General features: G+C 44.5%; 1 long non-coding RNA gene across 1 annotated transcript; it reads left to right on the top strand.

The window, feature by feature from the left end:
• The first annotated feature begins 29,016 nt into the window (after positions 1–29,016).
• On the top strand, positions 29,017–55,782 carry LOC145513644 (uncharacterized). Its single transcript, XR_014059613.1, has 3 exons — positions 29,017–29,085; positions 37,210–37,975; positions 55,547–55,782. It is a non-coding gene; the product is annotated as an uncharacterized LOC145513644 (long non-coding RNA).
• Positions 55,783–57,601: the final 1,819 nt, after the last annotated feature.

Here is a 57,601-nt window from a genome sequence, read left to right as displayed (position 1 = left end):
TGCATCCTGAACTCAGAGCCTAGACATTTCCACAGCACCCCCACGCCCTTCAGTATCCATCACCTGTTTTGCCAAACTAGGCTGTGTCTGTGGCAACATTTCCCCAGTCAAGCCTAAACGAGAGATGACCGTCGGTAGCCCCAGACACAAGGTTTCGTTCATCATCAGGCTCTGGTACCCGGCAGTGGGATAATAGCAGCCCCCCCTCCTTCTCTAGCCTCCTCTTTCTAAGGGCTGCACAGCACGTGGTCCTTCAGGCTAGCACCGATGGCCGGAATAGATGCTAGAGCTGTTGAACACTCACCACGTGCCAATATATGGGTCATCTCATTGAGTCCAGGGAGGTTGCTGCCCGTTGACTGTTGAGGTCCATCTTACAGTTGAGGAAATCAAAGATTTAGAGAGGGTCCCCCATGGTCACCAAGCAGGACATAACCAAAATGAAGGTGTATGGACTCTAGAGCCTGCCTGCTCACTCTCACTTCCCACTGCCTCCCTTCCATGGAGGGTAGTAGTTCTTATACTTCTGCCCTTTACTGGACACCCTTTATCCCAGCAAACTTGCTGGCACGTGTGCTGAGCATTGTTCTCACAGGAAACCGAACAAGTAGGTCAAGTCTCCTGCCCCAAGGAGTCTTCTATGCTTTGGTGGAAGACAGAGGTGCATTCTTATAAAGCAAGGGGAAAATCACAATCATGAAAGCAAGGTAAGGTGGGCTCTATGGGATTGTCAAGAAGCAAATGACAAAATTATTGTGGAGATGGGGATTATCGAGGGGGATTATCGAGGCAAGCTTGATAGACTAAAGTGGCCTTTGGGCTGTGCTTAAACGGACACATGCGATTTCAGCATTACCGGTCTACATTTCTGTCTGTTTTACCTTTCAGATAATAATCTCACTGGTTATGTTTCTTTGGGTTCCCAATCTTCAATACCTCTATGGAACCCAGCAGTTAATAGGAACATAAATATGTCTTAACTGATTAAGTTTACACATGACACCTCACCTTTCACCAGTTTACATTAGACCTGAACTGCCCTGTCTCAGATTTATTCCCCCTTACCTGAACTTTCTTGAAGTCTGCACCTTATTTTTTTCCAGAATATGGAAGGGAATTTCCGAGGGCAGAGTGCATGGGATTGGGCAAGCTGTCTTGAGCTCCTGGGGGAAGAACAGTGTAATGATTCAGCAGGACCCTGGAAACAGCTGTAGACTCACCTCTGGGTACACCACGAAGAGGTCTAAGGGCCCCGGGGAGTATGAGGGTAGAAGCCCAAAGGCAGAGCCTGACAACTCAGTGCCCAGCAGAAGTCAGCTCCCATGGGACACCTCCAGCCAACACCAGCTTGGGAAGGATATGCCCTCACGAAGTCCACTGCACACCCACAGGACAACTAGGGTTAGAACATACACCTGGATTCCAGTCCCAACTTGACTACGTAACTTTCTTGTGATGTGAATATTTTTTTTCTCTCCTAAGTCACAGTGTCTTCACCTGCAAAATGGAAATGATGCCTATACTTACTTTATAGGACTGTTTCAAGAATTAAGTGACAAAATACACACACAACTCCTGGCCCACAGAAATGCTGAGCAAGGGTCTACTTGGCTCAAGGGTCTGCCTTTGCCCCTGTGTGGAATTATTAACTTTGGACTGCCCCCTATAGTTAGCATTCCCTTATTTCATCAGTTCAGGCTTAATATTTTAGCTTCCAGGATGTCGTAGGTACTATCATTTACTTGTTTTTAGCCCTTTTGCTTTTTCCTTACTTTACCCTGTGTACCCTGAATATATTTGTTATCATCACTTTATTCCATTTAGTAGTTTCTTGGGCTTCTCGAGTGTTATTTATCTTTCAATCACTCTGGTGTGTCCTTTTAGTCTGCCTTTTATTATGAAATCTTTGGGCTCATTTTATCGCATTCCTCTACAGCATTTTAGCTAACTACCACTCTGCTCATTCTCTGTGATCCAGCAACCCCTCAGATAGCTCCAGATTTCTGAGGATGGATACGTATGGAAGAGCAGAGAACGACAGCAATATGGACAATAAGACATGTAATGCAACCACAGGCAAAAAGCAGTATCAGGTGTTTGCCCACATGATGGTGCCACGGCAGCAATGGTACTAATTTTTTTTTTTTAAGTTTTACTTAGTTATTTGGCTGCACAGGAGTCTTAGTTGCGGCATAAAGTATCTTTAGTTGCAGCATGTGGGATCTAGTTCCCTGACCAGGGATTGAACCCTGGTTCCCTGCATCACCCTTCATGTGGCTATGGGGCTGCTGCCTTGACTCCCAGCTCAGGAGGGGAACAAAATGCAACAGGGACTCTTCCCGTTTTCCTCAAATGTGCCAGACTAACACTTTCAGGATGGAACAAAGAAAAATTTTATCACCAGACAAAAGAATAAATTGCCCATGACATTCTGGGGGGAAAAAATCAAGTTGATAGAATGATGATAATGACAATACTGTAACAGTCACCACCACCACATATCTGGCCTTCCGCATGGCTCTGCAACGAGCCAATGCCAAGGCGCTGTAAAGAGCACGTCTGGGTTGAAGCCCCAGCTGCAGCACTGGCTGGCCACAAGACCTTGGCTGGGTTACTAACAGTTCAACCCTCAGCTGTCTCATCTGTGAAATGGGAATAACCATGATGCCATCCTCAAACATTTCCTGTGACAATTATATCAAAAGCACCCGTAATAGTAAATGACACTTGGAAGGTCCACAGTGGAGTATCTGTTATCACCATCAGAGTGAGATTTAAAATACTCAATATCTGAGATGGCATGGCAGCAGCCAATCACATCAGAGGCCGACCAGGAGCAACTGGTTTGATCCTAACAGGATACACCAGCTATCAGTCCTGATCATTAGCATTATTTCCACCCTACAAGGTACTAAGGTAAGCACTGGGCATGCATTATCTCATTTAATTTTCACAGTGAGTTGGCTTTATTATGTTACCTATTGAAATACAGGCAATTGCATATTTACAAAAAAGACTGTGCCCATAAAATCAGAGTTATAGATAAAAGACAATATACAGCTTTCTACTGCCCTAATGACTCTTGGCATGTGAGTTTCAGGTTGCTTTGTCTGGGGGTTTTTTGCTTTCATTATATAGTTCTTTCTTTTACTTAATGATTCTCTCAATAGTCTTTGGAAAGCAAGGATAATGGTCAATGATCTCAGTTTCTTCACCCATCAAATAGGTAGGTACACATACTATCCTCCCTTTCTGAGTCTCCATTGCTCCACCCTAACCAACCCTGGGAATATCAAAGGCTTCTCAAGCCAAGACTAAGTCACACAAATTGGGCATGAGACAGTTCTGCTAATGTCTAGCCAGCACTTCAAGGTCTCAGATCTCAGGTCCCCAGTTGCCTTGCTCTTGAGCAGATTTCAAACTCAGCCTCCAGTGATATTGGCTCGAAGCAGTTTGTCCAACACCCCCTTGCAATCTCACTTGCCCTGTTCTCTCCTCTCCTCCTGCAAGAGCTGTGCTGCATTGCTGCCTCCTGGAGTTTATTTGACTTTTATCACCCACATGATGAGGTTTCCAGTGTTACTAGTAAGTGACTGCTTATTAGTTAGTATTATTAGACATGCACTATGCAGCGCAGACAGTAACACGGCGTCTCCAAGAAGAGAACTTATACAGAAAGAGGTAAACTTGCAGCCCAGCAAGAGGACACAGGGCCAGCACGGAATCCGGTGGAGTCAAGAGGAATACTCCCCAAATCTGAAAGCCGAGCACCTAACATGGAGAACTGCTTGTCATGGGATGGACGGAGAACACGTGAACGCGAGGTTCACGGGCGTGGGAGGACACAAGCCCAGAAGGGAGCCTTGACATTCAGACCCTGAGGGGGGCTAGTTCCTGTGGAATGTTCCTGACTCCAGGCATCCCTTCCACCAGGGCATCAGCCACTGCCACCCCCACCAGCCCAGCCCCGACAAGGCTGCAGGAAAGGCCAGCTCCCAGAAGGGCAAAAAGTCTTTAACTTCCAGCTCCAGTCTACTCTCATTTTCTTTTCTGGCTTATTCCATGAAAATAAAATATTCTCAGGCGCTTGCAGCAGTGGAAGCCTCTCAGCCATTTCTCTGAATTCAGCAGCCCACCGCTAGCTGAGGAACCCACCCTCGGGACACGACTGCCAACTCCAGCCTGGGGAGATCCTGGCTGGGATGTGAAATGGCACACCTGGGCTTCATCTCTCTTTCCCCTGAGCACCCCGGAGCAAGCAACCTGGCTAGACCCATGACAACAGAACATCCCACCAAAAAACTTTACAAGAAAAAAAAAACTAGAAGGAAACTCTTTCCTCCCACACTGATCATTTTCAGAGCAGTTCTAGAATTTCCTGCTCGGGGATCACATTTTAACATGGTCCAGGTATATTTGGAGTGTTTAATGGGTTTGAATGTTTGAGTGGCAGGGAGTTACCTATTAATAATACTTGATGGCTGCTTTAAAAAATCATCATTTGCTTCATCTATGATGGAAGTTCTCATCTGTTTTAAACTTCATTCCTCCCACCATATAGATAAGAGCAGACAGCTGGCACAGCCACTTTCAGATCAAGTGTCAAGAGGGCAGGACCCACATTTTGGCGTGGTGTAGTGGCAAAGGGCGTGAACTCCAGCTGCACACGACACAGGCTGGAATCCTGCTCCACCACCCGCGAGCCACAGGACCTTGGGTAAGTTGCTTGACCGTTCTGCACCTCCGTTTCCTCTTCTATGTAATAGAAACAGGATAGGACCTACCTCACAGAGTTTGCAGGAGGATTAAATATTTTAATAATAATATTTTTAAAGTACTCAAACAGTGGTAGTCATGGTGTAGAGGTTATGTAAGAGTTAATCAAGTAAAAAATAAAACAACTTCCCATGGGTGCTACTTCCCAGGTGGTACTTTAGTCACTAAGGCATGTCCGACTCTTGTGACCCCATGGACTGTAGCCCACCAGGCTCCCCTGTCCATGGGATTTGCCAGGCAAGAATACTGGAGTCAAATGTCATTTCCTTCTCCAGGGGATCTTCCCAACCAGGGATCAAACCTGGGTCTCCTGCATTGCAAGAGGATTCTTTACTGACCCACCAGGGAAGCCCATAAGATAAATAACTTGTTTCACATCACAAAGCTACCAAGGGACAAATGTGTGTGTGCTTGGTCATTCAGTTGTGTCCGACTCTTTGTGACCCCATGGAGCTTCCACCAGGCTCCTCTGTCTGTGGAATTTTCCAGGCAAGAATGCTGGGGTAGGTTGCCATTTCCTACTCCAGGGGATCTTCCCCACCCAGGGATTGAACCTGAGTCTCCTGAATTGGCAGGTGGATTCTTTACCACTAGTGCCACCTGGGGAGCCCTAACTTCCCAGGAGGCCCTTAATAAAAGCTTCATAACAATGGCAGTGGTGATGTGCTGGTTCTGGAATATCTCGGGATCGTGGGCAGGAAAGATATCCCTTCTGCTATCATTCCTGGAGGTTCAGTCGGTCCCAGTTCTGATGCCTGTTGCCCCGTGTCCCTCCCCAGCCCCTGCTTCCCAGCCTGTCTCCCTCTCCCTCTGCTGGACAGTGTTCATATCATCCCTGCCCCCTTCAACTGTGCAGCGGCTCAGCCTGAGAGCAGGCAGGGACGGCAGCACCAACTCAGAGGATTTTGTGGAGCCCAAAGCACGCCCCACCCCCATCTTCATCCCCAGTAACCATTCTCTCTGACCCACGCACTAGAACTATTTTTAAACAATATACTTTTGCCCGGTTGTGGAGGGGAAAAAAGAAAAAGAAAGAAAGAAACACCCTCCCCAGGATTCAAGCTGAAGATGGAATGATTGCCAAATGCTAACAGCTTTTCAAACAAGACGCAGTTAAAAATATGTCTGAAATGGTTTTAACTCAAATTCAAAAAATAGCTTAACCGACTGGGGAGCTGTAGGCAGTGGGGGGTGGGGAAGCTGAAGAGGCAAAGGGATTCCCTTCGGAGGGGCCCAAGGCAAACCCTGCCACAGGGACACGCGGAAGATGCCTGGTTTCTTTTTCCATGTGAATAAAACCTTTCGAAAACACAGACCAGATCTCCAGGGAAAGTGGTGACACCAGAATGCTTGTTGCGGCTCCACATGAGGAGATATTCCTGAGATGAGCCAGACTATGTGTCTTCCTGGACCTTCACTACTCTAAGTGTGATCGCAGCTGCACCCGTTCAGCGTCTGAGTGTGTCAGGAATGAGAATCTCAGTCCCCACCCTGTCTCCAATCCCCGCAGACCTGCTCAGTCAGAATCTGCACTTCAACTAGACACCCAGGTGATTCAAATTCAAATATCACAGGTGCTACCTTGGACTCCATCCTGACACCTTAACCCTAAAAAGGATTGGGTTCGAAATATTTCTCCCCATTTATACGAGGAAACTGAGACCCAAGGAGGGACTCGTCTAAGGACACCAGCTGAGTCAGTCTAACCCTATCATTTAGAGTTCCATGCCCTCCCCTAGGACTTTAAGTCCCAAATTAGGCTTCATCATCAGATCTAGCCAAGGACAGCAGAGAATTTCCGTTGCTTTCTTTCTAGGTGTAAAGGACCTGAACGTAAAACATCCTCTTAGAGCAATATTTCTCCAAGTAGCTTCAGTAGGTTGCTATACCTATCAGATACTGTGTGAAAAAGACTCTATTGTCAAATATGATAGTGTTCATTAATATATTTAGGTCTCTGAGAAGTAGTGCAGAAGAGAAACTTTCTTAACATTGTTTAATACAGTGTTTTCCAAAGATCAGTTCAGTTCAGTCGCTCAGTCGTGTCCAACTCTCTACGACCCCATGAACTGCAGCACGCCAGGCCTCCCTGTCCATCACCAACTCCCGGAGTCTACCCAAACCCATGTTCATAGAGTCGGTGATGCCATCCAATCATCTCATCCTCTGTCGTCCCCTTCTCCTCCCGCCCCCAATCCTACCCAGCATTAGGGTCTTTTCCAATGAGTCAACTCTTCTCATGAGGTGGCCAAAGTATTGGAGTTTCAGCTTCAACATCAGACCTTCCAATGAACACCCAGGATTGATCTCTTTTAGGATGGATTGATTGGATCTCCTTGCAGTCCAAGGGACTCTCAAGAGTCTTCTCCAACACCACAGTTCAAAAGCATCAATTCTTCGGCGCTCAGTTTTTTTCACCGTCCAACTCTCACATCCATACATGACCACTGGAAAAATCATAGCCTTGACTAGACGGACCTTTGTTGGCAAAGTAATATCTCTGCTTTTAAATATGCTATCTAGGTTGGCCATAACCTTCCTTCCAAGGAGTATGCATCTTTTAATTTCATGGCTGCCGTCACCATCAGCAGTGATTCTGGAGCCCAAAAAAGTAAAGTCTGACACTGTTTCCACTGTTTCCCCATCTATTTCCCATGGAGTGATGGGACCAGATGCCATGATCTTAGTTTTCTGAACGTTGAGCTTTAAGCCAACTTTTTCACTCTCCTCCTTCACCTTCATCAAGAGGCTCTTCAGTTCTTCTTCACTCTCTGCCATAAGGGTGGTGTCATCCACATATCTGAGGTTATTGATATTTCTCCCGGCAATCTTGATTCCAGCTTGTGTTTCTTCCAGCCCAGCGTTTCTCATGATGTACTCTGCATATAAGTTAAATAAGCAGGGTGACAATATACAGCCTTGACGTGCTCCTTTTCCTATTTGGAACCAGTCTGTTGTTCCATGTCCAGTTCTAACTGTTGCTTCCTGACCTGCATACAGGTTTCTCAAGAGACAGGTCAGATGGTCTGGTATTCCCATCTCTTTCAGAATTTTCCACAGTTTATTGTGATCCACACAGTCAAAGGCTTTGGCATAGTCAATAAAGCAGAAATAGATGTTTTTCTGGAACTCTCTTGCTTTTTTGATGATCCAGCAGATATTGGCAATTTGATCCCTGGTTCCTCTGCCTTTTCTAAAACCATCTTGAACATCTGGAAGTTCACGGTTCATGTATTGCTGAAGCCTGGCTTGGAGAATTTTGAGCATTACTTTACTAGCATGTGAGATGAGTGCAATTGTGCGGTAGTTTGAGCATTCTTTGGCATTGCCTTTCTTTGGGATTGGGATGAAAACTGACCTTTTCCAGTCCTGTGGCCACTGCTGAGTTTTCCAGATTTGCTGGCATATTCAGTGCAGCACTTTCACAGCATCACCTTTGAGGATTTGAAATAGCTCAACTGGAATTCCATCACCTCCACTAGCTTTGTTCGTAGTGATGCTTTCTAAGGCCCACTTGACTTCAGAAGTTATTTTACCACAAAACCCTTTTTTTCCACATACAGGAGACTTATTAATATGAATAGCACCATATTCAGAGAAATACTTGTTGGGATTCACTGCCTTTTATGATTTAATCACCTGCTCAATCAGGTGATTGAGCATTAGGTTTTATGTAGGAAAACATAATGTTTCATGGTGTTTCATGAAGATGGGTGCAGGAGGAAGACTTCCTTTTATAACAGTCCCCCAAATGTCATCAACCTGTGATTGATCACTTTCCGCAGCAGGGCGCTCACTACCACACAAAGCAACCCAACTCATCATTTGATGATTCCTATATTTAGAAACATTATTACACTAAGCCAAAATCCTCCTTCTCACAATATCTTGTGCAACAATTACTTAAATTTTATCTTCAGCACCAGTGTGCACAGGGATTTGATTATTGTTTCTTACAGTTACTCTTCACACACAACTCTAGTAGTAATAAACTAATAAGTTGTTTCTGTCCTCTGTAGTCCAGGTTCAAATATTTCTCAGAATCACAGAATTTAGAGCTTAAAAGTACTTACTTAAAATCTTTTACCTAACACAATCTTTTACCTAACTCCATAATACTTATTACCTAACCCAAGCTTTTCATTTTATAGATGAGAAAACTGTCCCCAAGAACAATCAAGCGACTTGCTCAAGATCAAGCAGGCAGTGGAAACTTAGCCTGGGAGACTGGATTTGAGTATAAGAGGGGGCTTGTGTTCTTTTTTTGGTAAGAGAGCTTCAGAAAGCTCCTCACCAGGAGCTACTGGGTGTTTGAGGTTCATGTCTAGCCTCCAAGGCTCATCACAGAGAATTACACAGCCTCCCACATCTTTCCTCCTGGTACCCCCGTCAGATGCCAGGTTGGGGGCCAGATGAGTCACTGAGCTCACCCAGCGTAGGGAGCGTGTTCCAGCCTCTCCCCTCCTGGAGTAGCCGAGCTGGGACTGTTCTTCACCCCACACTGCCTCCTCACCACTAATGCCATCTGCACCCTCCTTCTCAAGGATCACCATCTGCTTTCCTGATACCACTCAGCCGCCCCCAGCACTTTGCTTGGTTTCCTAACCCACCGCTTGGGCCACCCTCCTTGCAACTTGTGATTTCCCTTCTCTGTTCTCTTTCCACAGTCTTCATCCACTCATGCTTCACCCCTTCAGCCCACAGCTTTAAGAGCTTGCATGCTTACAGTCTGCTTTCCTGATCTCTCATGCCAAGCCCCCACTAACCTAGAAATTCCTTCACAGCCTATTGCTTAGGCTAAGATTTGCTGCGAGGCTATATATGTCTGCTGAATAAATAAATGAGACTTTTACTTTCTGCCCCTTTTCTGTGCCAACCTGGCCTCCCATATTCCTGAACACATCACATAAGCCCTCTTGCCCCTCTTTCTACAAGTATACTCCCTTCCTACAAAGCAGTTAGGGGCTGGGAACATGCTAGGGGTTAGGTAAATGCAGAGGGATAGTATTAGGTCACTAAGAAATATTTCTGAAGATGACTGCTGCTCCTTTACTCACTAGAAAGGAGGGCAGTGATCACATCTATATGACCATATGCATAGTATTTTAAAGTTCTCAATAAACACGTGATAAACTTTTTTTTTTTAAGTTTGGGGACATATGAAGCCCACAAAGATTTCCGCTTGTTTTAGTATCTATTCTATGCCAGATATTTCACATATATTATCTCATTTAATACTTGGGGGAATTCTATAAGGCTGGAAAAAGAGGTTCAGGGAAACAATTCTGATCTAGGGCATTCTGGTTTCCATACCTGTGTACACTTCCCTTTCTTCTCTGCACCCCCAAGTGTATCCACCCAAAGGGCCTAACTCCAGATCCTTCATTTTAATAGAGATTTTCTATTTTCTTCCTCTCCATTCTAATCAGTAGTTCTCCCCTTCTCTGACTCCCTTTCCCTGTCTACAGCTCCTTGAGGAGACCTTCCTTCCCTTTCCATTCTTTACTCCTTATTGGATGTGTGGCAAATACAGGTGTTAGGAAACAAAAGTTTTTTACCAAAGGTTTCTCTGGAAGGAAACCAGAATCCTGTGTGAAGGGCAAGTGTGAAAAACAGATTTCAGTGATTAATGTCCTATACACACTGGAGGTGAAAATAGATTTTAGGCAATTATTGACTAAGAAAATCCAAAAATGTAAAAATTTGACATGTAACTATGGGGACCAGGGAATCAGCCTCTCCCCCCTCCAAATGCTCTGATGCGTCAGCCTCTAAATTCTGGATTAACTGGTTCAAGTCTTCTCTCTGCTTTGCAGCCTCTGATAGTAAGTTGGCCCTACCAACGCCAAACACTGGAAAGAAAATTAAAAGTCTAGAAAATCAACCAAATTTGGGTAAATCACCTCAGAAGCATCGAAATTTATCAGTAGCTGCACATTTTAATTTTTGAAGATTGACTCAACATTTAGCTCTTCCATGTTCCATCACCTTTTCTCTAATTTATCTTCTGACTCATGTAACAAGTGTGGGTCACTTCAAAAACTGATGACCCCCACCTCCTGTTAGAACTACCGCTTATGTCTGAAGCACATGAAGACCGTGCTGTGGGGATGGACAAGGTCTCTACAGTAGATATCTTGGTGGGAGGCGGGGTGAGGAGAGAAGGTACCCCTTTTACTTCCTGGAAAAGTCAAGAAAAAAAAATGCTCAGAGGTCAAGCTAACTACCTCAGTCTCCTAAATCACACCCCATCTTCCTTCATGCCGATGTCCAGTGTGAACTAACATGAACAACAATGCTACTGGAAGGTGAGACATACCAGGCTTACAAATACACCTCCCAACACCTCTTTGCTTTGTGTCCCAAGAGCTGGTGACCCTTGCTGATCAGAAGGGGTTCTCTATTCAGGTCTCTTTTTTAAGCTGTATGTTGACTTTTTTTCCTTTTTAAATTTGCTCTTGCAAATTTCTCCTAATCCACAGGACTTTATTAACTCTCTCCCTTTCTCTGGATACTCCTCCAAGAGGCTACCATATTATTCTTGGGCATGGATTTGTTTACTGATCATGTCATATTCCAGTTAGAAAGAATACAGTGGTAAGAAAGACAATCAAATCTCCTGTCTTCATGTACCTTATATTTTAGCAGGGATGAGGAGTAGAAAATAATAGAGCACACAAATACATGAGACACTTTCAAAGACTGATAACTAGTGTGAAAAAAAGTAAAATCAAAGAATTTTATAAAAGTGGCTGGGGGAAAGTAGAGCAGTTTTAGACTGGATCGTCAGGGAAGGCTTTTCTGAAAAAAATTTTATCTGAGTCTTGACTGATAAGGAGTATTCCATCATGAATGAATATTTTTTTCCAGGGTGATAGGATAAATATTACTTGGTAAAATTCCAGCTAAAAGGTAAGTAAAATTTCAGAAATGACATTAAGGTGCATCATTCTTAGAAGTCAATCTATAAAAAGAGGTGGGAGGCATTTATTAGAGGAAGGACATGAGAGCAGGGGGAAATCAAGCCACCCAAATATTTTTCTGACCTCAGGGAACATGTAACCGCTTCCCAGGAAGTTGTCAGCTTCAGGTTTTTATAGCACAGTGATTAAGAGAATGGACTCTAGAAGCAGACTACTATCAAATCTTGCAATTTACCATCTGTGTGACCTTTAGCAAGTTATATAACTTCTCTGTGCTCCACTTTTCTGATTTATAAAATACTTATAATAAGGGTGTCTACTTCAAAATGTTGTTGTGATAGTTAAACAATTTAATATATGTAAATCACTCATAACAAATCACAGAATATAGTATGTGCTGTGTAATTTTTGTCATTATATTGCCAGGTGCATCCTTTTATGAACACCCATGCACACATCAGCATCAGGCATTCTCCCTGCACACTTATCAGGGCAATCAGTACAGAGATCCCTGTGTAAACTGAGGGATCCAGATCCCAGCAGGAAGCTGATTCAAGTCTAAAGATACTTTCTTCTTTTTTTTTTTTTTACAAAGTCAGAGATGGAGATTTATATTCATGTAGACTTGTAGAGGCCTCTGATTCCTTTAGAACCTACTCAAGCCACACAATGATTCATAGAAGCACAAAAGAAGCCCCAACATTCCCATGAGTTCCCCCAGGTTTCTTCTTGGTTCTAACCATACCTGAAGTCCAGAGTTGTCAGTCGCCAGATATCAGTACTTGTTAGGGGGCTAGGCAGCCTTCCTGGAGTCACAGCTCACCTAATTCCTGTGTGATCTATAAGTCTGTCCTAGGCTCAACATCTAGCACATTGTCTAGCATATAAAAGGTTCACCCACAATATTTGTGGAATAAGTGAATTGTGGGTCTTTCATCATGTTTGTGCTTCAGGTGGACAATAACATACACCCTATAATTAATATAGGTATCTGCTTCTTTTCTCACCACTACTAGGAAGAAAGCTAAACAAATGAAGCATTCTAGAAACAGTCAATTGACACCATAAAATAAGAGAAATGTGAAAGTAGTAGTTTTTAGGGCGAATATTCTTTCAGCAAGTCCTCAGTTGCTTGCTACTCTAGTTTTATCTCAGCCCTCCCATGGGGCAATCATTATTAGAGCTGTTTGTGGACAGTTTCTCCTCAAATTCCCTTACAAAAGTATATTACTCACAGGCCCACGGAGAGCTCCCAACAGCATCCCTCCTGGCTGCCTCAGTTTTCTCAGCACCACGGAGAGCTCCCAACAGCATCCCTCCTGGAGGCCTGTTTTCTCAGCATCACGGAGACCTCCCAGGCTGTTCAGCCATTGTGTGGGACTTGACTTTTCACAGACCCTGAAAACTCCACCAGGAATTGCAGACTGATGACTGCTAGTGAACCACCTCCACTGCAATTCAAATACTGGAATGGGGCAAAAGGTGATTGGGGTAAAAAGTGCCCCAAAGTCGAAGAAATAGCCAAATAATCCACCATCCAGCGGTATGGCTCAGGGTGGGCCTGAAGACAACTGACTAATGATTGAAGCTACTTTGTGCCAGATTGGCATTTTTATTTCCCTTTCCCCCTCCTTGCCACCAAAGTTAAATGCCCAAGGTGAATTCAAAACCCACAGTCCAAACTGTGATCGGATCAACGTGGCTGCACCAGACGAAACTGATCTTATCTGAATGGTAACTTTATCCACTTCGGAGAGCAGAACACATTACAATAATAAGGAGCGACAGAAATGGGAGGAAGAACAATCATAGCAGAGCCGGGAAGGAATTCACTTTACTATCATTTTGGAGGATTAATTCTAAGTTTCCCTTCTATAAATGTCATTTTTCACTTCAGCAGGAGGTCTGGGGTCTGAAATTATTCCAGCCAACTTGCAGAATGCATCACTTTGCACCTGATTTGCAATCCATTTCTGCTACCTCCTACCAAGTTCAACGATGTTCGTTTAATGGTCACTTGGTCCCCTACATTCTCCACCATGCTGCTGTGAGGAGGTATACACACTGGAGGTCAGGTAGAAGAATACAGGTGTTTGGGTAAGAAAATAGTATGTGAGATTACAGGCACAAAAAAGCATACAGATTCTCACAACGAATAGAGTTGTATGGCTGCAAGAGGAAGAGGGACGGGAAAATGTGTAGAAACAACTGTGTGTGCTTTAAATAATGCATTATATCTCGGCCTAGACCCTCTAGGTCTCTCACCCACTCACCAGTTTAAGCGAGAGGATTATATTGTTACCTGGATCCTCCTTATTGGACATGCTAAGTATTTCCAGTCTCATCTCCTTAGCAGCCCCCTAAATTCTAGCCACACTGGATCAGTTGCCTTTTCTCAGACTTGCTTGCATACGTATACACCTCCATGTTTTTACTCACGCTCTTCCCTCCTCCCAAAATTCCCTCCTGACTCCTTTCTCCTCTCTACCTCCCCACCCAATTAAGCTCATATTCACACTTCAAGGCCCAGATCAAAGGCCATCTCCTCCAAGACCCTAACCCTTAACTCTCTCTCACAATTACTATTCACTTTCTCACCTTTGTCTTCACAACAGGCTATTTTAAACTCATATTAGAGCGATTATCTTGCATATTTCTCTCCCCCTCTAAACTATAAACTCCTTGAGAGCAGGAGTCTTTTTTTATCTTTGTATTCATGGCAGCATATTGCTGTTTTTTGATCATAGGTACAACATAATACATTTGAGTAAATGCACGATTAAACAAAATTAACAATATAAAGCACAAGCCAGAATATCTTCCTCAGTCACTTTGTACCGGACATTTGTACTATAAATACCTTGGAAATAGCTGAGTCTTTCCAGGTACTGATTTTCCCCAACCAGCTTAGCAACTGGGAGAGGCAGGAAGAATTGACCTGAAGCCCTAGTGTGTCTGGCTAGGCCTATATCTACAATCCCCAACAATGAACAGGATGGAGCCTTTGCCTCAGAATCAGAGCACACCTCAGTGACTCTTACTTGTGTGACTGGTGACATCTCTCCCACTACTTTTAACCCCAAGGTGCTAACTTGAAATTTCCTACCCTAGCAGACTTTACTGAACTTAATTTCTAGATTTTTAAGAGTTGCAGTCTCTGATGTTACAAGTTCTAGCTTTCCCCTCCAGATTCGTACTCTTCCCTACCAGCTCTCTCCTACCCCACCGAACCCCAGGCCCTGGATCCTTCAAAGCACCTCTGTGCCAAGTGCTGATGCATCAGCTCAGAGTAACTGTATGTGTGAGTGTGGACGTCAACACGATTAAACACAGCAGTGTGTGTACTGTTGTTTACACTCAGCAGCAGTGTTCCATTATACAAAGGTGGGAGCATACTCCCATTTGGAACAGGGCATTCCTCCTCACAGGAAGAATGTTGACAAATTTGATGTCACAGAAATGCCTCCCCTGCCTTTCTCATAAACCTTCTGTGTGGGCTTAGTCACTCAGTCATGTCCGACTCTTTGCAACCCCATGGACTGTAGCCCACCAAGCTCCTCTGTCCATGGGAATTCTCCAGGCAAGAATACTGGCTGGAGTGGGTTGCCATTTCCTTCTCCAGGGGATCTTCACAACTCAGGAATCAAACCCAGGTCTCTCACATAGCAGGAGGCTTCTTTACCAGCTGAGCCACAAGGGAAGCCCTGCATGCCACAACTCATAAATCTTCTATCTAGGGGCAATTTTCAGTTCTCTGGACCTGCATCTTCCACATCCAGCACTCTTGGGATTGGGTCTGACCGAAGGGAGGAGGGAGTGAAGGCAGTTGAGTCTCAGATAGAACCACCTCATCACTGGCATCCTTTGGAAGGGTTTGGTGCTGAGCTTTGCTTCCCAGCTTCCCAGTCCCCTTACTCCATGTGTCTCCCATCACCGGCTTCTTCACATACCACCCCCACACCTTGCTCAGTTCCTTTCAGATTTCTTGGCTGAATCTTGATGGGTGGATTATGACCTTCCCATCTTGCTCAGCCCACTGGTCTGTGTCTTTGATTTTCACCTATCTGCTTCGTGAGTCTTGAGATGTAAGTGGGCTGTGTCTCCTGGGTTAGTCCAAGAATATTACTTTTCCTGCCCCTGACAAGGTGGTTGGATGGCATCACCAACTCAGTGGACATGAGTTTGAGCAAACTCTGGGAGATGGTGAAGGACAGGGAAGCCTGATGGGCTGCAGTCCATGGGGTCCCCGAGAGTCAGACAGGACTGAGTGACTGAACAACAACCACCAAGATGAGGAAGATGCAGGGCACTTGAGATGAGAAGGAAGAGAAGGGGACAGTAATACCATGCCCTAGCAGATACAACAGTCCTGCATCCTGAATGATCATTTTGTCTCACTGTGATCACTTTCTAAAAGCTGAGGTTTTCCAGTGCTTCAGGATTCTTTCTCATTTTTCCTCCAGTAGCCACCATTACTGCCAGTGCTAAAGAAGTTAAAGAAGAAGCCAATATTAGTGGAAGAAGTATTATGCTGAGTTTATCTCTACTTATTCACGCTCTGGGGCCTACCTATTTTGAGCCTCAGTTTCCCCATCTGCAACATACTTAACCTAGGATTCTGATGACTAAATCAGGCAGCATAAGTGACAATATGTGGGATGATGCCTGGCCATAAGACAAAAAATCTGTCCCTGAGCCCTGTGGGGCAGTTCTCAAGGATTCTATGGTTAGTGTGGACTTGTGGCAGGTGGGGGCAGCAGAGGGCCACTGGGGGACTGGAAGAAAAGGTAGGAGGCCCCGGTCTTCTGAATCCTTGCTTCTGGGAGACAGGTTCTAAGAGCAGGCATTTCAAGACAGCTCAGGTCCTCTACCAAGGAAATCCAGGAGAGAGAGCAGGTAGGTGCACAGAGGCCCATCTGAGATAAGCGGGTTGCGAGGGTCATGAGGTCAGGATGTCAAGAATTCATTAGAGAACTGGCACCATGGAGCCAGCCATACCAGCTGGGGAGCCGAGAAGTACCAGAGAGGTCGGCAACCTGCAGTTACAGGGGTGGCCTCCTTTAGTGGCTTCTCAGAGCTATCGCACCACTGGAAACAGGTTTTCCTTGGCCTCAACAAAGCCAGCCCACATCAACAAAACCATTGTGTTGGGGGAAATTTGTTTATATGTATAATTCACCCCCTTCACTGAACTGTAAAGATTTAAGAGTTTCTTCTGGTCTGATAATGCCCCCGTCTTGAGGTACTTGCTAAAAAGCTCATCCTTGTCTCTTATTCCCAAGCTGCAAAACTAATTCTCAAATAGCCTGCCTCAGGGTGCTAGGGCAGGTGTTCAGCATCCACCCTCAGAAATCACGAAGGCATCTGAACCTATTTCATTGTAGGTAAAAGCTGGGGTGGGGGTGGGGCTGATAAGGTCTTTTCCTCCTTCCGAAGCCTCTCAGTCCAAAAGCTGAGAGCTTCTCCTTCAGTCACCCTGTGCCAAGCAGCAGCTCTGCTTTGTGTGACCCTGATTGGTGATGACATCACCTTACAGCCAGGGACCCCAGGTGGGGCATTAGAGCGGGATTTCGGCTGCCCCCAACATTGGCTCCTGGGCTTTGGTGGCATTCAGGCCTTAAAGCACGCATACCAACCAGGGAGCTTGCCCCCACAAAACCACCCCTAGCTGCACATTAGTATCACCTGGGAAGCTTTCATTTATTGTTATTTATTTATTTATTTGGCGCATCTGGTGTTAGTTGCAGCAGCATGCAGCATCTGTCGTTGTGGCACACAGGCTCAGCACACGGGCTCTCTAGTTGCGGTGCAGGGGCTTAGCTGCTCTACGGCATGTGGAATCTTCGTTCCCTGACCAGGGATCAAAACCACATCCCTTGCGTTGAAAGGCAGATTCTTAACTACTGGACCACCAGAGAAGTCCCTGGGAAGCTTTTCAATGAGCCATTTATGACTAAGCTTCCAGCACCAGAAATTTTCATTTTATTAGTCTGGGTTATGGTAGGAATCATGATCAAAATATCTACTGACCAGTAAGGCATGAGCCCAGGCAGGCAGATGGATGCTGGCAGCACACCATATCTGTATGTACACACTGGATGTCAACCCTAGCCCTGGGCCCGATTATCAATATGTTCGAAAAGCAACCCAGATGATCGTAATAGGCAGCAAGAGGGGAGAACTGTAGGGCTAGACTTTGCCTCTGAGTAAATGTCCAGTGACTGAAGACTCCTCCATGAAGGAGAGCAGCTCCCAGACAAATTGACCTAAGACGCTGTCTGCACTAGAAAAGCAAGCAAGGGGATGAGGTGGTGATCATAGGACACACACCCAGGGCTCCATCGTCTCTGAGGGCAGGGGAAAACGTCACCTTCGTCTTTGACCCTCCAGGGCCTCTCACGGTGCGTGGCCCACAGTCCGTGGTCAGTAATATCTGGCGATGAATGAATAGCACTGACGCTTTATGAGCTTCTGTCATGAAGCTAAGTGACATACAAGACCCCACGGAGAATGCCTGACCAAAATGCAAATCCTGCTCAAGCACTCTGGAAAAGAGGCTTTACTTTTATTGAATGAAGGGAAGGGGGTGCTGTTGCTCATTTTTCACATCAAGTATTTGCAGGGAAATCACTGAGTAGTTCAGAAGAAAGTGGGGATTCCTTGCCTTTGTGCAACCACCCTCATCCCAAACCGTCTCCTGGGATCGATGGAAGCTTGCTGCACGGGTGTGCTTCCAGCCTCACCAACCAAAGCCTAAAATTCTGAGGGACAATTCAGCTCTTAAGCCCCTCAATCTGTCCCTCGGCCTGCTGTCTCACCCCCGAACCATGATACCCCTCTTCCAGGCTTTTCCAGCCACACTCCCCTCACCGCCTGCAGCCCTGACCCACTTTCGCCATCTGCACCATGGTGTGGGTCTCTGGCTGAATTGGGAAAAGGAGGGAAAAAAAAAAAAAAGACAGCCATTAGGAATCTTAATGAGACCAAGTTCATTTCATTATGTTGTCATTTCATATTTCACCGCTCTGACGGTGAAGGCACGGGAGAACCCAGAGGGCCTTTCTGCTTTGCACACAGGATGGAGAAGCAGGAGGAAGGGGGCACATGGCTGAGAGACAGAAGGAGACCACGCCCCCTCCCTGCCCCCACCAAAACCAAAGTTGGGGAGGCTGGCCCCTTCCCTGGCGATCAGGGGTGAGAGGCAGAGGCAGGAGGCTGAAGGAGCCCCTTTCTTTGCAGAGGGGCTCTGATCAAACCAGGGCAGGGAGGGAGGCGCCCTCCTCCGCGCCGAGCTCTCGCATGATCTCAAATACAAACAGAGCTGGCCTCGGGGCATCATAGAAATCGCCATTATAAATTCAGATGGTGCGCCAGGGGGTGCCTCATTTTCTGTTATTGTGTTGGTCTCATGAGCCACTCCAGCAATAGGATCTCAAAAGTGCAACTGCTACCCCCGGGGGCACCGTTAGAAACACATTATTTTTAAAGCACCGCAATAAAGTATGAACTCAAACAACTTCATTGAAATAAAGATTAATATGGAACATGTGTTCCTTGGCCTCCTCCCACCCACACAGCGAACAACCCAAGCCCTGCCCCCTCCTCCCAACCCCCACCCCCGCACACACACCCGGGGGTCCACTCCACGGACCACCTGCCCAGCCTGCGATTCAGGGCTTGAGAAGATCGGGGACACAGAACTTCGGTGATGAGGAGATAGGAAGGCCAAGCCATGCCGGACACCAAGGGAAGCAGCAGAGACCACTCTTGAGATTCCAGGCTTGTTAGCCGGTGGGATGCAGTGAAGAAATGAGCTGCGCTGGAGGACAGAGTCCTGGGACTCTCCAGGTTCAGTCACTAACTAGAGGCATGGACCTGAGCACATCATTTAACCCCTCAGAACCTCAATTTTGTTTTCTCTGAAAGAAAACTAAATGTCCCTCCTTATTATTCCTGTTTCACGGGGTTATGGTGAGAAAGAAACAAGGTAAGGCAGGTTGTAGGAAATGTCATTAAAACTAGGACATACCACCCCAGCTTAAGATACATGCTACGTTTTATTGTGCTTCACAGATATTACATTTTTTACAAATTGAAGGTTTCAGCAGCCCTGTGTCAAGCAAGTCTATCAGTGCTATTTTTCCAACAGCCTTTGCTCACTTCATGTCTCATTTAGTGTCACATTTTTGTAATCCTCAGTTCAGTTCAGTCCCTCAGTCGTGTACGACTCTTTGCGACCCCATGAATTGCAGCACTCCAGGCCTCCCTGTCCATCACCAAATCCCAGAGTCTACCCAAACCCATGTCCATCGAGTCAGTGATGCCATCCAACCATCTCATCCTCTGTCATCCCCTTCTCCTCCTGCCCCCAGTCCTTCCCAGCATTAGGGTCTTTTCCAATGAGTCAACTCTTCGCATGAGGTGGCCAAAGTATTGGAGTTTCAGCTTCAACATCAGTCCTTCCAATGAACACCCAGGACTGATCTCCTTTAGGATGGATTGATTGGATCTCCTTGCAGTCCAAGGGACTCTCAATATTGTGTGGTAATCCTCACAATATTTCAAACTTTCTCATTTTTATCTTGTTTGTTATGATGACCTGTGACCAGTGATCTTGGATGTGACTATTGGAAAATAAATGACAACTTGCGGAAGCTTCAGACGATGGTTAGCATTTTTGCAATAAAGTCTTTTTTTAATTAAGGTATGTACATTGTTTTTTAGACACAATGCTATTTCACACTTCATAGACTACAGTAGAGTGTAAACATAACTTTTTACATGCACCAGGAAACGGAAGAATCCACATGACTCGATTTATTGCAATATCTGCTTTCCTTTGGTGGTCTGGAAGCTCACCCACGATAGCGCCAAGGGATGCCTGTATGCCCTTCCACAGGGTGTAGTCCGGGGAAAGGAGCTCAGCTTTCTCTGGCCACTGAACCACAGCAAAGCAAGCAAGGCCCACCACCAGCAGATGTAACACCTTTCTCTCAGCTCAGCCCAGCTGGGGACTGGGGAGCAGCCAGGGCTTGGACACTAAGGCTTTGGGTTTGTTTTTTTTTTTTTTTTTTTTTGCACAGGTTCAGGAGATGCAGGCAGTATGGTGGAAGCAGACCAGTGAAAAAGAAAACAGAAGACTTTCTACTAGACAGAGCAAAGAGGAAGATGAAATGTGCTCTGAAAGAGCAGTAGTGATCAAAATAACCTTACTGAACGTCATCACCTTCCTTCCACTAGAGAGCTCAGAGCTCCTCCCTTGCAGTCTCTCATCTCCATGGGAAGGGGGGGTCAGAGACAGCCTTCCCTCCGTAGAACACAGAGAGCTTGTTGAATCAGGGGGGAAAAACCAAGGGTGGGGCTCCCAGATCCAGGGTCTCTAATCCAGCCTCCTTTCCTTGGAATCTAGGTCTTGAAGAGGAGTATTTAGAGGTAGTTCTCATCGAAGGGAAACTATATCATCAGATGGGGTTGCCTACCATGAGTTAACAGAAAGAAAATAAAAATTCATGCCGCAGGACCAGACTTTCATCCATCCAGATGTAAAGAAGGACTTAGGATCCTCCCTGAAATCTTGCCCTCTCCCACCCTCCACCGTAGCCAAGGAGAACCGTGCAGGGGTGGCTGGGGGCACCAGAGAACACTGGGTGAGGGAGGAAATAACAGTGAGGGGCTGGCACAGGGGGTTAGGACCGAACCCCCTGCCGTTACTACTGCTAGTGTCATGCAAGAGGCTGGGGGGGGCGGGGGGGTGAATTAAAAGTGCAAGACAGGTGCCCCAGTGGGGTTTTGCATCTCTTTTGCTTTCTGTTTCTAGAAGGGAAAGAGGATGGTCATAAAAATAACTGAACTGACATCAAATATTTAAATTTCAGAAATGCAAGAGAAAAGAAAAAAGTGAGATGAAAATACGCTGTAAACAAGGCACAAAGCTGTGCTGTGGCAGGAGGGCTCTTTCCTCTCTGGCTTAGCTGGGGACACTGCCATGCTGTACCAAGATGCCACTCACCAGACATTCCCAGGAAAGAGCGTGCGGTGGGAGAATGCGCTTTACCTCATCTCTGAGGGCTGGTGAGTCAAGGCAGCAGACCCAGGTCACAGGACCACGTGTGGAAGCTTGGCTCTGTTTTGTGGACCAGACTGTACTTGTCACCCTCGCCCACTTTCTCTGGAAGGGACATCACTGGCCATGAAGGGGACAAGACAGAAAGGTGGGCGATGGAGTGAAACCAGAAAACCAGAGGGTCCCACCTACCCCAACATCTATGCTCCGTGGGCCAAGAAAGGTTCACCACGGACTCTGCAGTGAGCTCTGAGGACAGGAAAGGCAGGAAAGACAGTTCAGGTAGGTAACGGATAAAGGAGTAACAGTGAAATGCATGCCATTCCCTCACCATCCTCCTCCATTAAATCGTCGTTGTTATTTAGTTGCTCAGTCATGTCTGGCTCTTTGCAACCTCATGGACTGTAGCCCACCAGGCTGCTCTGTCCAGGGGATTTTTCAGGCAAGAATACTGGAGTGGGTTGCCATTTACTTCTCCGGGGGATATTCCTGACCCAGAGATCAAACCTACACCTCCTGAACTGGCAGGCAGATTCTTTACTGCTAAGTCACGTGGGGGCTTGGGAACTCCCCTGGCCTGAGAGTGGAGATAGCAAAACAGAGTGGAGAAACTTAGAGTCATCGCGGCCTGATCAAAGCAAGCTGAGGGTCAGAAACACAGATCTGAAGAGGCGTGTGGGGCTCCAAGCCTGAAACCAGGGAAGCGCTAAGGTCCAGGCAGATGGACTAAGTCAGTTAAAATAAGCAGAAGATAAGACTGTAGCATGCCTTCCACAGTAGACTCAGCAGGCCTTGGTGACTGGGTGGAGCAAGTCTGGACTCTCAGGTTTGGGCAGTGGATCCAGTGAATTAGTGAACTTGTAGTTTATAAGTACAGGTGGGATGATAGGTGTCTAGAGGAAGGATGAACATCATGGCACATGAAAGAGCCTTTCTTACTGAAAACCTAGAGAACAAAGGGATAGAAAATTAAACTCTGAACAGAAAGGATGCTTTATGAAATACTGAGCTCCTTGTCTATGGCAGTATTCAAGAAGCATCTGAGTGGCAGAGATTTCTACATCAAGAGAGCAGCAATCCTACAAGACTATCTAAGATCTCGTGATTGCATTACACTTCTCTTCCTCCTACCCACCCCATACCCCACCCTACCCCCCATACACACAGTTACACTCAACTACACATGTCATCAAGTTAGTAAGAGAAATTGGTTCGATTGGCTGTTCAGTCACTCAGTCTTCTCTGACTGTGACCCCATGGACTGCAGCACACCAGGCTTCCCTGTCCTTCACCATCTCCCAGAGCTTGCTCAAACTCATGTTTATTGAGTTGGTGATGCCATCCAACCCTCTCATCCTCTATCATCCCCTTCTCCTCCTGCCTTCAATCTTTTCCAGCATTAGAGTCTTTTCTAACGAGTCAGCTCTTCACATCAGGTGGCCAAAGTACTGGAGCTTCAGCTTCAGCATCGGTCCTTCCAATGAATATTCAGGACTGGTTTCCTTTAGGATGGACTGGTTGGATTTCCTTGCAGTACAAGGGACTCTCAAGAGTCTTCTCTAACACCACAGTTCAAAAACATCAATTCTTCAGCACTCAGCTTTCTTTATGGTCCAGCTCTCACATCCATACATGACTACTGGAAAAACTATAGCTTTGACTAGACAGACCTTTGTCGGCAAAGTAATGTCTCTGATGTCTGGGTTGGTCTTAACTTTTCTTCCAAGGAGCAAGAGTCTTTTAATTTCATGGCTGCACTCACCATCTGCAGTGATTTTGGAGCCCAAGAAAAGAAAGTCTGTTTCCACTGTTTCCCCTTCTATTTGCCATGAAGTGACGGGACTGTATGCCATGATTTTCATTTTTTGAATGTTGAATTTTAAGCCAACTTTTTCACTTTCTTTTACCTTCATCAAGAGGCTCTTTAGTTCCTCTTTGCTTCCTGTCATTAAAGTGGTGTCATCTATATATCTGAGGTTATTGATATTTTTCCCGGCAATCTTGATTTCAGCTTGTGCTTCATCCAGCCAGGCATTTCACATGATGTACTCTGCATATAAGTTAAATAAGCAGAGTGACAATATACAGCCTTGATGTACTCCTTTCCCAATTTTGAACTAGTCTGTTGTTCCACGTCCGGTTCTACCTGTTGCTTCTTGACTTGCATTCAGGTTTCACAGGAGGAAGGTAAGGTGGTCTCTTGAAGAATTTTCCACAGCTTGTTGTGATCCACACAGTCAACGTTAGTAATAGAAATTGGTTGGATAATGGAGGGAAATGCTTCAAAAGTATACAAAGTTCCTCTAACATGCAAGGATGTATCCTCCCAAATAAAAATCCTATTAATTTTCCATAGTCCAAAGGGAGATTCAGAGGCTGTCTTCTTTCCCCCAGTTATAACCGTCTGAGCATTCTTTTGCCCTCACTGGGGGATAAGACTCTTGCAGGTCAGCAGCATCTGCCTTCATTCAAAGTGGTACCCTTTGTGATCCATGAACAGTGCAGCTCAGAACACAAAGGGGATGGTGGGATTCCTGCTAGTTGCTTGCCCAGTAGCATTCCCATCCCACCTTACAGCCTCCTTCTTAAAGCAAGCCCAACTTTGTTCCATTATCAAGCAACCACAGATTTATGGAAGGCTGGCCCCAGCCCTAGGAAATGGATCTTGATTTCAGTTTATGCCAACGAGAAAATTCCACTCCCCTTGCTAATAATGGTGTGTGATACCATTCTGACCAATGCAACCTGAGGGGAAAGCCTGCCCTTTGGTGAAGCTTTCTGCCTCCAAAACTGGCATATGGCCGTCTACATATGACACCACCTTGGGGCCATCTTGAGGCCCTGAGGAGAAGCCAATCCAATCTTTGGATAAGAAAGGCTTACCCAAAGGGTAAGCCAAGACACAAAGGATGGTAGGGCGGAGGGGGGGTGTGAAAAGATCTGGAGACACATTTGAGCCACAGAATTAACCAATCCTGGAATGCCTACAGCTAGACTTCTTACTCTTGGAAGGGACATGATATTTTTCTTATTATTAAAACCACTTCTAGTTGAGTTTTCTATTACCCGCTACTGAAAGCACTCCAAATGACAGGCACACCAGATCGCTTTCACCTCCAGGGCCTTGGTACATGCTCTCCCCTTCCTCCCGGGCCCTCCTTCCTCCACTTGGATGTTCATTCATCCCTCATACTTCAGTAGAGATATCCTGGCTCCGGGAAGCCATCCTTACCCTCTCTCATTAGCACCCCTCACATCCTACACTTCCTTCTCACAGCACTTACCTCTCTGTTCCAGCCTGTCTGTCCTTCACTAGGCTGCAAGCTCCCTGAGGACTGGGACCATGACCATATTGTTTACTGCCATTTCCCAGGTCTGGCACTTAATAGGCACCCAAACATTTTATTTATTCAACAGATATTAAGAATAGCTAATGCTTATTAAGCACTTCACATGAACCAAGTTCTAAACACCTTAAGGCTCACAACCACCAGTGAAATGGGCACTTCATTATGGCCATTTTACAGGTGAGAAAACAGGCACAGAGAGGTTGATTCACTTGCCCAGGGTCACACAGCTAAAGAGTACTAAACAAGAATTTTAACACAGGTGGTCTCTTTCCACTACACAATACAAAACCACTGAACATCTACTATTTGCAAGGCATGGTTGAAGGTGCTGGGAATACAGTGTGACCAAGACAAAGTTCCTGCCTATGCAGAGCTTACATTTTAATGAGAGGAGACAGATAATAAGTAACAAATGCATACAACTTTAAAACCACAATCTTTATATTTAAATCTCATTTCCCCATTAATCACTGGTATGACCTTGAGCCAATTACTAACCCCTTCTGAACCTCAATTCACAACCTTATGTAGAACTGGATCGATGTGGGAACAAAATAAGAATACTTGTAAAATGGCCTTTTATACCATCTACCACATAATAGGGGCTTAATAAATGTTGTTAATTGTTGAATCTGGATCCCCACAAAGTATGAGCCCCATGAAGAGAAGCAAAAGGAGTTTTGGAACTGGAGAACTGGTTGAAGGAGTCTATAGAGAATTGGACTGCTCAGTTAGAAAGGGTACTTTATCTTCTTGGTCTAGAAGGATTCCAGAACCAAGCCAGCTCCCAACTCCCTTTTCCCCAAGTTATTATCTACATCTGCTGGAGACAAAATAGGGATTGGCCAGGATGGGGACCAAGATATCAATTTATGGTGCTAAATCACCACTCATGACATGTGAGAGGCTGCCAGTAGGTTTGCATTAATAAAGCCTTATCTGGCCTGTGAGGATCTCAATAATTGTCCCAGAGGCCAGCAAGGAGACCATCATCAATAGAACAGACCTGCGGGTGGACAGTGATGGAAAAATGAACCCTAGGTCCTTATTGATAGATCTTATCTTCTATTGAATTGTATTGAATTATCTTGTATTGAATTATTAATACACATTTATTAAGAACCTATGTATTCATTATTTCAGAATGGATAAATACTAATATATTTAACCGGTGTTATTTTGAAAATTGTCATCTCTCTCAGCCCATCTTTTTGACTGCCCCAAGGCAAGGGAAAACCAGACATTTACATAGAGTAGGGGCTTCTCAGGTGGTGATAGTGGTAAAGAACCTCCTTGCCAATGTAGGAAACATTAGAGATGCAGGTTTAATCCCTGAGTTGGGAAGATCCCTTGGAGGAGGGCACAGCAACCCGCTCCAATATTCTTGCCTGGAGAATCACATGAACAGAGGAGACTGGCAGTCTACAGTCACAGGGTTGCAAAGAGTCAGACACGACTAAAGCAATTTAGCACCCATGCACAGAGGAGAGCTACCTGGAGTAACAGCAAGTTTGGCCTTGAAGTACAGAATGAAGCAGGGCAAACACTAACAGAGTTTTGCCAAGAGAACACACTGGTCACAGCAAACACCCTCTTCCAACAACACAAGAGTTGACTCTACACATGGCATCATCAGATGGTCAACACCAAAATCAGATTGATTATATTCTTTGCAGCCAAAGATGGAGAAGCTCTATACATACAGTCAGCAAAAACAAGACCAGGAGCTGACTGTGGCTCAGATTGTGAACTCCCTATTGCCAAATTCAGACTTAAATTGAAGAAAGTAAGGAAAACCACGAGACCATTCAGGTATGACCTAAATCAAATCCCTTACAATTATACAGCGGAAGTGAGAAATAGATTCAAGGGATTAGATCTGATAGACAGAGTGCCTGAAGAACTATGGACGGAGGTTTGTGACATTGTACAGGACACAGGGATCAAGACCATCCCCAAGAAAAAGAAGTGCAAAAAGGCAAAATGGCTGTCTGAGGAGGCCTTACAAATAGCTGAGAAAAGAAGAGAAGCAAAAGGCAAAGGAGAAAAGGAAAGATATATCCATCTGAATGCAAAGTTCCAAAGAACAGCAGAGATAAGAAAGCCTTCCTCAGTGATCAATGCAAAGAAATAGAGGAAAACAATAGAATGGGAAAGACTAGATATCTCTTCAAGAAAATTAGAGATACCAAGGAAACATTTCATGCAGAGATGGGCACAATAAAGGACAGAAATGGTATGGACCTAACAGAAGCAGAAGATATTAAGAAGAGGTGGCAAGAATACACAGAAGAACTGTACAAAAAAGATCTTCACGATTCAGATAGCCACGATGGTGTGCAACTGAGTACACACAATTAATGACTAGTCAGATGATTTATTTAGGCTTTGTTATTAAGCTCAGTGATAAAAGGAGCATCTTTGTTAAGTTGTTAGGTCATTGTGTACATGTTTTTGGTGTTGTTTGTTTTGATTTACTGTGAAAAATGCCCTCTAAACTACTGTTCTACCTGTGATGTCCAATAAAAGTACCCTTCATATTTAAAAAAAATAAAAAAGTGAGGCTGCTGCTTGTCTACCATATGCTCCAAGCTTATGAGATAAAATTCCCTGCCTTGCTTTGTAGTGAGTGGTTCATGTTCCTTAAAAATAGAAGCAGAAATTTTATGTTTAAAAGAGTGCCCCTCTCCTGCAAATCACTCACCTTTAAAATCCATACACTTAACCCAATGATTTCTCATGGCTTAACACATTTGCAGAACTCTGCTTTTGGATATAATGTTAAGTCAGATTGATCCACCCAAGAAAACCAAATTTATTACTTTATAGTCAGAGGAGTTGGTTGGTTCTCCTAAAACATATTAGCGTTTTTATAATGGAGTTACCTAGGCTTGGCTCTAAATGACATCTGGCTGTTTCCAAAAATAAAACTCATTCTTTTTAAGAAAAATATTTGGACCACTGAGAATGTTCAAAGCAATGTGTCACGACATATTTTTAAGCAGCCTAAATGACAGTCTAAGGTTTATTGCCTCAATTCAGTGAATAAACATGCATATGTCAGTGTGTGTGTGTACATCCATGTATGCAGATGCCTAAACAATTACCAGGAAGAGATATACATTAGTTTTGACAGGGGTCTTCTTACGGTGCTAAAATTACAGATGAACTACTTTTTTAATTGTGTTTTCCTGTACTTTCCAAACTTTCTGCAACAAATCTATATAACTTTTGTAATCGGGGAAAAAAGCACAATAAATATTTCATAAATATATTTTTAATGTGCCACCAATCCTGAAGGCAACTTCAGATCAGAAGTTATAACAATGTTTGGCTCAGGAAAGCGTCAATGGATTAAACGCATTGCCTTTCATGCTACAACTTTTGAAGGGCACAACCCTCATTTAGATGTACAACTTCTATTATGTCTGCTGCTGTTTCTTTAAATTACTCTCCATTAACTTAGGGCCACACTGTATAATGTCATTCCATCTGAGCCAGTGGCAGCTAAGCTTAGTAATTCAGACCTTACGATACGTGCAGTCACTAACCCCCATGGACAGGGCCCACGACAGGCCTGCATTGTGCCGAACGTCATTCCGCTACATGGGGTCACGGTCCAGAGCGAGGCCCCAGTGAATTTCCTTTGAAAACCCCTGTACCCCACTCAAGAAACGTTTCTAAAGGAAAAGAAGAAAGGGCATGACCCCATCTGAAATGTAATCTCTAATGTTCTGTAACACGAGATATCCAAGGGTATTGGCAAGAAGCCACAGTAACAGTGGCTGTACGGACAAGGTTGTCCCAGGTGTTTCAAAGATTGTAAGCAAATGAGAACTTCTGCCTCTTGCAGGGAACAATGGCTCCGAGATCCAAAATGCTCTATGACGTCACCGTTGATTCCGACCACCAAATGGGATGACAGAGGAAAGGCAGTGAGGTAGGGCCTGACTTGACCACACTGGCAAGAGAGGTAAGGTTCTTGCAATAAAGAAATTGGAGCACTTGGATGCCTGAGATGAGCTCTTCAAATTTCCAGCAATCACCTTTTCTTACAGGAATCAAAGTTTCTCTCTCTTGTTACCTCGCATTTACTCAATTCATTAGATCATCTCCTCCAATCATTCTAATGTGGAATCACCAAGAACACTCAGTAACAACAAGAAAAAGTCTTAAGGGGAATGGAACCAAGAAAAGGACCATACCCCAGAGTTGTAGAATGCCCTACATGTTTTTGGCAAGTTTGAATTTAGGGGTACCTCTGTCCCATCTGACGTGACCTTAAAACAGCTTGGGTCAGCTGTGGAGTCAGTGGGGAACCTGAGGAGGAAGAAGAGGAATGATTGACATATTGTCAACTTAATTATTTTTCATCAATAAAAACTTCACAGGGACTTCCTGGTGGCCCAGTGGTTATGAATCCACCTCGCAATGTCAGGGACACGAAGATCCTGCATGCCACAATGAAGGCCCAAGGCAGTCAAATAAATAAAGAAATGAATATTCTTTAAAAATTCACAAAAGCCTGAGATTCCACAGAAAACTATATGGCAGAGAGAACTGACTAGGGAGAAGGGATATAGGAACCACCTGGTCTATCACAGCTCATACTTTAGCTGATAAGGTAAGCCCTAAAACGGGATATGCAGTCATACTGTATGTAAACTATACCTCGATAACCTGACTTTACAAAAAAAAAGGGCAGGGGGGGAGACACAGATGTAGAGAGAAATTGCCCTATAAAATTCCCCCTTCTCCCCACGTAACTAACTCCTGGTGAAGAAGGGGAAGGTACCCACTCTGGGCAGCTTGCATAGATGAGGAGTGTCATAGGGGAATCTATGGGTGCTCCCTTTCCAGCTGGCCTGGGTATCAAGACAGTGTGATGGAGCCTTGAAACCACTAAATGTCTTCCATGGTAATAAAAGCCTTCCTACTGTGAAACAACTTTAAACTGTTCCATACCTCTCAAAAACAGACTCCTGAAAGGTACAACTGTGCATCCATAATGATGTGAGAGAGAAATACTTTCCTTGCCAAGGAGCTAATCAGTCAATCAACATCTAACCTTTTAGAAAGAACTCATCCACACTTCAGTGGGCTCCCTGTCTGTCTAAAAACCACGAAAGCATTCTGGGATTTGCCTGGTAATAGTTCAGCAGATGGCAGAACTTTAAATATGGGAAAAAATCAACCAACCAACCAACAGTTTTTGAGCGTATGTTCTTCTGAGACACAGTAGTAGACCCTGGAGGAGACTAAGTGTAAAAGGGGATTTCTGCCTTTGGTAATTTCTGATCATCACTGGGGAGCTGCCCTACTCATTAAAAACGGAATACTTCAAAAAATGTTTTGAGTTTAACAGATTACAATCATCACTTTCACAGAAATTAATTCAATCCTTCCTGTATACCTAAGAAGTTTGTGTTAATCACCCTGTCTTATAATTAGGTAATATAAAACAACAGCACAAGAAGTGTCTTGGGATATGATAAGCGACAAATGTAAGGGTGATATAGGCCATGGGCCTGACTTTACAAAGAATATGAGACCTGAGACTACAATTTCATAAATGTAAAATATCTGAGTAGAATAAGAGAGAAATAATAGCATTTAAGCCAGATGTAGTGTGAGCAAAGGTGTGACTGCATAGTCACTGTAAGAAAGTCAATTGTTGTTGTTATTGTTGTTGTTTAGCCTCTAAGTTGTGTCCAACTCTTTTGGGATCCCACAGACTGTAGCCCAGCAGGTCCCTCTGTCCATGGAATTTTCTAGGCAAGAATATGGCATTGGGTTGCCATTTCCTTCTCCAAGGGATCTTCCTGACCCAGGGATCCAACCCATGTCTCTTGCACTGGGCAGGCAGATTCTTTACTGCTGAATTACCAGGAAAGCCCAGAAAATCAATTACTGAGCTCCAAAAGACTCGGCCCCGAACAGAACACAAGGTTCGAGGAATTTTAATTCCATACAATGACCCAGTGTGAATGCCTGTTCCATGTGGGTAGAAGAAGGGCTCTAGATATGAGTTCTTTGGTAAAAAAAAAAAAAATTCTCCAGCTTTATCATGAAATATATGACAGTCCCATACAAGAGAGTATAGGAAAAGGATGATCAAAAAGAACTGCACAAAGCTGAGTGATGTCTTAGTCTGTTATGTCTTAGTCTGTTCAGGCTGCTATAACAGAATACCATAAGCCTGGGTGGCATACACATTGATTTCTCACTGCCCTAGAGTCTGGGAAGTCCAAGATGAAGGTGCTGGCAGATTCAGTGGCTGGTGACAGCCCACTTTGTGGTTTGTAGGTGGCTGTCTTCTCATTGTGTTCTCACGTGGCTGAGAAAGAAAGCTCTAATTTTTGTTTTTAATAAGGGCACTAATCCCATTCACATGGGCTCTATCCTCATGATCTAACCACTTCCCAAAAGCCCTACCTACTGCTACCGTCACAATGGGGTCAGGGGTAGGACTTCAACATACAATTTTGGGAAGGATACAAATATCCAGCCCACGGCAAGTTATGCTGTGATGTTTAGAGAGAGGTCTAGCTGTCATGGTCCTCAGTCATCGCTATACATCCAGAGCCGCTGACTAGTCTGATCATTCTTACCTGCCCCTTCCTTCTTCCATCTGCTTTATAAAAAAGAAACTCTAAGCTCACATGGGTATTGTCTGCTTAATTATCATTCAGACAGTTCTCCAAAACCTCATATGCAAACCATTACATCGTGAAATGATGTCATTATCAAAATCTAGAATATTCTTGGGCTCCTAAGGTAAAGAATGTATAGCCTCTCTTGACTCTTTTCAAACAGGTGGGTAGACCCAGGTGGCAGGCAAAGAAAAAAAATGGCTTAAAATAAATTGTAATATTTTACTGTAACATATCATTTGCTGAAGTCAAGCTTTGTCCAAACTACATTACCCCAAAAGTAAGCGAGTGTCCCTGTCTAACGCTAAATTCTAAGCCAGCTGCTTAAGAGCACTGTGCTGTTTCCTTCTCCAGGGTCTGACCTTAACGGCCAGACATTCATCAGTGTTCTTTCTGAAACCAAACAGCACTTATTCCGTATTACATGCTGCTTAGGCTGCACCACAGAGGCAGCCGGAAAATGCCTTAGCAGCACGGCTTTTTGCATTTCCATGCAGAAGTTAAGCCTGAAGCAGTCATCTTATCCAGATGTATCTTCCCCCCTCCAGATTGGGTCTTATCACCAGCTCAGTCACCCTCTTGACCTACTCCTGAGAAGTGGAGATTGGGGGCCAGAAAATATGACTGAGCAGGACCCCGGAAGACTCCCGCACAAGCACATCTTTCAGTTCAGTTCAGTTCAGTTGCTCAGTCGTGTCCGACTCTCTGCGACCCCATGAATTGCAGCACGCCAGGCCTCTCTGTCCATCACCAACTCCTGGAGTCTACCCAAACCCATGTTCATCAAGTCGGTGATGCCATCCAACCATCTCATCCTCTGTCGTCCCCTTCTCCTCCCGCCCCCAATCCTACCCAGCATTAGGGTCTTTTCCAATGAGTCAACCCTTCGCATGAGGTGGCCAAAGTATTGGAGCTTCAGCTTCAACATCAGACCTTCCAATGAACATCCAGGATTGATCTCTTTTAGGATGGATTGATTGGATCTCCTTGCAGTCCAAGGGACGCTCAAGAGTCTTCTCCAACACCACAGTTCAAAAGCATCAATTCTGCGGCGCTCAGCTTTCTTCACCGTCCAACTCTCACATCCATACATGACCACTGGAAAAACCATAGCCTTGATTAGACGGACTTTTGTTGGCAAAGTAACGTCTCTGCTTTTAAATATGCTATCTAGGTTGGTCATAACCTTCCTTCCAAGGAGTAAGCATCTTTTAATTTCATGGCTGCAGTCACCATCAGCAGTGATTTTGGAGCCCAAAAAAGTAAAGTCTGACACTGTTTCCACTGTTTACCCATCTAATTCCCATGGAGTGATGGGACCAGATGCCATGATCTTGGTTTTCTGAACGTTGAGCTTTAAGCCAACTTTTTCACTCTCTTCCTTCACCTTCATCAAGAGGCTCTTTAGTTCTTCTTCACTCTCCACCATAAGGGTGGTGTCATCTGCATATCTGAGGTTATTGATATTTCTCCCGGCAATCTTGATTCCAGCTTGTGTTTCTTCCAGCCCAGCGTTTCTCATGATGTACTCTGCATATAAGTTAAATAAGCAGGGTGACAATATACAGCCTTGACGGACTCCTTTTCCTATTTGGAACCAGTCTGTTGTTCCATGTCCAGTTCTAACTGTTGTTCCTGACCTGCATACAGGTTTCTCAAGAGACAGGTCAGATGGTCTGGTATTCCCATCTCTTTCAGAATTTTCCACAGTTTATTGTGATGCACACAGTCAAAGGCTTTGGCATAGTCAATAAAGCAGAAATAGATGTTTTTCTGGAACTCTCTTGCTTTTTCGATGATCCAGCGGATATTGGCAATTTGATCTCTGGTTCCTCTGCCTTTTCTAAAACCAGCTTGAACATCTGGAAGTTCACGGTTCACGTATTGCTGAAGCCTGGCTTGGAGAATTTTGAGCATTACTTTACTAGCGTGTGAGATGAGTGCAATTGTGCGGTAGTTTGAGCATTCTTTGGCATTGCCTTTCTTTGGGATTGGGATGAAAACTGACCTTTTCCAGTCCTGTGGCCACTGCTGAGTTTTCCAGATTTGCTGGCATATCGAGTGCAGCACTTTCACAGCATCACCTTTGAGGATTTGAAATAGCTCAACTGGAATTCCATCACCTCCACTAGCTTTGTTCGTAGTGATGCTTTCTAAGGCCCACTTAACTTCACATTCCAGGATGTCTGGCTCTAGGTGACTGCTTATTGCCAAATTCAGACTTAAATTGAAGAAAGTAGGGAAAACCACTAGACCATTCAGGTATGACCTAGATCAGATCCCTTATGAGTATACAGTGGAAGTGACAAATAGATTTAAGGGACTAGACCTGATAGACAGAGTGCCTGATGAACTATGGACAGAGGTTCGTGACATTGTACAGGAGACAGGGATCAAGAAAATCCCCATGGAAAAGAAATGCAAAAAAGCAAAATGGCTGTCTGAGGAGGCCTTACAGATAGCTGGGAAGAGAAGAGAAGCGAAAAGCAAAGGAGAAAAGGAATGATATTCTCATCTGAATGCAGAGTTCCAAAGAATAGCAAGGAGAGATAAGAAAGCCTTCCTCAGCGATCAGTGCAAACAAATAGAGGAAAACAACAGATTGGGAAAGACTAGAGACCTCTTCAAGAAAATTAGAGATACCAAAGGAACATTTCATGCAAAGATAGGCTCGATAAAGGACAGAAATGGTATGGACCTAACAGAAGCAGAAGATATTAAGAAGAGGTGGCAAGAATACACAGAAGAACTGTACAAAAAAGATCTTCACGACCCAGATAATCACGATGGTGTGATCACTCACCTAGAGCCAGACATCCTGGAATGTGAAGTTAAGTGGGCCTTAGAAAGCACATCTTTATTCTGCAGTTAAAATTTCTGAGAGGTTCCATCCTGAGAGATCCCATTATTGGAAACTTCAAAGAAATAAAACGAACATCATAGTTCCTTATGGAGGACAATATTCCAAAGTTCAAAATGTTATTCCATCTGGAAGACAAGATAGGGCATGTCTGTGTCATCGTGTGTGTGTGTGTGTGTGTGTGTGTGTGTGTGAGTGAATGGTCTTAACAGACTGGCAGCAGTATGATGGATGACCTCTAACTTCCTATGATCCTGTCCACCTTAATATAAGCTTCTCCTTCAGGTGAGATGCTGCTGAACTACAGGTAATGCACGCACGTTAACTCCAAGTAACTCAATGGCTCAATAGCCTTCGTTTCAGAAATTACTAGTGAGCTTGCCAAGAGCAAAATGAGCCCCACTACCTTGTGAACCAGGTGACCACGAGGCACGTTTTACATCATCTGTATGAGAGTTGTCAAATTTTGGAAAGTTTGAGATTTACAGAAAGCAACAATGGTCTAGAAGCGAAGATTCTCATCCCCAAGAAAATGAGTTCTAGTGACCTATTTGGATGGGAGGAACGGTGAGGATTAAATGCTTCATGTTTATTGAGCACCTGCAGTAATCTATGTCCTTTTCAAAACATAGCAGAGGAGGCATAACTTCTGTTCCAATCAGGTTAATGAGGAATTGATTTTTGAAGCTTTTTAAAAACACAAAGTGTGATACCAACGTTAAACACCAATCAGATGGGGAGTGGTGCTCACCTAGCTGACTGCCTAATGTGGAAGGGAAAATGTGGGTGATCAATAGCAGATCTATAACTCGTTCCCAGGGTGGAATAGAGTGCTTTCCCCATCAGCAGCATGAGCAAAGAGTCACAGTCTCTTTGCTCAAAACCATGTTAGTAATCAGAAGAGGACTCAATCTCCCTACAAGTTAATGGGTGCTCTTTATGATAAGGAGATGGGGCAGAGACAAAAATCTAGAAGGGATACAGAGGGCAAGAACAAGCAAAAGGCCCTGGCACAGCCTTTTGCAAAATGTACGTCATGGTTTCTGAAGACAACTGGGCCACCTGGTGTTTGAAAGTTAACAGTTAAAGCTCCTTTCTCTCTGTCTTCCATGGACCGCAAATCACACAAATGACCTTAGAACAGTGTTAGCCAGCATCGTCTACGGTGAGGGGGTGATTCAGCATTAAGTTTTGTGACTCCAGACATTCCCAAGTCTGGCCTGGGAACACTGAGGGGCATATCCTGTGTTGGTGAGACTTGGATTGTTCAGAAGAATTGGAATCTATTGAGGGCTGTGAGACAAACACTCACATTGGCAACAAAACCTAAAATAATGTTAACTCATTTATTGAGGACTGAGTATGTGCCAGACCCTGAGTCAGTCAGACCCCTGACCTACAGTATCTGATTTAATCCTCACAGCAACCCCACGGAGTAGGTATTGTTGTTACCACCATCACACAGAGGAGAAACTGAGAGAAGTGAGTTGCCCAACTGGAATTCCAATCTTAAAGCGCCAGACTCCAAGTCCTGTGCCCTTAATCACCCTACAGTCTGCCTTCTAACAAATAAAGCCACCATCTACTGAACACTTCAATACATGCCATGCTTCATGATGGGCTGACTATGCATGTCATCTCATAACACAGGCAGTTGAGATGAGTAATTCAGCAACTCTTTCATCTACTGAGGACAAACTTCATACACCATGCCAAAATGTTTCCTAAGTGTAGAGGAAACAAATGTCACTGACTTCAAGAAGGTCCTCATTCTTCCAACTGACCCATAAGTGGATCCTAACATGGTATCAGCATGGGTTTTCCTACTGGGACGGTAGTACAGCAAGAACACACTGAAGTATGTAAATAAAGAGAGCCATCTGAATTCATTTAAAAAGTCTGAATTATGAAATATTTTTAAACAATCTTTTTCACTTTTAAGATTCACTTTTTCGCTTCTTTTATATTTTAAGAAAAAATATAGCTAGACCTAAAGTAACAATGTATTGCCAAGTAAAAATCTTGAGTAGTCAAGAAAATTTTTTGCATTATTGCTTTTACTTTCAGCAAATTAAAGTGCTTCTACAGTGCCTGCAGACAGTTTATTCCCTTAAGAAGATGAAAGAGTCCCTCTGAAGTCCAGCTTTTGCCTGAGTTATGACAAATTCCAAATTAGTGGTCCCTCAGTAGGGCCTATATTAATGACTGTATATTTTATCTTGTATTGACTATTTTAAGTAGCTCTTTGCCAAGGAATGCAAATGGTGTTAGTCCATCATCTCATTTACTTTTATATAACAGAGTAGGCTAACCTGTGACCCACAGATGAAGTTATATTTCCCGAGTCACACATTGAACAGAAAATAGACTCACACCCTGCCCCATTCGTCAGAACTCCTGGTCCAGCTCATGCTTGCTCTCCACATTCCTCCTTCCACTGGGTAAATCATGCTTCTCCCCCATTCTTGAAACAAAGTCAGGAACTCCTTAGTCTAATTGCTCATGTCTTTGTGTATAAATTAGTGGTTAATAATGTTATGAATAATTACATATTGTTAATAACAATGTCATTATTTTTCTAAAGGTCATTCAAAGAAGAACTTTAGTCCTCAGCCTGAAAGGAAGCAAATGGGGAATGAAAGGAGCTGTTTATTCATCTGTTTTTAAGTTTAGAAGAAAGAAAGAATTAGACCATGACACATGTCAGAACTTCAAGTTGTTCCCCCATTCTACTCTCGACTTCCTCCTTACTGCAAAATCAACTAATTGAAACCATTTTAAACCAATAAGAAAACCAAAGAGCAGACAAGAGATGTGCCTCAGGTCACAAAGCTGGTGCCTCAGTTCTCAGTCCAGTGCTTTCTGTGATTCCATGTGGCCTGCCTTGAAGAGTAAAAGATTAGAATGAACCAGACAGAGAAATATTTCTCAGATAGCCAGATAAAAGTGGCTCTGTGAGAGAATAAGCTGGATCCATATCTGGATGGAGATGTATTCAAAAACTGTTGACACAGTCCTTTTAAGAGAAGCAAGCACTTTAAAAAGAAAGACAGAAGAAAAAAATGAAGCTCACAGGCTTCTATACTCAGAAGTTGGAAACAACCGTTTATTAAGTTATTTTAGCAGTCTCCCCAGAGTAAGCTGGAAATAGCAGGGTTGGTCTTATTCTTTAAAAGAAAGTAGAAAACTGCCCTCTTCTTATTAGAGAAAAATCATTCAAAAGGCAGTTCATTGTGCAGCCCCCACTGACTCTGTACAGAGTTTCTCTAGATATTTAGAGCCTGGACCCTGGAGCCAGATTGCCTGTGTTCAAACTCCATCTCCACCACTTACCAGATGTGTGAACTTAGGTAAGTAATCTCTCTGGATTTCTGTCTTCCCATATATAAAATATGCATAATAATAATACTTACTGAAGGTTGTGGGCTTCCCTAGTAGCTCAGTTGGTAAAGAATCTTGCTGCAATGCAGGAGACCCCAGTTTGATTTCTGGGTCAGGAAGATCTGCTGGAGAAGGGATAGGCTACCCACTCCAGTATTCTTGGGCTTCTCTTGTCGCTCAGCTGGTAATGAATCCGCCTGCAATGTGGGAGACCTGGGTTCGATCCCTGGGTTGGGAAGATCCCCTGGAGAAGGAAAAGGCTACCCACTCCAGTATTCTGGCCTGTGGTATATACACATATACATAACACACGCATATGCATATTACGTATGTTATCACTACTGTGATAGCCATGGTCACATGTAATAGAAGCCTGGGGGTTCAAAGAAAAAGAAAATTCATGTCCCTAGGGATGTTTTAGCAAACTGATAACAAAAACACTTATATGAATGACTTCCTAGTTTAAGGAACCTCACCAAACAATTGTTGAATGAATGACTGAATGTCATAAGTCAAAGAAAGCCCCAAAGAATTTTATAAATCTCAAAAAAAGATATCTAAGGGTAATGTAGGAAACAAAATTTTGTGTGTGTTTTCTTTTTTATAAAATTTATTTTTTAATGAAGGATCATTGCTTTACAGAATTTTGTTGTTTTCTGTCAAACCTCAGCATGAATCAGCCGTGGGTATACGTATGTCCCCTCCCTTTTGAACCTCCCTCCCCTCTACCTCCCCATCCCACCTCTCTAGGTTGATACAGAGCCCCTGTTTGAGTTCCCTGAGACATACAGCAAATTCCCGTTGGCTATCTAGTTTACATATGGTAATGTAAGTTAGAAACCAAAATTTTAGTCAGAATATGGAAACATGGCTAGAATTCATTTAGCCGTAAATTATAATGAATGAACAGCAAGAAAATGTGCGATTGTACTTTTGGCTTATATTTCTAATTTGCTAGAAAAATACGGTGCTTACCTTTATCAATTTTAATAATAAAATTATGTATTTTCTTTTAAAAGAGACAGAATGGCTCTAAATCTGTAATGAGAGCCTTAGTAACCACCGTAAGAAAGTCAGGCCACATATAGCCCATGGGGCTCAGAACACTTAGCTGTGGTATCTACTTCCACTTGCTGGACACTCCCCACTACCTCTCTGTCCACAAGGACAATGAAAGCAGTGAAGTAAGTACTAGGACCCTGAATTACAGATATTGCTATGTGACCTTGGGCAGGTCACATAACCTATTCGAGTCTATTTTCTATCAAGAAAAATGAGAGTCTTGGACTAGCTCATTACCAAGTTTTCTTTAAGTCCAATAATTCTAAGAAATCTTCTATAGGGATAAAGCTAAAAGTTAAGAGATATAAATTGTGACAAATGTCACAAATATCAAGCCAAGGAAAATCAATAAGAATATCTCCAAGGCAAACATAGATGATTTTGCCACTTTCAACGCATCTATCACTATTAACCTGTAGAGTTTCTACCATGATTATCACCTTTCTGTTGCAGAAGAAGTATCTTTTTGCATTTAAAATATCTAAGCTATTGCAGTAACCTGTGATGGAGTCACATGGCACAACATCTCTGAGGCCATACTCCCAAGAAGGAGAAAAGAGGTGGAGAAGCGGTGATTAGAAGGACTTTCAAGATAGGAAGAGAAACAATGCACAAAGCGTCTTTCAGTGAAACCCGATCGAATGCTGTATCAGTTTTGAAGACAAAGGAAGAATTTTGAGGCAAAGGTCAAACTGCTTGCTCTAGGGGACACCTGTTCCCATTTTGCTTTTCCTAACATCACCCTGACTTTTCTTGCCAGTTTAGCTGAAACTGCTCCCACCCCCCAGCAAGAGGACTGAGTCCTGACTGGTCCAAGCTATTCTGTGTTGCCCCTCTGTCCTGGCCACAGTGATTGGTTGAGGAAAAGGTACGTATTATGGAATAAATGTGACCCATCCCCCAAATTCATATGTTGAAATCTAATCCCAATTTTATTTGGAGGTAGGACTCCTTGGAGTTCATTGGGTCATGAGAATGGAGTCCTCATGAACAGGATTAGCTTCTTTATAAGAAGAGACCAGAGATCTAACTAGCTCTTTCTGCCATGTGAGGATGCAACCCAACAGAGAGCTCCCACCAAAACCTGATCATGCTGGTACCTGGATTTCAGACTTCCAGTCCCCAGAACTGTGATAAATAAATTTCTGTGCCTTAGAAGCTACTCGGTCTAAGTACTATGTTATAGCAGCCTCAACTGACTAAAATAGCACTTAAAAAATATCAGGCCGGGGGACTTCCCTGGTGGTCTAGTGGTTGAGAGTCTGCCTGGCATTGCGGAGGACGAAGGTTCAATCCCTAGTCAGGGAAGTAAGATCCCACTAAGATCTTACATGCCAGGGAGCAGCTAAACCTGCAAAGCACAGCCTGGAGAGCCTGCAACTAACATCCAATGCAGCCACATTAATAAAAAAAAAAAAAAAAAAAATCAGGCCAATCAAGGGCCAATAAGACAACTTTTGGTTGAAACCAAAAAAGCCAAGTTTCTCTTTCTCATGGATGTGAATGAAGACACTATCAGGGAGATGTTCACAACCATCTTCAGACCCAAGGGGAGAGCCTGCTTGATAACAGGACCAACATCAAAGATTCATTTGAGTCCTAATTCAAACCCTACCCAGGCCATTTAGTTACAAAGCAAATAGAGTCCTCCTTTTCATTTTAGCCAATTTAGGTTGAGTCTTCCATTCTTTGAGACCAAAAACTTTCTAACTGAAGCAGTTTGCCGACTGTTGGAATAGGGGTATTAAGAGTCAAATGAGGGTGTGTACCAGAACCAGTCATGATTCAGGAGACAAAATGACCCAAAGCAAATAAGTCAGCAGAAAAGAACTAGCAGATCAGGCCTCATGGAAAGGGATCTGACACAAAGTAGCTGGTCCCTGTCTGCATTTACAAGATCAGGGACACACCATCCTAAGACATCACAGGATATCTTCTGTGGGAGAAGTAAAAGCAGGAGGCTTCTGAGACTGTATCTGTCAAATGTGCAGCCACTCCACTGAGGGTCATGTTGAGACTCAATGTTCCACTAAGAAAAAATCAGAAGAGGTAAAAAGGCAGGCAGGACTTAGGAGATAAAAATCATAAACCATTGCCCAAAAGTCCTGCAAAAGCACAATATGACTGAAGGCAGCATCAGTATCTACAGCGTCCAGCTCAGTGGGGGAAGTGCCTCTTGGGCTGCAGCAATACATGCCATCAGACAGATGATTTGTCTTTGATTTGATTCCAGGTGAGTCATCAATCCACTTGGAGGCTGAACTCAGGTGGGGTGAGAGGTCCACGGGCAAAGTCCTACCTCCTGGGGCAGAAGTTGAGATTGGCAAGAATTAAGCAGGAAGACAGGCTCCCTTTTCAACCGAAGTGTGGTTTCTCCTTATTTACTCCCATCCCTAACACTTCAGCAACTTTGCAATTCAACATCGTATTTTATAAAGAACTATGGGGGCTTCCCTGATAGCTCAGTTAGTAAAGAATCCGCCTGCAATGCAGGAGACCCTGGTTCGATTCCTGGGTTGGGAAGATCTGCTGGAGAAGGGAAAATCTACCCACTCCAGTATTCTGGCCTGGAGGACTCCATGGACTGTAGTTCATGGAGTCGCAAAAAGTCAAACAGGACTGAGAGACTTTCACTTTTATTTGGGGCTTCCCAGGTGGCGTAGAGGGTAAAGCATCTGCCTGAAATGTGGGAGAAGTGGGTTTGATCCCTGGGTCAGAAAGATCCTCTGGAGAAAGAAATGGCAACCCACTCCAGTACTACTGCCTGGAAAGTTCCATGGATGGAGGAGCCTGGTAAGCTAAAGCCCATGGGATCACAAAGAGTCGAACACGACTGAGCAATTTCACTTCAGGCCAAAATACTGGAATATTCTTTTTATGTATAGTTTATCTATTTATTCTCTAGTCTTTCCCAAAACAATCAAATCCTAAAACATGATGCTGTGAAAGTGCTGCACTCAATATGCCAGAAAATTTGGAAAACTCAGCAGTTACCATAGGACTGGAAAAGGTCAGTTTTCATTCCAATCCCAACGAAAGGCAATGCCAAAGAATGCTCAAACTACTGCACAGTTGTACTCATCTCACATGTTAGTCAAGTAATGCTCAAAATTCTCCAAGCCAGGCTTCAACAGTATGTAAACCTTGAACTTCCAGATTTTCAACTTCCAGATGTTCAACCTGGTTTTAGAAAAGGAACAAGAGATCAAATTGCCAACATCCACTGGATCATCAAAAAAGCAACGGAGTTCCAGAAAAACATCTATTTCTGCTTGATTGACTATGCCAAAGCCTTTGACTGTGTGGATCACAATAAACTGTGGAAAATTCTTGAAGAGATGGGAATACCAGACCACCTGACCTGCCTCTTGAGAAATCTGTTTGCAGGTCAGGAAGCAACAGTTAGAACTGGATAAGGAACAACAGTCTGGTTCCAAATAGGGAAAGGAGTACATCAAGGCTGTATACTGTCACCCTGCTTATTTAACTTATATGCAGAGTACATCATGAGAAACACTGGGCTGGAGGAAGCACAAGCTGGAATCAAGATTGCCGGGAGAAATATCAATAACCTCAGATATGCAGATGACACCATCCTTATGGCAGAAAATGAAGAAGAACTAAAGAGTCTCTTGATGAAAGTGAAAGAAGAGAGTGGAAAAGTGAGCTTAAAGCTCAACATTCAGAAAACCAAGATCATGGCTTCTCATCTCATCACTTCATGGCAAATAGATGGGGAAACAGTGACAGACTTTATTTTTTTGGGCTCCAAAATCACTGCAGATGATGACTGCAGCCATGAAATTAAAAGATGCTTACTCCTTGGAAGGAAAGTTATGACCAACCTAGACAGCATATTTAAAAGCAGAGACATTCCTTTGCCAACAAAGGTCCGTCTAGTCAAGGCTATGGTTTTTCCAGTGGTCATGTATGGATGTGAGAGTTCTACAGTGAAGAAAGCTGAGCACCGAAGAATTGATGCTTTTGAACTGTGGTGTTGGAGAAGACTCTTGAGAGTCCCTTGGACTGCAAGGAGATCCAACCAGTCCATCCTAAAGGAGATCAGTCCTGGATGTTCATTGGAAGGACTGATGTTGAAGCTGAAACGCCAATACTTTGGCCACCTCATGAGAAGAGTTGACTCATTGGAAAAGACCCTAATGCTGGGTAGGATTCGGGGCAGGAGGAGAAGGTGACGACAGAGGATGAGATGGTTGGATGGCATCACTGACTCGATGGACATGGGTTTGTGTAGACTCCGGGAGTCGGCGATGGACAGGGAGGCCTGGCATGCTGCAATTCATGGGGTCACAAAGAGTCAGACACGACTGAGCGACTGAACTGAACTGAAGGCACTGATGTCCTAAGTATGTTTTTCACATTCAAGCTCATTTCATCCTCTCAACAAATTCATGAGGAAGGTTGTTATGGGCTAAATTGTGCTGCCCCAAATTCATATATTGAAGCCTTAACCCCCAATGTTTCGGGGTTATTTGAAGACAGGACCTTTAAGGAGGTAATTAAGGAGGCAATTAATTATGAGCTTAAATGAGTTCATAAGGGTGGGGCCCTAGTCCAATAAAACTAGTGTCCTTATAAGAAGAGGGAGAGAGACCCAGGGATGCTCACACACCAAGGAAGGACCATGTGAGGAAACAGACATCTGCAAGCCACGCAGAGAGGCCTCAGGAGAAACCAAACCTGCCAGATCCTTAATCTTGGACTTTCAGCCTCCAGAACTGAGAGAAATACATTTGTTTTTAAAGCCAACCCATTTGTGATATTTTATTATGGCAGCTTGAGCAGACTAATAAAAAGGCACTAGCATAAAGGACTGTGGTCTCAGAGCTACGCTTCCTGGGTTCAGATCCTGGTTTCATGCTTGTTAACATACCTGTCTCCTTGGCTTAACCATGATGCTCTACTAGCCACCAGAGAAACAGCAATGACACCAATGAATGTAAACTTGTATCAAAGTTACCTAAATCCTACATATCACCCAGTGGAAAATGAAGATGAAAAATGCTCAGCCTAAAAAGAAGGCACTCTGTCAGTGAGCGGTTCTGTTTAACTGATAGGCACAGATGGGCAGGAAGAAAACACTGCTTAATATTGGGGTTCAGTGGGAAAGAAAGAGATGTGCCCCCAAAGTTTTGACTCTAGATACTGGGCACCTAAAAATCTATAAAATTCCTCCCCAGTTGAAGCCACTCTCAACAGGTGCTCTTGGGTCACAGAATCGCAGGTTAGCCCATAGAGAAGCAATGGAGTTTCTGTCTCTTCCAGACCCTTACATTTACAAGTAAGGAGACGGACTCATTGGAAAGGAGGGGGCGACAGAGGATGAGATGGTTGGATGGCATCATCGACTAAATGGACATGAGTTTGAGTAAGCTCTGGAAGATAGTGAAGGACAGGGAGGCCTGGTGTGCTGCCGTCTGTGGAGTCGCAAAGAGTCGGACACGACTGAGCAACTAAACAACAAAAGGGGACTGAGGCCCAAAGCGGTCAAGTGACTTGCAGTTTCATACAGTTAGGGGGACCCTGCTGTGCCACTGGCCAACACCAGCTCTAATGGGTCCATTTTTTAAATTCCCCTGAAAGCCTATATATTTTAGCAGGACAGCATGTCCCATCTCAGACACGGCTGAAGTTCAGACTGATCTAATGACCAAAAGAGCTCAAAGAACGTCTCCTGGGACTGCTTCCCACCATTATTTGAATCCTCTTTTCAAGGACACACAGCCAAAGCCACAGCCAGGTGGGGTGGGAGCAAATTCCTTCAGAGCAATTCAGCCACTGGAAGAGATGGGGCACCATATTCCCAGTAGATTTTTTTTTTTTTCCAAATAAATGCTCGTTTCCTTCTGCATTTTGCAATAGGACGACTTGATGACACAAATTTTTTCCCATTCACATTCAGCTGCCTGTACTTCATTACTTTCTACAGATGCTCCCAGACTCGGAACATGCCAGCTCTTTGTCACTGATACACTCCTACCATTGAGCTGAAGTTAGCAGGAGGAGGGAGATGGCACTTTTCCCTTGAATGGCTGCGAAACTCCCTCGCCCCCACATCCAATCAGCCACCAAAGTCTGTCATTTCTTCCTTCCCAATGTCTCCCGCATCTGTTTCTCCCTCTCTACTTCCACTGTCACTGCTCAGGTTCAGGACTCAATTGCCCCCTGCCTGGGCTGCTGGCTGCAACACCCTCTGCCTGCTTTTCCTACCCGTGGCTTCTTCCTCTTCCTCCATCCAAAGCTTTTCACTGTGTTTATCACTCCCCTGCTCTAGGGGCTCCCCACTGCCTAAGGACTTGCCTAAGCTCAAAAGTCAAGCCCCCTGTGCTGGTCTCAGTCCACTTGGCTGACTAAGTCTTCCACTCTGCACCCCAAGGGAGCCCTGTGCTCCAACCAACAGCTTCACCCAAAGTATCCCACAGGTGTCATGTATCAGTTCCTTCCTGTTGTTACCCGTATCTTTTATGACATCCTGATTGTCTTCGACCAAAAAAGCCCTACTGATTCTCCAAGAACCGGCTCTTCCCTCCTTCATCCTTCCCTCATTGAACAAGGAACCACTGACAGCACGGTGCCTCTCCCAGGGTGCTGGAGAAGCGATGGACGAGCGAGGCAGACACAATCATTCCTTTACGGCATTTACAGGCAAGTGGGGGAGAGTGATAAATATACAAATAATATAACTAAAATAATATCCACAAACGTGATAAGGGCCAGAACGGTTTTTTGAAATAAAAGGGTGAGAGGTCAAGGAAGCCAGTCTCTGGGGTAGTAAAATCAGAGCTGAAGAGTGAGTGGCTTGTACTAGTTGAGAGGGAAAGCCACGGATGGGTTTCAAGTCAGACGTAGTATACCCTCCTCCAGCTGGGACCTTCCACTCCACTTTTATCTCAAACCCCGTTCTTTCAGCCTCTCGCCCTGAGCTCCACGGTGAGGCCTTCTCCACTGGTGTCCATTGATCTAACACTCATGTTCAACATGCCAGAGTTGAATTTGGCCCCTACTGGCCCCTATGAGCTTTGAGCAGAAACATCCTAATTTAACTTCAGCATGTGACCAGCCAGCTTGCCCAGCTTTCTGCCCTGGCTCTTCCTTTCTATTCAAGGTCACCCTAGACTATTCTATGTCTATGTCTATTCTATGACACTCTAGACTGGACTGAAGCCCAGTCCTGGAGTCCAGTGACAACTGACCACACTGCAGCCCTGTGACCATTAGTGCTGACTGCTCTCAGCACCAAGAATTATTCTTGCTAGAATATCCCTGTCCCACCTCAGAAGTTCAGCCCCCTAAGGGTTTGATGCTCACTGTCATCAGACATTGAGCCACATGTTCTCAAATCAGTCCATGAACCACCCACATCAGAATCACCAGACATGCCTGTTACATGCAGATACTCAGGCTAGTCTCACTTCAGACACTTTGAAGGTGGAGTCTAGACATCAGCATTTTTAACAAATGTCTCAGATAATGTGTTCCAACCTCGAAATTTGAGAGTCAACTTTCTAAACCTTGGAAGCCTGACAATTTAAATATTGTTTGCACCCTCTTCCCGAAGCCAGTCTTGGTTTGTACTCTTCATCCTGCCAAACACTCTCAGGATACAATGGAAATCCAGATGATATAATCCCCAACACAGCCCCAAGAAGAATGACTGGAACATGGTTGATGCTTAACAAATACGTTTCAAATCATTGTCAATGACCTGAGTCTAGGCTGGTAGCCTGCAAGGGCTACTCTAAGCACGCTTGCTTCTGTGTACCATTCTTTGTGGGCGAGAACCATCATTCCAGAACATAAAATCAGGTGGCAACCTAGATTTCATGCTAGCTACACATCTTTTCTGCCAACACAAGCAGCTCCCTGAAACTTAGCTGGTCTCGGGCATTAGATCCTGCAAACCACCAGCCATGGAACACAGTGGAGACTAGGATGCTGCTGTGTGTGTTGTGTTAGTGGCTCAGTCGTGTCCAACCCCATTGATTATAGCCCACCAGGTTCCTCTGTCCGTGGAATTTTCCAGGCAAGAATATTGGAGTGGGTTGACATTCCCTTCTCCAGGGGGTCTTCCCAACCTAGGGCTCAAACCTGGGGCTCTTGCATTGCGGGCAGATTCTTTACCGTCTAAGCCACCAAGGAAGCCCTGATATCCTCAATAAAGCATGGTGTATTTTAGAATCATTATTATTACTTTTCTCATGGTAAAATTAGTTTGATTTTGCCCAGCTATGTTTCCATTTGGTCCAGTAAGAACGACAGAGTTAGTTACTTAACTGATTGCCCTGATAGAAAGTTACCTGTAATAACTCTCATTCTTATCTATACTGCAGGGACACTGGTGAGCATCTCAGTGTAGGAAAGCAGAAGGGGATACAGTGGAGAGGGTGTGGCTTTGGCATCAACAGGTCCAGGTTTAATCCAGCTAGTGCTCACTAGCTGAGTTATCCTGAATTAAGATTAATTAATTAACCCCCACCCAGAAACTCAGTTTCCTCATCTGTGACATGGAAATACAGTTCCCATGGATACAGTAAATCATAGTTCTTCCCTCCCTTCCTGGTGAGCCATACAAGGCTGGGAAGAGGAAGCCAGGCCACCCCACCACGCTGCCTCTGCTTACACCTGAGGCCTACTCAATCAGCATCTACTGTAGGCCCCTCCACGGTCCCTGGGCCTCCTCACCCTCAGAGACAGACCAGGGGAGAATAATGAAACACAGGTCACCCTGGATAAGCACGTGAAAATAAGCTAGATTTTCCATAGCTCAGGTCTTCTGCCTGGGTCAGGACACTCATTAGTCTTAAGTCATTTAAAAGTCAGAGTATCATTCTTTTAGATCCCATGTACATGCATTAATATACAATATTTGTTTTTCTCTTTCTGACTTACTTCACTTTGTATGACAGACTCTAGGTCCATCCACATTTCTACAACTGACCCAATTTCATTCCTTTTTTATGGCTGAGTAATATTTCATTGTGTGTATGTACCACATGTTCACTATCCTAGTTCCAGGGCAGGAAGAGAAACATAGACATAGAGAATGGATGTAGACACAGTGGTGGAAGGATAAGGTGGGATGAGTTAGGAGATTAGTTTTGACATAAATACACCAGCATGTGTAAAACAGATAGCTAGTGGGAACCTGTGGTATAGGATAGGGAGCTCAGCTCAGCGTTCTGTGATGGCCTAGATGGGTGTGATGGGGAGGGAGGCTGGAAGGGAGGTCTAAGAGTATATGTGTATATATATATATATATATATATACACATATAGCTGATTAACTTCATTGTACAGCAGAAACTAACACAAAATTATAAAGCAATTCTATGCTACAAAAGTAAAATTTTAAAAAGTCAGTAAGTTAATACTTTGTGCAAGAATAACTTGAAAAAAAACTCTAACTCTGTATGATGATGGATGTTAACCGGACAGATTGAGGTGATCCTTTTGAAACATAGACAAATACTGAATCATTACATTGTACACCTGAAACTAAAATGTCAGTTATCCCTCAGTTTAAAAAATAACTTGAAACAAGAGTAACTTTGCATTTCACACCAACTCTGAGAGCAGGGAGTATTCCCGTCATGCTCTCTGTTGTGATAGAGCAGAGAACCAGGTCTGGGGCGGATGTCGGGAGAACCCTGGCCAGAGGCACCATCTTTCCACACAGCAGAACAATGCTCCCCACATCTCTCTCTCTGCCCCCACCTCCCTGCCCCTCCCTTTAAAAGAAGAGACATATCAGACGTGTGACTGCAGGAGAAGGAATTGCATTTTCTTCATTCCACCTTCTCTCCCTCATGGGCAGGGAGCCCTGACCTCTAGACAGTTTCTTCTCTGCTTGGTCACTTGTTCATACAGTAAGTTTACCAAGTTCAGCTCCTGTAATGACAACAACAATAACAACAACAACTGATGCCTACTGAGCACTTACAATATGCCGGGCACTGATTCAGTGTTTTATAGGCATTAATTAATTTAATCCTCACAATAATAATACCCTGTGCATGCATGTTTAGTCACTCAGTCGTGTCCAGCTCTTTGTGACTTCATGGACTGTAGCCCACCAGGCTCCTCTGTCCATGGGAATTCTCCAGGCAAGAATACTGGAGTGAGTTGCCATTTCATCCTCCAGGGGATCTTCCCAACCCAGGGATCGAACCCAGGTCTCCCACATTGCAGGCAGATTCCTTACCGTCTGAGCCACCAGGGAAGCCCCAATAATACCCTATAAGGCATATTATTATCTCCATTTTACAGATTAAAAAACCAAGGTTCAAAGATCGCCTAAATAAGTTGCCTTAAGGTCACGCAGTTACCAAATGGCAGAGCTGAGATTCAAACCCAGCCAGTCTGGTTCCAGAGTCCTTGCTGAGCCCACTATGTTATACTGCCTCTTGTTACACTGTTATGGGAGAGGGGGTGTCAATTTGAGGATGTAACTTCAATTCACGGGACATGTTTTAGAGAGTCACATTATGGCTATATGTCAAGAATGATCTCATATTCAACCATGACCTCCTGGAGGTTAGGTCTTGGTTCTCAGTAGCCCTCTGAAGCCAGGAGAGAGAAAGGGTGCCAGGTGAAAATTCACACAAGTGTGTATCCAAATCTACCTGGTAGATCCACCTGGGAGGAGAACCCAGGCGCTTGCCAGATGCACTCAGCCATCCTCCTAATCCATCCACTCAACACCAGAGCCATACCTGTGGGGTACGGGAAGAATAGCATAAGCAGCTATGAAGAGCACATGCAATATGACTTGGAACAGAAAGAAGGAAAATTAGAATAGTAACAGCAAGTATTTACATACTCCTGGACACTGTTCTAAGGGCTTTATGTATATTATCTCATTGAACTCACACCACAATCCTAGAGGGAAGTACTACTGCTGTTCAACTTTATAAATGGGAAATTGAAACCAAAGCTAGCTAACATGCCCTAAGTCATGCAGCTGATATTGGGTAGGCTGAGATTTGAAGCCAGCAGTCTGGCCCAAGTCCTTGCTCTTGACCATTACACTCCACTTGAAGGGGGATTTAAAAAAAAAAAAAAAAACAAAAAACAGGGAGAAAGCAAGCAAGCAGGTAAGCTCAGGCTCTAAAGACTAACAGAACTGAGTTCAAAGCCTGACTCTACCATCTGTCATTAAAATAACTAACCGGTTGCGCAAGATCTCTGAGTCTGCTGCTGTGTAGAAAAGACAGCCCCCACCCCTCCCCCAGCAGGACTGTGATGAGGAGGAAGAACATACCAGGGGCCAAGTGTCCAAGAACCTGGTAGGAAGTCAACCAGCAGGTTTCATCTCCTCCCACCATCATAGTACTAGACCCTGTGTTGGCCCTGGAGATGCAAAGTTAGCTAAACATTGTCCCTGCCCTCAGGGATCTCCCTGCCTTGCAGAGCTGGGTGGAGACACAGAAAGAGCATTATATCATAAGGAGACACATGCAGTGAGAGGGCATGAGCCTAGGGCTACGGAAGACAGAAGAGAGAACGATTTCTTCTGCCCAGGAGGGTCAGGCTAGTGAATCTGGATCTTACTGGTTAAATGGAGGGAAAAGAGTGAATATTTCCATCTAACATAAAACCTTTTACTGCTGCTATCGTCAAGATCCGTGCCAGCATTTAGATTCTACTTTCTCTTCCAGTGCCATTATAGGGAAGTTAAGAATATTTGTTCCACTAACTTTCTTTGAAGGACATCACAGGCCAATAGCAAGAGAACTGACACCATCCGGAGGGCCGCCGGTGGGTTGCATTTTAAACTGTTATTGTTTTCTCATAACACAACAGGGAACCCAAGGAGCTGTTTTACATTCCAAATACCTAAAGATTATAATCCATTAGAGGGGTGTATTTGTTCCTGGAACTGAGATAATGCTGGGCAAAGCTGCAGAATTAAGTGCCCTGGAGCTATAAATCTCCTATTTATTTCTTGATGAGTTTACAATGACAACTTGTAAATTCTCCCACACCTATCTCCCTACACACACACACACACACACACACACACACACACACACACACACACACGCTGCCTAGTAGGGAAGGTAAGCCAGGAAGTTGATTTTATCCATGACAACAACATAATGAAGGCAATAATGACAGAACGATTCTGTGAGTGCTTCCCGCGCGTGAGGCTCTCCACCAAGTGCCTACATGATCTCCATCAGTCCTCACAGCAACCTCGTAGCTTCTAGGGCCCTCTTTTTCTATATGGAGGTAGACTGAGGCTTAGAGCAGCTCCAAGAAGTAAGGTAACTTGCTCAAGACAAAGAGCTATGAAGAGTAAGCGAAGTCAGGACTCAAACACAAAGCCACGGAGAGCAGGTTCACGTCTATACCTACAGAGACCCTCGGGACGAGAGTCAGGGCCCCTGCTGAGTGCCAATAACATTTAGAGCTATTCTTGGCTTGGCCCACAAGGACCAACACCATCCCAAGCAAAGACTTCTAGGGAACCAGTAAGTGGATCCCCTAGACTTAGAATGGAGCTCCTGGTGCACCCTGCCATGTACAGAAACGAGGAGCTTGCCAGGCCAGAACTTTGAAAACCAAGTAAAATAAGCGCCTGTTCTAGTTCCCAGTCCAGGGGGCTGGGTAGTGGAATGGGCAGAGAGACAGAAAGAAGATGCTCAGTAAATGATGGACAGAGACACGGAGGAAGAAAGGGGAGAGGGAGGGTCAAAGGAGGAGGCTGTCATAATGGAGAGTGAGAGGGAAATAAGGCAAATTAGCAAGTTTTCAGAAAACAGAAATTCAGGAAGCAGGTGCCAGGGCAATGTAATAATTCTGCCTGGTGGCAGATTCTTCGCTCAGGGGCCCCTGAGACAAGCTGAGCAAACACAATACCAATCCCTACTTAGTGGCATCTTAAAGGAGCTAATTCAGGATACAATCTGCAGTGTCCCCAAAATAAGCCTGAGTCCTTTGGGCTCCAAACTTCTGACCCAAGCCCTATTATAAGATTATATAAGATTACATGAAATTCATTCATTCAACAAGTATCTATACCATAGTGCCAGGCAGTGTGCTGGGAGCTGATGATATACCAAAGAACAAAATGATCCCAGGCCTTTTAACTCATAGAAGAGGATTCAGACAATTAGGTAAAAGATAACATGTGCTCTATGGCCACCAGTTCTGTGGAGAGAAATAAAGTATGAACGTATGAACAGAGACTTAGGGAGTAGCAGGTGGGAGAAGAGAACCATGCGTAGCTTCCAATAGAGCCAGAGAAGCCTCACACAAAGGTGACCATGAGCAAAGGCACAGAGGAGGTAAGGGAGCAGTGGGGTGAAGAGATTTTCAAGCAGCGAGAATAGGAGCTGCAAAAGCCTTGAGGCATAACATGCCTGGCATAGACAAAGAGCACCAAGGCCAGCAGGTCTGGGTCCTAGTGAGCAAGGAGAAAACAGATAAGGTCAGAGAGGTCAAGGGGTGGGGAGGTCTGAACCCATTAGGGAACTTTGGCTTCTAGATGAGGGAGCTAGGGAACCACTGAAGTTTTCTGGGCAGAGTGACATGAAGAGCTTTAAGCCTGGCCAGCATCATTCTGGATTTTAAGCTGAGAAAAGACGTGAGTGGTTTAAGGGAGGAAGCAGGAAGACTGGCCAGAAAGTTAGCTGAAATCCAGGTGAAATTTGCATTTGTCCTGGGTCACTGTGGTGGCAGTGGAGGTAGTGAGTGGCTAAATCACAACTGGCCAAAGGACTGGATGTGGAGGGTAAGGCGAGGAGGAGTCAAGGTCAACTCCAAGGTTATCCACACCCAACCCTGAGCTTTCAGCTCAATTCCTATGACGCTCTCAAGTCTAAGCTCCCTTGAGTAAGTTGTGAAGACATTTTATTCTTCACTTTTGTTTCATTCCCCATATGGTTAAGTATGAATTGGGGTAGTTGTAGGGATAACAACACATAGGGGGAAAGGAACCCCTTTCATATTGGTTCCATGCTGTTCACAGGAGATCTCACTGAGTCCTCCCCACAACTCAGGGAGGTAAGCACCACAATCACCACTTCATAAACCAAGGTTCAGAGAGATGAACAGATTGTCCAGGGTCACAGAGCATTTAGTCCTAGAGCCTGTATCTCCTGACTGCCTATGTCATGAGCTTTCTATTACCTCAATGGTTTGATTTTGTTAAAGTTCATTCAATAAATATTTACTGAGCATCTCTAGGGTAAATGCCAGGTGCTGTGTTTATCTCTGGGATGTAGCAGGGATATAGCAGGGAAGTCATGACCCGGCACTGAACGAGCTCTGAGCTCTGTCTCAAGAGAGGTACAGACCCAGCCCCTCTCCACCGTCCACTCTGGGAGATGCGCTCCTCTGTGCCTGGAGAGGGGAGGGGTGATGCGGTCTCCGTTCTCCTCCCTTCTCCCTTTTCCCTTCTTCTCATCCAGAAACAGGCATGCCCTTCTCCCTGAAAAACTGCTAGAATTCGGCTCCAGATGCACTGGCTCGGAACTGGCATGCTGACCCGCTGCAAATGAAGTCACTGTAGCCCAGACCCCCGCTGGGCGTGGCAGAACTGGCCGCAAGCAAAGAGACGATAAAGAAATCTCTAACATGTGCCAAGGGAGGGATTATCACATGGGCTCTTGCTTTTTATGAAATAGGAAAAGTGGATTTTTCTAGTTGATTGCATTTGATCGTTTTTCCTCCATTTGTTTTAAAGTTGAACATCTGATCTGGCAGAGACTTCTCACATTCAGCTACAAAAAAAAGATGTCTTTTGAGCTCCTCTCCCAGCCTCCCATCACAGAGGATGGGGGTGGCGGGGCTTAGAGCATCATTCCACCGCCACCCCTAACACACCACAGCCCTTGGCATAAATCTGCCTAAAATTCCTTCTAATTTTGTCCATGCTTACCCACCCAGGGACCTTTATCTTCCAGGTTCAACAAAAAAAATAAACAACTCTCTTTATATTTTCCCCATGGACTCACTATATTTTCTGTTAACTCTGAATCATTTTATAGACCTGGGCTCTCTCCCTGCTATAGGTTACTACTGCCACCTGGAAGCCAAAAACCTGGACATCCCAATAGGATCAAGGGGCCCAGAAATCTTCCCTATCCAATCGCAAACCTAACACAATTATTGTCACTGCCTAGGAAGCAGCTTGGAGCAAGGCAGGGTATCTCAGGTTTTAGTGTGTTTTTAGTGTGCCGCAGGTCACCTGGGATCTTGTTAATATGCAGATTTGGATTTGGTAGGTCTAGTGTGGGCCTGAGATACTGCATCTGTACCGAGCTCCCAGGTGATGCTGGTTTATGGACCGCACTTTGAGTAGCAGGATAAAGCAGAAAGCCCATGGGTTAAAAAACCATAGCTCTACTATTAACTCATAAATCTTGCCAGTGGGCAAGATTAGCGTCTCCAGAATATGGTTTACAGACTATAAACCCCTCATGATGGTCCTTAAGGGTAAAAAAAACTTTATAGTCAAGCTAGAGTAGGTTTGGGAAATACTATATACTTTATGTGTACATCACCGCCGCTAGCAAACCTCTGTGAAGTCCTGTTACAGTGTTGTTCAATCTGCTTACCACAGTGAGGTATACCTTCCGGGTCAGGACAGAGTAAACCCCAGGCTGCACATATCCCTAAAGACAGATCCGTTTAAGGGAGAGCTATAAGGTGTCTGAGGTTCCCTATTGTCAGGAGTCAGGGAATTCATCGACCTCTAAACACTCAAAGGTCAAAGGTCCCCAGCATGCAGAGCCTTGGAGAATTTAGCCACTTGTCCTCCAAGGGAGGAAGCCCAACACCTTTGCCCTGCCATAGCCTCTACTCCTTTGCACCCAGAATATCCCCAGAAGCACCTCAACAATTCACAGGCTGACAGCCCCACCAATACCAGCCTTCACCAAATATTCAAAGAGGAACCAGGGAGCAGTTATAAACACAGCACCAAGAAACCTCTGTCTGCCTTGCATGTCTATGTGCGTGGGTGTCAGAGACTACACCAGGCTGCTGGGTGTTAATATTCTCTGCTATTCCCAATGTGATTTGTTAAGTTTTCAGCCACTAAAATGCCAGCCACGGGCCATCCCTGTGGCAATAATTCTGTTTCTGTCCAGGAAGGGACTTGTTCCTGGGGACCTGTTATCACTTACGCGTAAATCTGCCTTCTTTGGTACCTCTCCCCCTCCCTCCTCTCCTAGTAAGCAAGGGACAGGCCACCAGGGTATTATCCCCTCAGATCCAAATGTGGAAGGAGACCCAAGAGCGGGGTCTCGGTTCTAGAGTGGGGCCTCATGGGGGCACATTTCCAGGACAAGAATCCTGGTTCCATAGAAACTCGAAAAGGGCTGTCTGCCGTGGGACCTAATCCTTGCTTTGCAAAAAGAAGATGTGTCAGGTTGGCTGATAGACTGCGGACTTAGGTAACAAAACCAGGAATTCTGATTGGCTAAATTGAGAAATCCTCTCTCTTTCAGAAATCTCTTCCTAATCCAACACGGCTTGAGAGCGAGCAGGCACAACTCAACTTGAGTTCTCCACTTCTCCTGTACAAGTCATACGGCAAAAAAGCCTACAGCTAGTCCTGAGAACCAGCCCTCACAGCCTCTTAAGGGTAAACTCCACAGTCACAGAGTGCTGCAGAAACTCTCTGTCCTCCTGGCTTCCCAGGAACTCCAGAGCAAATGTACCAATAAAATAGACTTATAATGTGCTTCGTGTATGTAGCCCTCTGTTCTGAAAAACGTTTTGTAACTTGAAGCTATGGCATCAGCAGTACTAATCTCTGGGACACAAGATGGGGGTAGTGGAGAGACAGATCAATGGCCAAGACCCAGTAAAATCATTTCATTTTTTTTAATGTTCAAGCACAAAATACACTAATGGAATTGATTGTCCTATTAAAACTTTCGGTCACTACTTGTAGCTCAGTGAAATTACAAATTAGTAAATGCAATGAACTACATAAACTATTCATTTAGTAAATGACTGTCTGGCTCCACTGGGGCTGGGCAGAACTGGGGCAGCAGGGGTGCAGAAGGACAGGGAGTGGGAACAGATGCTGAAACCGAGGTCATCATCAAGGAGGAAGGTTTGAGGAACAAAAGCATGAGGCATCTTAGAGCTTTCAACTACTTTCCCACCCACCCTCAACCAAACAAAACCAAATACCTGAACCACCTGATCTGGAAGCCAAAAAACGGTAGGGTCTTTAATAATTAATTTCCTCTCATTCACTTAAGGAAATTGAGAGTGGGGAGATCAAGGAACTCACATACAATCACACAGATGATGATGACAAACTTTGGGCCCAGAGTAACATAGGATTCCCTCCTCTCAGTTCAGTTCAGTTCAGTCACTCAGTCGTGTCCGACTCTTTGTGACCCCATGGACTGCAGGACACCAGGCTTCCCTGTCCATCACCAACTGCCAGAGTTTACTCAAACTCACGTCCATTGAGTTGGTGATGCCATCCATCTCATCCTCTGTCGTCCCCTTCTCCTCGTGCCTTCAATCTTTCCCAGCATCAGGGTCTTTTCCAATGAGTCAGCTCTTTGCATCAGGTGGCCAAAGTATTGGAGTTTCAGCTTCAACATCAGTCCTTCCAATGAACATTCAGGGCTGATTTCCTTTAGGATGGACTGGTTGGATCTCTTTGTTGTCCAAGGAACTATCAAGGGTCTTCTCCAACACCACAGTTCAAAAGCATCAGTTCTTCGGTGCTCAGCTTTCTTTATAGTCCAACTCTCACACCCATACATGACTACTGGAAAAACCATAGCCTTGACTAGACAGACCTTTGTTGGCAAAGTAATGTCTCTGCTTTTTAATATGCTGTCTAGGTTGGTCATAACTTTTCTTCCAAGAAGTAACGTCTTTTTATTTCATGGGTGCAGTCACCATCTGCAGTGATTTTAGAACTCTACAAAACCATCTTATTGCCCAGCCCCTTCTTATCCATAACCACTAGGCCCCTGGTCTAGAGGATAGGATAAGGACGGAGGGGAGGAAGGAGACAGGAAGGTAGCAATCGGTATAGCAGACAAATTCAGTTCAATCAACATTTTGCCCAGTGCTGCCCAGTCTTCCTACTTTACAATCAGATGCCAGTCCACATAAGCTTTACAGCTACTACCATCCGAAACGGAGCCCCAAGGTGGAAGACTCATTTTCCCTCCAAGGCTGAGTTGTTCTTGCAATTCTAGACTAGTGAAATGAGGGGACAGAAGCCATCATTCCAGCTTACTGTGGTATCCTTGACCTCTTTCCCATTTTGCCCAACTTTCTAGCAAACTGAAAGTTATTTTAATTGATTCAGTTCCTTATTTAAATAGAGTAATCTTTGGGAAAGTTAAGTCTACCAGTTAGTCATACCAAAGTATGAATTACTGTTACTCATCTGATCAAACTGACTAATTTGAAGCTGGAGGAAAAGTGGAGATTTTAGAACAAAGGCACTTAGAGGAGGGACTTTGTAACCTATTAATTATAGCATCTTCTTAGATAGCACAGTGCCAGAAGCAGCTTAGCTA

The sequence above is a fragment of the Giraffa tippelskirchi genome, chromosome 7 (assembly GCF_054371585.1).
Source record: "Giraffa tippelskirchi isolate mGirTip1 chromosome 7, T2T-mGirTip1v1.2.pri, whole genome shotgun sequence".
NCBI lineage: Eukaryota > Metazoa > Chordata > Mammalia > Artiodactyla > Giraffidae > Giraffa > Giraffa tippelskirchi.
This window is presented reverse-complemented; position numbering and strand designations above follow the sequence as displayed.